At 42.6% G+C, this 70,305-nt stretch overlaps 8 protein-coding genes across 8 annotated transcripts in view; 1 reads left to right on the top strand and 7 right to left on the bottom strand.

The window, feature by feature from the left end:
• LOC129088895 (extracellular calcium-sensing receptor-like) overlaps positions 1-2,458 on the top strand; it is a 4,437-nt gene extending 1,979 nt beyond the window's left edge. Inside the window, exons 5-8 of the mRNA XM_054596193.1 lie at positions 112-645; positions 730-954; positions 1,211-1,334; positions 1,557-2,458. Of these exons, the coding sequence (XP_054452168.1) occupies positions 112-645; positions 730-954; positions 1,211-1,334; positions 1,557-2,458 (1,785 nt within the window). The remainder of the gene's footprint in view (positions 1-111; positions 646-729; positions 955-1,210; positions 1,335-1,556) is intronic.
• An 11,384-nt stretch (positions 2,459-13,842) lies between these two features.
• Positions 13,843-24,155, bottom strand: LOC129097096 (vomeronasal type-2 receptor 1-like). Its single transcript, XM_054605826.1, has 16 exons — positions 24,075-24,155; positions 22,444-23,168; positions 22,197-22,329; positions 21,164-21,366; positions 18,365-18,521; positions 17,993-18,148; positions 17,692-17,844; positions 17,410-17,610; positions 16,841-17,084; positions 16,473-16,684; positions 16,247-16,377; positions 15,487-15,583; positions 15,190-15,313; positions 14,605-15,068; positions 14,420-14,500; positions 13,843-14,199 (listed from the first exon to the last, which is right to left on the bottom strand). Exons 1-16 carry the CDS (start codon positions 24,153-24,155, stop codon positions 13,843-13,845), a joined length of 3,519 nt encoding a protein of 1,172 aa, XP_054461801.1.
• A 212-nt stretch (positions 24,156-24,367) lies between these two features.
• Positions 24,368-26,755, bottom strand: LOC129097105 (uncharacterized). The gene is made up of 2 exons (XM_054605839.1): positions 26,752-26,755; positions 24,368-24,996 (listed from the first exon to the last, which is right to left on the bottom strand). The coding sequence occupies exons 1-2, from the start codon at positions 26,753-26,755 to the stop codon at positions 24,368-24,370; spliced, it is 633 nt and encodes a 210-aa protein (XP_054461814.1).
• Positions 26,756-26,876: 121 nt separating this feature from the next.
• Positions 26,877-31,996, bottom strand: LOC129097113 (extracellular calcium-sensing receptor-like). The gene is made up of 13 exons (XM_054605851.1): positions 31,806-31,996; positions 31,411-31,567; positions 31,039-31,194; positions 30,738-30,890; positions 30,456-30,656; positions 29,880-30,123; positions 29,508-29,723; positions 29,287-29,440; positions 28,527-28,623; positions 28,230-28,353; positions 27,636-28,108; positions 27,452-27,532; positions 26,877-27,233 (listed from the first exon to the last, which is right to left on the bottom strand). Exons 1-13 carry the CDS (start codon positions 31,994-31,996, stop codon positions 26,877-26,879), a joined length of 2,604 nt encoding a protein of 867 aa, XP_054461826.1.
• Positions 31,997-36,167: 4,171 nt separating this feature from the next.
• On the bottom strand, positions 36,168-41,276 carry LOC129097124 (extracellular calcium-sensing receptor-like). Its single transcript, XM_054605862.1, is given in 14 exon segments — positions 36,168-36,524; positions 36,744-36,824; positions 36,927-37,399; positions 37,521-37,644; positions 37,818-37,914; positions 38,578-38,731; positions 38,808-38,898; positions 38,900-39,018; positions 39,175-39,418; positions 39,752-39,952; positions 40,034-40,186; positions 40,334-40,476; positions 40,702-40,862; positions 41,086-41,276. Coding segments are annotated over 14 exon segments (2,589 nt in total).
• Positions 41,277-46,031: 4,755 nt separating this feature from the next.
• LOC129097135 (extracellular calcium-sensing receptor-like) lies at positions 46,032-51,130 on the bottom strand. The gene is made up of 13 exons (XM_054605875.1): positions 50,940-51,130; positions 50,560-50,720; positions 50,192-50,334; positions 49,892-50,044; positions 49,610-49,810; positions 49,036-49,279; positions 48,668-48,879; positions 48,441-48,571; positions 47,684-47,780; positions 47,387-47,510; positions 46,791-47,263; positions 46,608-46,688; positions 46,032-46,388 (listed from the first exon to the last, which is right to left on the bottom strand). The coding sequence occupies exons 1-13, from the start codon at positions 51,128-51,130 to the stop codon at positions 46,032-46,034; spliced, it is 2,568 nt and encodes an 855-aa protein (XP_054461850.1).
• A 5,280-nt stretch (positions 51,131-56,410) lies between these two features.
• On the bottom strand, positions 56,411-61,528 carry LOC129097142 (extracellular calcium-sensing receptor-like). The gene is made up of 13 exons (XM_054605887.1): positions 61,338-61,528; positions 60,943-61,099; positions 60,571-60,726; positions 60,271-60,423; positions 59,989-60,189; positions 59,413-59,656; positions 59,045-59,256; positions 58,819-58,949; positions 58,062-58,158; positions 57,764-57,887; positions 57,170-57,642; positions 56,987-57,067; positions 56,411-56,767 (listed from the first exon to the last, which is right to left on the bottom strand). Exons 1-13 carry the CDS (start codon positions 61,526-61,528, stop codon positions 56,411-56,413), a joined length of 2,577 nt encoding a protein of 858 aa, XP_054461862.1.
• A 5,660-nt stretch (positions 61,529-67,188) lies between these two features.
• The window catches only part of LOC129097151 (extracellular calcium-sensing receptor-like), a 4,709-nt gene continuing 1,592 nt past the window's right edge, over positions 67,189-70,305 (bottom strand). The window contains exons 5-12 of the mRNA XM_054605899.1: positions 70,244-70,305; positions 69,874-70,114; positions 69,632-69,762; positions 68,845-68,941; positions 68,547-68,670; positions 67,953-68,425; positions 67,770-67,850; positions 67,189-67,545 (exon numbers count right to left, since the gene is read on the bottom strand). The exon at positions 70,244-70,305 is cut by the window's right edge and continues 75 nt beyond it. Of these exons, the coding sequence (XP_054461874.1) occupies positions 67,189-67,545; positions 67,770-67,850; positions 67,953-68,425; positions 68,547-68,670; positions 68,845-68,941; positions 69,632-69,762; positions 69,874-70,114; positions 70,244-70,305 (1,566 nt within the window). The remainder of the gene's footprint in view (positions 67,546-67,769; positions 67,851-67,952; positions 68,426-68,546; positions 68,671-68,844; positions 68,942-69,631; positions 69,763-69,873; positions 70,115-70,243) is intronic.

Raw genomic sequence — 70,305 nt, forward strand, 5'->3', positions numbered from 1 at the left:
ATTCCATATCATGCACCTATGTGTATGTCACTTAGTTTTAATCTACTTTATTTTTTACCTTCTCTCTACCTTGTGAAACTATCCTCCTTCATCATCTACCTCCCTGCAAAGGTGATGCGTACCTCTTCGGCAAAAGTGGTGGTGGTATTTTCAGCTGAGGGGGAGATGACACCTTTTTTGAGGGACTACATGACACAGAACATCACTGGAATCCAGTGGGTGGCAAGTGAGGCCTGGGTCACAGCATCTGTCTTTACAGGCAGCGAGTTTTACCCCTACCTGGGGGGCACAATTGGGTTTGGCATCCGAAAAGGTCATATCCCTAGACTCAATCTCTACCTGCAGGAAGTCAACCCTAAGATGTATCCAAATAATATGCTGGTTAAGGAGCTGTGGGAGGCCCTGTATGGTTGCAATCCTTCTCTGTCGACTGGCTCCCAGTTGCCTCCATGCTCAGGGCAGGAGTCCCTGTTGGAGCAGCATTCAGCCTACATGAATACATCCAGCCCTAGGGTGGCCTATAATGTCTATAAAGCTGTCTATGCAGTTGCTCATTCCCTGCACAACCTTCTTCTCTGTAAACCAGGCTTTGGCCCTTTCCAAAACAACTCATGTGCTCAAAGCAACAACATACACCCCTGGCAGGTATAGTTCAGCTTTCCTACTGTTATTGTGATGTAAATCTTATTTGAAGTTTATTTTTTAGAGTACGATCTGTTGATTTTCCAGCTCCAGTACTACCTCCAGGAAGTGAAATTTAACATTGCAGAGGAGGAGGTAAACTTTGACCTGAAGGGAGACTCCATACCATATTATGATATCCTCAACTGGCAGAGAGGCACCGGCGGGACCATTGAATTTGTCAACGTGGGGTTGTTTGATGGAACCAAGCCTGCCGGAGAGGAGCTGGTGGTCCAGGAGGACAGGATAATGTGGGCAGGGCATAAGAGTGAGGCAAGCTGCTCACACTGTGTTTTTACCTTCATCAGATGCCAACTTTTGAAGTTCTGTAGGTTGAGGTGGAGGTAAGTCAGGTGGGCAGAACGAGCTGGATCTGATGTGAGTCTCTTTGTATATCGTAAACAGTTCAAAGCCCACCATATAGTGTGACTTGTTTGGTGATGTAATGCCTCCCGTTATTTATACATATATTTATATATTCACACTGCATTTCACACCGCAGGGCTGAAAGCCATTCTTTGCTCCCTAGGTGCCAGTGTCTATATGCAGTGCCAGCTGCCTTTCAGGGTCCCGGAAGGCTGTCCGTCGTGGGGAGCCTGTTTGCTGCTTTGACTGTGTACCATGTGACAGTGGCAAAATTAGCAATCAGACAAGTGAGCTCAAAACCAAGCAAAAAAAATCATAATAATTCAAATTAAGGCTGATGAGTTGAGATCAGATCAGAGATCTAAGAGACCGCTGTTTAGGGTACCAAGGTAGCAAGGGTAGACAAATTGTGTACTTCCTTAATTCAAAATCTATATTCTATTACCATCAAGTAATATTTGAAGACTGAATGTTTTAATTACTTTTTCTTTTTTTACCATCTTCCCTAGATTCAATAGAGTGCACACTTTGTCCTGAGGACTTCTGGTCAAACAACGACAGAACAGCATGCATCCCAAAAGAGGTGGAGTTCTTAGCCTATGATTCCTTGGGTATAGCCCTGACAGTGATCTCTGTGGTGGGTGCTTGCCTCACCATAGCTGTATTTGCAGTCTTTTTCTATCATAGAAACACAGTCATCGTCCGTGTGAATAACTCTGAACTCAGCTTTTTCATCCTCTTTGCTCTGACTCTATGTTTCCTGTGTTCCCTGGTGTTCATTGGAGAGCCGACATTTTGGTCCTGCATGCTGCGCCACACTGCCTTTAGCATCACATTTTCACTTTGCATCTCCTGCATCCTGGGGAAGACCCTGGTGGTGTTGGCTGCTTTCACTGCCACCAGGCCAGGGGACAACATCATGAAGTGGCTGGGGCCCAAACAGCAGAGAGCCATTATCTTCATTAGCACTCTAATTCAGGTGGCTATCTGTGCTGCCTGGCTCATTGATGCTCCCCCTGTTCCATCCCGAAATACACAATATGAACGCTCAAAGATCATACTGGAGTGCAGTGTGGGCTCCAGCATTGCATTCTGGTGTGTTCTGGGATATATTGGTCTACAGGCCTGTCTGTGCTTTGTACTGGCTTTTCTCGCCCGTACGTTGCCTGGCAATTTCAATGAGGCCAAGTTCATCACTTTCAGCATGCTTATCTTCTGTGCTGTCTGGCTATCTTTTATCCCTGCCTATATCAGCTCTCCTGGATATTATGCAGATGCAGTGGAGTCATTTGCCATTCTGGCTTCCAGTTTTGGCTTGTTGTTCTGCCTGTTTGCTCCAAAATGTTACATTATATTATTGAAGCCAGAAAAGAATACAAGACAGCACCTAATGGGAAAAGAAAAGAAGTGACAAGTGATAAGCTAACCTTTTATAACCTGTTTGAGACAATGTTATTTATATATAGTTTATATAGCCAAATTATGATTTATTTCATGTTTGTTGTTGCAACCCGGCTCACAGGCTGAACATGAATGGGTGACCAGACGAGTTTAAAGTAATAAATAAACATATTTATTTAAGGAATAAATTAACTAAACTAAACCAACATGAAGAGTCAGTAATCAGTACTGTCAGCATGTGTGAAAATGTTTAATACAAACAAAACAAATCAGCAGCTGTGTCAGCCAAGGAAGAACCAAATCCATGTTCAGGTGGAGAGACATGGCTGGAACTCCACCAGGCTCAGGTGTGGCTCATCATCCGACGATCAACAACCTGAAAGACAAATTAGAGCCACCAAACAGGACAAAGACCCTTTGTGGAAGGGAGGGGTCGTCACATTGTATTGACCAGGCGTTGATAGTTGTACCCAACTGATATCTCAGCATTGCAACTGTTGTACAGTGTACAAGAACATATGATTACAAAGACCATATTACTTTCATGTATATTTGAAGGAATAAAGATATTAAGAGGTGACTATTCTCTGGAGTGTCTGAGGCTCAGTATTTTGCATCCAGCTGTATAACCATCTACCTGAAAGAACTTCTTAAATTCTTGTGAACAGATGAGGGATTTGGTCTGAGCAGCAAGCAACTGAGGTCAGTGCAACAGCAAAGAGAGTTCTGTAGAATGATAACGACTCTGTTCTTCAATTCTTTAATGCTATTTGATATTATCCTGGATTCTTCAACCGATGATGATCATTTCATCAGCTGCAGTGTGCTACACAGCTCTCCACAAGTGTCAGGTGCAGACAGTCCGACCCTCCTCTGCGCTTTAGGTACAGGGAAAGTAATAAAGAGACAGGGCTGATGAAATATTAAGCGGAATTTGATTGGATATTTGACTTTGCTTTTATATTTTTCAATTGAAAGGTGCTTATGGAATTGTTATGGCTCAGTAGCACAAATAACACTACTGGTTTGAATGTTCATGATAAAGTGGATCCAGCATGCACCTAATTGGAGGTGGTGAATTTGCGTGGACTATTAGATAATGTTACACATTAGGGAGATTTCTGCCTGATCAGAGGTGTTTTCAGTTGTTTTCAGTTTTTATAACTGAAAGAACGAGATCCACATATTTTAGGTCGACAGGTGACAAGTTGCAATGACTACATACTTTGTGCTGGTGTTTTACGAGTGGAGCGGAGCTAGTTAAAAGAGAAAAAAACACAACAACAAAAAAACGTTTGCGGTGACATTGTAGGCTAGTTCTAGGTAATGTGTAAACGTTGGGGTTTTATTAAATTGAAAACTGTTTTTCAGCAGCCGAAATGCAAAAGATAGGCCATTGTGTGAAGATTTCAGAGATTTGTGTAAATGTTTTAAATTACTTGTAAGGGTTGAGGAATCACATTGTATTGTAAACAAGTGGCAGACAGAGCTAATCTTAAGGTTACGAACACAAGTGAGGAAGGCTCCAGAAGAGTAGCGAGAATGGACTTTGATACGCCAATTAAGACGCCATCAAAAAGGAAACAAGCTCTCAACCTGGCATCTCATATCAGTATAACAGAGGTAAATAATTAATGTTTGCTGACATCAAGGCAGAGTGCTGTTCAGTACTTTTAATCGATTTAGAAAAGGCCTCCATAGTAGTTATTATTACCCCACTGTTCCAGCGCACAGCTGACAACGCTTGAAAACAGAGTTTGTCGCAGACTAGAGTGGATTGGCTTATTGTAAATCCCCTTGCTGCGCTTATTCGTAGAATTTTTTTTTATCGAGAAACCCCTTTTTCAATGTAAAAATACCAGACTAATAAGTCCACTCTCAGCGGAGTGGGCAGATTCAAAGTTCTGGACCCAGGCAGGTATAAGGCCATGAAGGAGGATTAGAGTTTAAGAGAGAGAGGTGAAGCAATTCCCTGCTACTCAGATATTGATTAAAAACTCTCTCTCTCTGTGGGCTATTCTCTTTATATGATAAGTATTTGATATAATTCATATATTTTGTTTAGTAAGTTTCCTAAGGGCCCACACATTTGAAGTATACATTATTAATTGTTAAAGCAATAAGTGATGAGTATTTACTAAGCCTTTTGAATGTAATTTTAAACATGAAAACATCTGGGGTTTAAGTTGCTATAATACAATCATACAAGCTTACATATAGTCCTGCAGTGAAACAAGGTTACTTTAGATGTGAGACTTTTTAAACCCGTCTGTTAGAAGCATGAGCAGCTGGTGCACTGACTTAGGTTCTGCAGGCTTATGACTGGAAGGTCACAGGTTTGATCCTCAAAATAGCTGGGAAAATCTGGGTAAGAACAGAAATTCTGAGGTGTAAAACAGAGCATAACCTCATTTTAGAAAGGTTTGAAAATAATGTGTGTGTGCACAAAAGTCACATTTAAATAATAATGAGGAGGCATTAAGTTGAACATTTTACTTCCCAGTGGGTTAAAGGTGAGGCATATGCTGTAAGGGAACCAAAGGGATGGCAGTAGGATACTGTTCAAAAGGTTTGTGGTTATTTTATTTGCTGGAGTTTTTACTTCTTCCTACTTGTGCATCATTTCACCCATACACAGTTTTCCAGGAATACATTTTTTTCTCTCTTTTTTTCTTTATTCCTTTTGAAGGCAAGCTTTCACATGTTTCTGCAAGATGATCATGAAAGGAGCTGACCTGAAACCTGACTTGAACCTTAAAGTCCCCTAAACCAACAGGGCATCAGAATGTGCTGTTCAAAGGCCTAATTAAGTGGTATCCATTCTTGCTTAATGTGATGTAGACCCTGTTGTCACCAGGATGTAAGGTGAGGCATCTAAGTAAATCAATAGGGGGTAACAGTGGTTATTGTTCAAATGTTTTGAGATAGTTTTATTGGCTTGAGTTTTAAGTCCCGCCTACTTGAGCAGCAGTTCACCCAAACACAGTTTTTCAGGAAGTCATTTTTTCCAGGAAGTTAAAATTCCAATTTCATGGGGTGTCTGATCCCACATGCTAAACAGTTACATGTCACAAGGTTTTTCACTGCCTCTATTCTTAAACGTATTGAATCAATTTCAAGTTCAGTGGTTCAGCAAGGAGAAGTTTGATTCTGAACTAGCTAGACTATTCTTTTCTGCACGGAATTCTGAAAGGTAAGAAGGAGTTTTGCAAATGGGGAGGCCCACACACTTTAAAAACAATTTGCAACAAAGAAAGGGAGACAGCCATCTTTTCAACAAATGACAGTGTATGATTGAAACTTAACTTTAAAGTGGACAATAATTTCCAACTTATAGAAATACACAGTTGGAGTCAGCCACCAAAGCTGGAGGCAAAGAGGGAGGACTTTATAATAATAATAATAATAATAATAATAATCAATCCTTTATTAGTCCCACAATGGGGAAATTATTTCTCTGCATTTAACCCATCCCGGAGGAGCAGTGGGCTGCAATGAAGCGCCCAGGGAGCAACTTGGGGTTAGGTGTCTCGCTCAAGGACACCTCGGCATGTTGCCGGTAGAGGGGTTTGAACCACCAACCTTGTGGTTACGGGACAAGCGCTCTACCTCATGTGCCACAGCCGCCCCAAGTTTACAAGACAAGAAAGTACTAGTGAAGATCAGTACCTGGGCCTTGTGCAAGTTTATTTTTTGAGTTTGTATGGTGTTTTGTTTGTGTTGTTTTGGCTGCATGTACTTGTTGAGATGCCTTGACCTACTAAACTGACAGTATGTAGCATTAATCTTATTAATAAGCCAAAGAAACATGGGTTTTTGTGAATGGTGATTTTAGCTGACTGCCTTGCAATCACTGCCATGCCCTGAAGTTGGCCTCATAGCTTCAATGTTATCCATAGGCCAATGCTTGTTTTCACTTCTTATATACATGAAAGAGTAGATGCACCTCTATATTCATGACATACATCTAAAGTATGCTTCTAAGACCCAAAAATGTTTTTGCTTGGTGGATTTTTACTCTATATTTATAGGTTAATTGCTTAGCCATCACATGTCTATGCCATGCATAATTACCACAGCTAAGCACAATGCAGGTCATTGCAAAAATACACCTTTTTACTGTTTTATTTTTTACTGTTTCAAATCAATTGTGAAATCATGGTTTGTTTTTTAAAGCAGAGTGTTTCTTTCCATTTCTCTCAATTTATTTTAAAGACAGCTTTCATCTAACTTGAACCTTGAAGTTCCCTAAGCCACTGGGGACCTTAAACTGCTCTTCAAAGTCCTGATTAAATAGTATCCTTACTTCCTTAATGTAATGTAATATCTGTAAAAGTGAGGAATGTGAGTCAACAAATGTGAGTAAACAAATGGGATTAGAGTTCTTTACAGATGACAACATTTTCCAAATAATAAAAATGCACAGTTGGAATCAGCAATCAAGTCTCTGCTAGCACTGATGGTCAAGAGGGAGGACTTTGCAAGTGAGTTTATTTGTTTGTAGTTTGTATGGTGTGTTGTTTGTGATAGGTTGGCTGTCTGTTCTTATTGTGATGATGTGACCTACCTAACTGTCTGTAATGTAGCTTAGGTGTTAATAAATCAAATTAAATAAACAAATAACTTTTTTTTTTCCCAGATAGATCTACAAAGGGTAAGTCTGTTTTTTAGTCTGTGTTGGGTTTTTGGTTGGCTGCTGCACTTCCATATATGGATGGATATATGTATCATGTCAAGTAATCTGTCTGTCCACATGGCCGCTTTGCTGTTTCTCTCTCTGTCTGACCATGCTTTGTCTATTTGTCCAACATGGCAGCCGTGTCATAAGCGTCTGTCCATCTTAAATCAAACAAAGTTTGATTGTAATTAAATGAGAAAACCGGGTAAAGGGGACATTGGTGTAACAGTGAAGTATGGCAGGCTGATGACATAGATTCTATATAAATATCTAGCTTGGCGGCCGTGCTATGACTTTCATCTTGGTGCAATAACTTTTCTTGCAGGTACATCTTCAAAAGGTATGTGTCTCCCTACCATATCTGTTAATCCAACCCTCAAACCAAATTAAGGTATAGTGTTGCATACATAATTATGCTCACTACTACTTGTAGTAAAATTCTTAGTTGCCAAGCTCCGGAATGTAATTAATATATTAATATATATATATATATATATATATATATATATGTATTAATATATTAATTACAATTGTAATGGGTGTGGTAAGGACCCAAAAGCAGTACGACAGACACACGGAGTAGTAGGAAGAAGCTTTATTCCAGGTAGTACACAACAGGAAACCAGGCTTGGATCGACTCACGTGGAGAAACCCAACCAGTGGAACGCCAAGCCGTCAGGGGAGCAGGCAGACAGAAGGCTGAGTCGTTTACCGGGGCAGGGGCAAGGCAGAGAAGACCAAACAGGCAGGGTCGGCACCGGGAAATCAGTCGGAGCGAAAACGCTTGAAAGTCTGGCATGAATGCGGACAATCTGGCAACGAGTGAGTGACTGACTGACTGTAAATGTATTTGTTATCGATCCGTTTATCGATCTCTCTCTGTCACCGCAGCTGTGCCATATCTGTCTGTTGATCCCTCAAGAAAGTCAAGTTTTAATGTAAATTGCATAATCATACACAGTGCAACATATATTGATATTCAAGGTACCCTAGCACGAATGCAACTTAACAGTAGTGATATAAACTCGGTTAACAAAAGATAACTGAAATAATTACCAATTAAATCAGTTTAAGAATAAAATGTAACAATACAACCAAATAAAATATGCAGAATATAGGTGACATTGGTATAACAGTGAAGTATGGCAGGCAAAATTCTATACATCTATTTACCTTAGCTGCAGTGTCATGACTATCAACTTGGATCAATATTGTTGGAATAACTTTTTCCTCCAGGTACATCTTCAAAAAGTAGGAGTGATTGTTAATTTTCATTAAGTCTTTGATGTGTTTAATGTGAGGCCATATGGTACTGTGTACTCCATAGTGCAACATAACAATGGAATTATATAAATAAACTTGGTTTTCAAAAATGTAATTGAAACAGTTACCAATATAATCTGAATGTTTTTCAATTTTCAATAGTTATGATATTCAGAATAAAATTAAACATAACAACCAGTACATGATATTACATGCAGAACATAGGGGACATTGGTATAACAGTGAACAAAGGTATGTGGATTATACAGTACCAGTCAAAAGTTTGGACACACCTTCTCATTCAACTACTTAGAATATAAAATATAAAACATATTGTGGTTTGTTGAGCATTTGTTTGTTTACCACATAATTCCATATGTGTTCCTTCATAGTTTGGATGTCTTCAATATTAATCTACAATGTAGAAAAAAAATTAAATAAAGAAAAAACATTGAATGAGAAGGTGTGTCCAAACTTTTGACTGGTACTGTATAGATAACTATCTTGGCTGCCAAGCCCTGAATCAGCTTGGCTCAATATTAGTGCAATCATTTTTTCCCCCCAGGTACAGCCTCAAAAGCTAGGTGTTATTTATTTTCGTTGAGTCCACCTATCGCTTCATTAATTGATCTGTCCATTCATCTTTCTCTCCATCATGGCTGCAGTGCCATGTCTGTCTGTTCATCCCTCAACTCAGTGTTTAAGTGTCACATACACAATAGTACACAGTTTAAACTATAGTGAAATTCTGAAGTACTTAACTTAAGAATGCAACTGCTGACAAAATGGATTGTGAGGTCTGTGATCCAGCGATTCTTGCGAGATATGATGTCTACAGTAGATGCCTTGTTAATAGCAGATAAAATCAGTTGCACAGATAAGTTTGAGGTGTTATAAAGGGCCGTAGACTTAGTTTGAAACACAGATGGCCTGTAGTTTTGTGACAATACACAGACAATAAATACACATACTATACAACTACACAGACAATAAATACACATACTATACAACTACACAGACAATAAATACACATACTATACAACTACACAGACAATAAATACACATACTATACAACTACACAGACAATAAATACACATACTATACAACTACACAGACAATAAATACACATACTATACAACTACACAGACACAGACAATAAATACACATACTATACAACTACACAGACACAGACAATAAATACACATACTATACAACTACACAGACACAGACAATAAATACACATACTATACAACAGAATAAAGATAGATAGCGATAAATGGGTAATTTATTTTAACACAATTAAATGAACTGATAACAAGATTAATAATTAAACAAGAATACAAATAAATGAATTTGTTTCAAATAACACAGGGAGATGATTTGGAATAGTGAAGGGAAGCTGTGATTTCCTATAAAAATGTACTGACACTACTCTAACCGATAAATCTAAAATGTAACCATTCAGAGCGTTATCCGACACCAACTCTTGATCACATTAGAAGAAGTCAGTTTCCTACTTTGTGCAGCGTTGTCCAGATGACTTTGCGGTGGCCTCAGCCGTTTGTTGCTGTTCCAATGGGGTCAACACACGGCTCTCCAGCGGTTGTCAATTCCCATTGGAAAGCGATGACTGCCGGTTGACACAGTGCAGAAACGGTAGTTCTCAGCTGTCCTCGGATGTCCAACAAGTGGACTGGCAAAAGTCTCTGAAGTTCACACACTGCTGTTGCAAAGTGAACTGGAAAGCGGCCTACGGTATTGCTGTGCGCTTCAGGTCTTGATCCGCGGCAGCAGGTTCTTTATCCGAAGAGGAGTATGAGCCGCAACTACTCGTTGTATACTTAAAATGAATCTCACGAGGGTTATTGGACGTACACTAAATCAAAATAAGGCTTGCTCCAAAATGAATAAACTATAAGATGCTCAAAAGGAGTTAAGAAGAAAAAGCATAAGAAAATAACTGCGATTCTCGAATAAAAATAAAGGGAGCGTGTATGAAGCTCCATAAACCAAACAATACGCACAACCAACACGAAAAGAAACGCGACAGAGGAAACGTCAACAGTTTTATCAACCCTGGGTGTGTGTCAACTAGAGGCGGGGTGAGGTGGTAACCAACGATACCTCTCTGCAGCTATTTCAAGTTTATTTGTTTCTTAATATTGGCGTACTCTTGCTTAGTAAATGAACTAATCTTACATCTTAAACAAATAAGTCACATACTTTCCCCCACTATGGACAATGATAATAAACCTTACACACGTATAGACTTGTATGTATACAAAAATGGAATTTTAGTTACACATAGTTAATACACAGGATTTAACAAAGATAATACAGAGACACAAATGTGCATCCGTCATGTGACTTGCTAGCATGTAAACATTTTATAACTATCGCTAATATTTACTGTTTCTCTACCTGTTACTCATAACCTTACGGTCCTTAAGAAGATATAGGTCTTACCACCGATTGTCGCTAGATGGCACTGTGGTCTCACGGTGTGTCAGGTCTTTAAAGTGCATAAAACATGGTTAGCGTAATTTCTCCTCTCACCGATTCGGGAAAAAGATCTACTTTCTTAAAATCTACCGTGGAATAACTTGAGTGTTGTTATTGAATACTTTGAAGACTTTGAAGACTCATACAGTGCAATTTCGACGTACAGAGAATAATTGTAAGACACCTTTAGTTAATTTCTGTTTGTGACTCCAAGTATTTACGACTTGATCTGTGAGGGTCATGTTTGATCTTTTTCTTAGATAAGAGAGAGGGGGAAAGAGAGAAAGGTTAGGCATTGGGCCGCCATGCCATGACAATGTATCTGTCATCTATCAATCCAGGCCGCCGTGCCATGACTATGTATCTTTTATCTATCAATCCAGGCCGCCGGGCCATGACTATGCATCTGTCAATCCAGGCTGCCGTGCCATAACCTTGCATCTGTTATCTATCAATCCAGGCAATCATGCCATGTGTATGGAATTTTAATCTGTCAATCCAGGGAATCGTGCCCTGACTATGGATCCTTCATTTATCCATCCGGGCCGCCATGCCCTGACTATGGATCTGTCATCTATTAATTCAGACAACCATGCCATGAACATCCATCCATCTGAATATCGGTCTTTCTGGCTATCCATCTATCCCATCTAGGCCATCTAACCATCGTGCGGTGACTACGACTCTGTCATCTAACCATCCAGCCCGTCGTGTCGTGACGATGGCTCTGTCATCTAACCATCTAGCCCATCGTGCCGTGACTATGGCTCTGTCATCTAACCATCTAGCCCATCGTGCCCTGACTATGGCTCTGTCATTTAACGATCAAGACCATCGTGCCATGATTATGGTTATGGACATCTATTAATCTAGGCTGCTGTACCATGACTATGTGTCTGTCATCTATCCATCTGGGACACCGTGCCCTGACTATGGATCCCTCATTTATCCCTCCGGGCCGCCGTGCCCTGTCTATGGATCCATCCTCTATCAATCGAGGCCGCTGTGCCATGACCATCGATCTGTCTATCAATCCAGGAGGCCTTGTCATGACCATCCACCTATCCACCTTTCTATCTGTGCATCTATCTAGGCCATTGTGCCATTACTATGCCTCTGTCATCTATCATGAACGGAAGCATACTTTTATGATGGCCGACCTGCCTTCACGGCGTGCTGCTGCTTCAGCGTCTTCTCGACTTAAACCGATCATTTACAAAACTGATGACGGAAAAGTGATTGTGGAAGATGAACTACTGAACTTTCTTGTGGTTAAAATGAGAACCTTAAGCCACGATGAGATTGTTTTGCTGGTGACTAGTACTTTTACTTCCGAACGGATTGACGCCGCCAAGAAGGCTTTGTTCGAGGTGTGCCCTGACACTTCTCAGCGCTGTACTGCCTTCAAAGGCCAACAGAAAGATACTAATAATGTTAAATTGTGCATGAAAGTGCTAAACGAGTGTGGGGAGGATATCCCGAGATTTGTGTCCTACTTTTTGGACGATCTGCCACCCGTGTCGTTCAATCATATAGATGTTTCAACACTGCTCGGCAGAATGCAACAAATAAACAAAGATATGTGCTGCATGAAAAGTACCCTGGAAGCTCAGATAAATGTTTGTCAAAGTTTGCAAGAGGTGACAGCTGCCATAGATGATCGTTTGACTGCCGTGGAGCAGCCGCTCCCTCAACGTTGGGCCCCGTGGCTGCTGAACGGTTAGATGTGACAGTCCAGGAGACCACAGCCCCAACATCACCTGTGGCGTCTCGGTCACCGTGTCAAGTGCATTCCCCTGCATGGACCACGGTAGTAAAGAAAGCGGGTCGTAGTAAGCCGGCGCCGGGTAACTCTGCTGTTCAGCACAGACCTCGCCTCGGAAAAACGTCAGCTGATTCGAAATAAGACTGGAATAATTGGTACGGGCGCGGCGGGCAACATAAAAACTATCACAACAAAGATGGTGAGTGTCTTTGTCTCAAAGTTTGACCCTAATCTAGATGCCATCACTCTCTCTGACTATTTGAAAGATAAACTGAATCGGGAAGTGAAATGTCGCAAAATCGAAACAACTTTAAGTAGATTCAGCTCTTTTTGTGTCACTGCTGAATGTCAATTGAATTGTCTTAAACTTGCATTCTCTTTACTGGCCAACAGGGGACGTCTCCTCTGGTTTAAAAAACAAGTCCAATTGTGTGGAAGTCTATGAGCAAATGACCCTACTTCCCACTTGATTCATTACCTTCTTAAATCCAAGATGGAGATGGAAAGAGTGCCAGAACTCGAGGCTTCCAAATGGCAGTCCACACACCAATGGGTGATGGCGTGACTACTAGGTCCACTTCATATAAACAGTCTGTGATAACGTCATGCTGAAAGGTAATGATGGGTTTTTGTTTTTTGTTTTATTATTTCCCTCAGTGTTAACTTCTGATATGCTTACATCAATATAGAGCCAAAGTACTTAACAAGCTGTTATCTATCCCCAAGGCATTTCATTCTGTTGGAAGCAGAAAAGCCCCAAAATCAAACTATCCACCTTACAAAATCCTACGCATTTATTAGGCTTCGAAGGGAACGCAATTTGTTTAGTATTTCATGAATGCCAAGTTACAGTATATAAGACATTGGACAATTAACACAAATCAGGAATGTTTGCAGCTTTTCTGGGAAGGTGCTGTGAATATGGGGCATGGACGACTTTATCTGTCGAGTTAAATGGTTATTTCCAAAGAAACACTCTACAGGAAAAAGTGTCCACCATTTCAGACATATTAATTTACAGTAATGAGGCAAACTTTCCGTCAGATAAAAAGAAAACCCAGACCCATGTTTTGTGTGGCATTTTATTTAGTTTCACATTAAATTGTATTTTCATAAATTCTTATTAAAAAGTCTGCTTTTGCTTGCTTGGTGGCCAATTAAAATGACCAGCCACAACATGTTAAGTTCATGTGAGATATTTTCCCGTCATTCCTTTCTTAACGTTTCTCTCAGGCTGTAGTAATATTATATAACATTTCGGCAAATAAATACAGAGCAACAGTCCAAAACTGGAGGCTAATATAGCAAATACTTCCACAGCCACAGTGAACTTCCCAGGAGAGCTGACATAAGCTGGGATGAAAGAGATCCACACGGCCAAGAAGATCAGCATGCTGAAGGTGATGAGTTTTGCCTCATTGAAGGTATCAGGTAGCTTGCGACCAAGGAACGCCAGGATGAGGCAGACGAAGGCCAGTAGACCAATGTAGCCCAGGACCAGATAAAATCCAGGAGGCCATGGCTCCTTACACTCCACAATAATCTATGTATGTCCAACAATACATAAATACAGATAAATCAACATGGATAGTACAATTAGAATCAGGGTGTACATACGCATTTTAAATGACTGTTTAGTTTCTTTCTGATGTCCATAACAAACATTAAAGCTCCTATGTGTAGGTAGGATTTGAACATATCTGACTTTGGTGACTCCTTATTGCAATATCAAAAAAGACACTGTGGGATACTGTCATTCTTACTTTTCCAGTTGAGGCTTGGTAATTTGAGTTTTTGAATGGGAAAGGAGGTGCACCCAAAAGACAACCAGCGCAGAGACAAATCTGGGGGCAAAATGGTAAAGATTAGCCATCCTCTTAAAACCAAGGAAAAATGTAAATGGTCAAAACTTGAGGTCCAATTAGTGGTGGTTCTTAAGCTCTCCCACCTGAGGAGCTGTAGTGCAGAGGATCAAAGTCCGCTGTTGAGAGGGACCAAACAGCCTCGAACCAGGTACATTAGCACGAAAGGCCAAGAGAACCACTATGGTCTTAACGAGTAGGCAGGAAAGACAGAGAACAAAGCTAATCCCAAATGCTGCCTGGCGGAGCCTACATGTCCACACAGATGGCTGGCCAATGAACACCAGGGAACACAAGAAGCACAGCTTGAGGGACAGGAGAAGCAGGAAACTTATTTCTGAGTTGTTGGCCTTGACAATCGGTGTGGACCGGAAACGTTGAAAGATGGCAGTGACGATGGTTGTCAGGACAACGCCCAGCAGTGTGAGTGTGACCAGGATGATGCCCATGATGTCGTGGAAAGAGAGGAAATCATCGACCCCAGCAACGCATTTCACCTGGTCTTTGTCTGACCAGTAGTATTCTGCACATTTGGTGCACTCGGTGGAACCTTTTTAGAGACACATACAGTGGACATACACTGTGTAAACACATACCAATTCAAACTCTACATTACAGTTTGCATTCATATAGTATGCCTTGAATGAATACGAAAATGATAAATGCGCCACCAGTCTGGTTGCTGATCTCTCCATCTGCACAGGGCAAACAATCAAAGCAACAGTTGGGCTCTCCTGGACGTCTGGCCTGTCTGGTGCCAGGGGTGCATGGAGGACTACATAGAGATGAAGGCACCTGAAGAAATAAAGTGTTAAATTACACACCAAGATTTGCTTTGCAGCAGATAGATGCTTGGTGGAAAAAAATGTTGTTTACTGAATAAAACAGCTATTTTAATCAACAGATAATATTTACAATGTCTTATCCTGTAAATAAACATAAATGTTGTTAGAGGACATATGACCCACCTGTGACTGTCCTGTGGTCCACACAATGGTGCTCTGCTCTATCTGCAACTGTTCTTTCAATGGAGCGGAACCATCATAGCTTCCCACTTTTATAAATCTAAACACAGCATAATATTATTCCAAAATCAGGCCAAACAACATATTTGACAATTTTGTATTGCAACTCATCTGAATGATTAAAAAGCTACAATGTGCCCTCATACAAGGATTCGTGTGAAACGTTACTCCTCATTTTCCGTGTGTTTTCATTTAAAAGCCTGTAATACGTGTCAATTTTGGCTCGTGACATGCATCCTTTTTTTTCAAAATAAACTTCCATATTCACAGGAAACCCAGTTAAGTTGTGGCAACAAAGCTACTTGGTTAGGTTAAGGCAACAAACCCATTTAGTTAGGTTTAGGTGTAGGTCATTGTTTGGGTTAAAACAACTACGGAAGTGAGGTTAATGAAGTACCTAATTTCTGTAACAAAAACATCAATATTGACTTCTTGTTTCACAAACAAGCTCTGATGGACACATCCACCTCCCCTCCTGCCCTTCCTGGTATTTGATTTAGCGGTCTCTATACATCCTCATTCAAAATTACATGATTAACATACTAAAAAACTTTGAGGGATATCTTCCAGTTACGGTCCATTATTTTTTCGTGGTTTTGCGATGAATGCTGGACCAGCCTGACAATAAACTAAATGAAATGCTTCTCAATCACGATTCCTTAAACACAATGGTATTCTTGTGTATTGAAGCATAATATTCCACCTAATTTTCCCCTTGCTGTCCTTCTGCCAGTTAATGATGTCATAGAGAGGGACCGGCTCTCCATTGGAGTCAAAATAAACCTTCTCCTCAAATTGGTTGGTGAAATTCACTGTCTTCAGATGATGCAGCAACTGTAGGAAAGAAAAAAAAAAGAACTATGAGGAGAGAAAAACTCAAGGAAAAACTGAAATAATAACATTGATTATTTTGTAGTAGTTTAACTTGCCTGACTAGAAGTGAATGATTTATGATTCTCACACATTCCGTAATGTTCTGCAGAATCACAGTTTAATAAAGTGTGAAGAGCATGGGCGATGGCGTATACAGCTTTATAAACATTATAGGATATTCTGACCTTAGATACATCAGTAAAGCTGCTGTCAGTGTACCTCAGATCCTCTGAACCAGTGCATACAGGTTTTTCAGCAGTACTTTTATAGTTTTCATCAGCTGCTCCCTCGAATGTGCTTGGTTTTCCTACAACAGACCTGACCAAGGGCCCAGGAAGGTTTTGAGAGTCTGTTTTGTAACCAAAAGCACCCAATCCCATAAAGTTATCCACGGTATCTGCTTGATTGTTTTGGGATTGGTTTCCTTTAAACTCTAGCCTGCAGCTAAACAGCTTTTCCCAGAACATGTTGACAAATGCCATTCCAGGTTTGGGAGAAGGGCGGACATTCAACAGGAACTCTTTCAAGCCGGGGATCCTGACTCCAGGAAAGGAGAAGCCCAGCGTGCCCTCTAGGAGAGGGTGGAAGCGGGCTGAGGTCAGCATATTAGCAGTCACCCAGGCTTCACTAGCTACCCACTGGATTCCTGTCACATTTCTCTGAGCCAGCTGGAAGATAAGGTATACTTAAAGAAATGTGATAAAGCAAACAGATGAGCATGAGCAACAACATTATTTATATAATCCTAATTCTCATATCATTATTTATATGCTGAATGATATATAATTTTATGCTCATGCATATACATCGGTGATTAAGAGCCAATTCCCCTTGATGTAGTGACGCAAAATAGATCGTTTTTTGAGACAAAGAAATTATGTAGCATACAAGACACTCCTGTGATTTTTTTTTATCCAAGTCAAAAGTTGGCGACACAAAACAAGTCAGCCTTGAGAATCAAAAGGTTAAGAACACCTAATACAGAGTGCTTACCTCTAAGAAAAGGTCCAGCAGCTGTCCTTCCCTTCCAAAGACCACCACCACCATTGCAGTTGAACTCTGTAGCCTGTCTGCTATTTCTTGTATCTCGGCTGCTGTGGGTGATTTTGGGATGGTCAAATGAAATGCCACACACCCACCTTGTTGTCTTAACTGGTTGGAAAATGCTTGGATTCCATATTGACTGTAGTCATCCTGAAATATATAAAGAGCTTTTATAAATCATGTTGGTATATTTATCTAATGGTGGGGTAAAAAGATAAACGCTTATCTCACCGTAGTCCCTATTGTGCCAACCCAGAGCCAGCCTAAGAAGGTGACCAGCTGAACAAGACCTCTAACTTGAAATAGATCACTCGGCACAGTCCGCAAGAATGACGGGTACATATACTTGTCAGTGAGACAGCTACAAGTGGCAAAATAACTCACCTATATGGAGATGAAGTTAACGTTAGTGAGATAAGACAGAAACAAAAAAGAAAAACCTTATCAAACATTGTTTCATGATTGATCACCAAAAAACATGGTGGAAAGAAGATTATGTTTAAAAAAAACAGTATTTTCATTCCTTTCTTACCAGTGGAAGGTTGAAAGGGCCAAGGGTGTGAGCTGCAGCTCTTGTAGGGGAAGAGGATGCAAGGCCGATCACAGCCGACACAGAAGAATCAGACAGACATGAGGGTAAAGCTTGAGATTTTGTACTGCTATCTAATATCTCCCCTGTTACATTTTCCTTTATGTCATTTCCATCATTTTCAGGATTGTGAGGCATTGCTTCATGCATTTCAGAGCCTCTCTTTTTCACTGTGATCAGTCTACTTTCCTTTCTTCTATTTTTTTCTCTTTTTACCCCCTTAGTTATAGTACTCATGTCCTTTGACATATCTAATCTTTGTTCAATTTCTTCCATTTGTTTCACCTCACTCATCACAGCTTTGGAGGGACTGACTAAAGACAAAAGAGTTCTCAGGCTGGTGTGGACATGATCACAGCTGTCCATAATTCGATAGCCAAGTTTAACACCTGGTAACAGGCTCGAATTACGGTTTATTTCCTCCACTGCAAACACCATGGTCATTATCCATCGGAAGGCCCTGTGGTCAAAGCTGCAGAGAAATGAATAAAGTTTAATGCAGTCTATAAAATTCACACTGAGACAGAAAACACAGTATCTCAGCAAAATATAAATCTGCATGTGAATAGTGTAGGATCAATACAGATCTAATCACAGCAAAATACATTCATTTAAGACACTTTTTAGTTAAAAAATAAAATCAATTAAGAAAAATGTAAAAACATATGTTAATGTGGGATTTCAGATTTCAACAGTATCCACACACTTACCCACTGCAAGGTGTGAGCTGAGGTTTGCTTTGGTAGCTTTGTTCTTGCATATGAGCAGCATAATGCAGAGGGAAAAGCCCTCCAATCACAACATCCCCTCCCGACTGCAGTGCCAGAGGCTCAATGTCTGCCTGTTTCACACAGTGAGGTAAACTCGAACCAACCCCACTCACTCCCTCATTCCCCACCATACTTCTCTCTAATCTTGGTTCTTCCCTGTCCTTCACATCAGAGAACACTGGAAAAAGAAAGCTAAATGAGGCCCAAAGAATCAGCCAGGGAGAAGTCATAACAAGGTTATAATTCAATGTCCATACAGATCCCACGAAAACTGTCTGTTTAGGCGAGATGATGGTTCTCCAACATATGCTCTGAAAGGCTGATGATGTAGACTTTATAAAAACTATGATGCTTGCTGCATTTTATGGGTCATATGAGTCATTACCAGATCAACCAATCACAATCAAATGCAATGGCACAGGAGAGAGAACAATACGTGGAAGTATGAATCTTAGCGATGACGTTATTATTGAAATATTTTATCAGATAACATTTTTAGCTGTGACCAGCATCTCTAACTCAGTATCTTGGTCTGTCAGCCAATCCACAAAAATGTTCCCCCATTTGGCAGCCACAGTCTGCCCTAGGAGGCCGAAATTAGTCGGAAATTAGTCGTTTAGGCTTGTTTTGTTCCAATGGGGTCAACACACGGCTCTCCAGCGGTTGTCGATTCCCATTGGAAAGCGATGACTGCCGGTTGACACAGTGCAGAAACGGTAGTTCTCAGCTGTCCTCGGATGTCCAACAAGTGGACTGGCCAAAGTCTCTGAAGTTCACACACTGCTGTTGCAAAGTGAACTGGAAAGCAGCCTACGGTATTGCCGTGCGCTTCAGGTCTTGTTCCGCGGCAGCAGGTTCTTTATCCGACGAGGAGTATGAGGCGCAACTACTCGTTGTATACTTAAAATGAATCTCGTTTGGTCGATCAACAGTTATTAGAGTTGATATCTCACGAGGGTTAACGGACGTACACTAAATCAAAATAAGTCTTGCTCCAAAATGAATAAACTATAAGATGCTCAAAAGGAGTTAAGAAGAAAAAGCATAAGAAATTAACTGCGATTCTCGAATAAAAATAAAGGGAGCGTGCATGAAGCTCCATAAACCAAACAATACGCACAACCAACACGAAAAGAAGGGCGACAAAGGATTATTGGCTCACTCTGTTCACCTGCCTGTCACTCTCTCTCAGTTCACTCCGGCCGACTCCAGTCCCGGCTGGGCAGCAGCCTTCCCTGGGTCCCGTCCCGGCTGGGCCGCAGCCTTCCCCAGGTCCCGTCCCGGCTGGGCTGCAGGGTCCACCTGCTTCCGCTGGGTCGCAGCGTCCCCCTGCTCCTGTTCCCGCTGGGTCGCAGCGTCTCCCTGCTCCTGTTCCCGCTGGGTCGCAGCGTCCCCCTGCTCCTGTTCCCGCCGGGTCGCAGCGTCCCCCTGCTCCTCTTCCCGCCGGGTCGCAGCGTCCCCCTGCTCCTCTTCCCGCCTTGCCGCCAGAGCCCCAGGTCCGAGAGCCCCAGTCTCGAGAGCCCCAGTCTCCAGAGCCCCAGTCTCCAGAGCCTCAGAGCCTCTCGCCCGACCTCCAGAGAGGATCCGCCCGCCTCGAGAGACCCTCGCCCGACCTCCAGAGAGGCCTGGTCGTCTTCATGGCCGACCCCCAGGGAGGCTCCGTCGGCCTGGTGGTCTTCGTGGCCGATCCCCAGGGAGGCCCCGTCGGCCTGGTCATCCTCCAGTTCGCCCCCGAGAGGGGTTCTGCCTCTCCGCCTTGGTTGTCCTCCTGTTCGCCCCCTCCAGAGGGGTTCTGCATCTCTGCCTTGCCTCAGCCTTCAAGGATTCTGACTCTGCGGTCAGAATTCTATCCCTCCTCTGGGCCCCCACCGCCCACCCGATATATGTTCCTTTGGACTTTTTGGGGACTTCGGGAGCCATCCCCTTGAGGGGGGTTATGTCACAGTTCTTCCTCCATACTGTCAGTAGTTCCATACTCCCTGTCACTCTGTCTCACTCACCTAATTGGCTCACTCTGTTCACCTGCCTGTCACTCTCTCTCAGTTCACTCCGGCCGACTCCAGTCCCGGCTGGGCAGCAGCCTTCCCTGGGTCCCGTCCCGGCACCTCCTGACCCGTCGCCGCTCCAACCGACTCCTGCACCGCCCGTCCCGTCGGCGCCACGGCCGATTCCTGCACCGCCCGTCCCGTCGGCGCCACGGCCGACTCCAGTCCCGGCTGGGCAGCAGCCTTCCCCGGTTCCCGTCCCGGCTGGGTCGCAGCCTTCCCCGGGTCCCGTCCCGGCTGGGCTGCAGCGTCCACGGAAATGGGAGCAGAAGAAGGCTGCGGCCCATCCGGGACGGGACCCGGGGAAAGCTGCGGCCCAGCGGGAGAGGGCGTCGGCGGGGGTGGCGATGGGACTGGAGGTGCAGGCGTCGGCCAGGGCGCCGATGGGACTGGAGGTGCAGGCGTCGGCCAGGGCGCCGACGGGACAACAGGAGTCGGCCGGGGCACCGCCGGGACAAGAGTAGGTGGGGGCACGGCCGGGCGCCGACAGGACAGGAGTCGACTGGGGCGCCGACAGACGGGCCTTGACTATGTATCCATCATGTATCCATCAGAGGTTATGCCCCGAGTATGGATCTGTAATCTATTATTCCAGGCCGCAGTGCCATGGCTATAGACAGTAGCCCTCCTGCTGCAGCTCTCCGCTCTCTGTCGAAAAGCCCCTCCAACCAGGCAAGCATGGGCATATACGTATCATATAGTAAGTAACCTGTAAGAGTACCAGTCGTTCATTTTCAACATCATCAGATCATGATTTTAATCTTGATACTTTTTTTCTAAAGATTCATTTGTCAGAGAATCAACGGTATCTAAAAACCTTACGATCCTTAAGAAGATATAGATCTTACAACCAATTGTCGCTAGATGGCACTGTGGTCCCACAGTGTTTCTATCTGTCTAATTGTGCCATGACTATGGCTCTGTCATCTAACAATCAAGACCATCTGCCATGATTACGGTTCTGACTTATATTAATATAGGCCGCTGTGCCATGACTATGTATCTGTCATCTATCAATCCAGGCCGACGTGCCATGACTGTATCTGTCATCTTCAATCCAGGCTGCCGTGCCATGACTATGTATCTTTCATCCGTCAATCCAGGCGCCCGTGCCATGACTATGTATCTGTCATCTTCTAATCCATGATGCAGTGCCATGACTGTCCATCTATCTGTATATTTGTCTGTCTGGCTATCCATCCCATCTGGGCTATCTATCCATCTAACCATCTAGCCCATTGTGCCGTGACTATTGCTCTGTCATTTTACCATCCAGCCCATCGTGCCCTGACTATGTATCTCTGTCTCTACCTATCTATCTATAGCCCTTACCATAGATCCATAATCTATCCATCTGGGCCGCCGTGCCCTGACTATGGATCCATCCTCTATCAATCGAGGCCGCTGTGCCATGACCACCGATCTGTCATCTATCAATCCGGGATGCCTTGTCATTACCCTCCACCTGTAACGGGTGTGGTAAAGACCCAAAAGCAGTACGACGGACACACGGAGTAGTAGGAAGAAGCATTATTCCAGGCAGTACACACAATAGTAAACCAGTCTCGGATCGACTCACGTGGAGAATCCAAGAGAACTCCTCCGAGGTCGCAGAGTCAGAATCCTCAGCCGGATGGGTGGCAGGGGTCTGGAGGAGGGAATACTCGAAGGCTGAGGCAAGGCGGACAGGCAGAACCCCTCTGGGGAGCGAACAGGAGGACGACCAGGCTGACGGGGCTTCTCTGGAGGTCGGCCACGGGGACAGGGCTCTCGAGGCTGACGGATCCTCTCTGGAGGCTGGGCAGGGGGCTCTGGAGGCTGGGCAGGGGACTCTGGAGGCTGGGCAGGGTGCTCTCGAGACTGAGGTTCTTGGACAGGGTGCTCTCGAGACTGAGGTTCTTGGACAGGGGGCTCTCGAGACTGAGGTTCTTGGAAAGGGGGCTCTCGAGACTGAGGTTCTTGGACAGGGGCTCTCGGACCTGGGGCTATGGCAACATGGTCTCTCGGGCAGAGGAACGCTGCGGCCCAGCGGAAACGGGGGCAGAGTAACACTGCGGCCCAGCGGAAATGGGAGCAGAGGAAGGCTGCGGCCCATCCGGGACGGGACCGGGGAAAGCTGCGGCCCCGCGGGAGAGGGCGTCGGCCGGGCGCCGATGGGACTGGAGGTGCAGGCGTCGGCCAGGGCACCGACGGGACAACAGGAGTCGGCCGGGGCACCGACGGGACAAGAGTAGGTGGGGGCACGGCCGGGGCGCCGACGGGACAGGAGACAACTGGGGCGCTGACGTGACAGACGGGCCTTGACTATGTATCCATCATGTATCCATCAGAGGTTATGCCCCGAGTATGGATCTGTAATCTATTATTCCAGGCCGCAGTGCCATGGCTATAGATCTGTCATTTATCAATCCAGGCCATGTGTATGGATCTTTTCTTAAGATTTTAGTGCACTGAAAATCAGGAAAACATGCCATTAGCTAAAAGACAAGCAATTTAAGAAATGTGAGTGTAAAATGAATAGTATAAATTAAGAAATACAGTAGCCCTCCTGCTGCAACTCTCCGCTCTCTGTCGAAAAGCCCCTCCAACCAGGCAAGCATGGGCATATACGTATCATATAGTAAGTAACCTGTAAGAGTACTAGTCGTTCACTTTGAACATCATCAGATCATGATTTTAATCTTGATACTTTTTTTCTAAAGATTAATTTGTCAGAGAATCAACGGTATCTAAAAACCTTACGGTCCTTAAGAAGATATAGATCTTACAACCAATTGTCGCTAGATGGCACTGTGGTCCCACAGTGTTTCTATCTGTCTAATTGTGCCATGACTATGGCTCTGTCATCTAACAATCAAGACCATCTGCCATGATTACGGTTCTGACTTATATTAATATAGGCCGCTGTGCCATGACTATGTATCTGTCATCTATCAATCCAGGCCGACGTGCCATGACTGTATCTGTCATCTTCAATCCAGGCTGCCGTGCCATGACTATGTATCTTTCATCCGTCAATCCAGGCCGCCGTGCCATGACTATGTATCTGTCATCTTCTAATCCATGATGCAGTGCCATGACTGTCCATCTATCTGTATATTTGTCTGTCTGGCTATCCATCCCATCTAGGCTATCTATCCATCTAACCATCTAGCCCATCGTGCCGTGACTATGTATCTCTGTCTCTACCTATCTATCTATAGCCCTTACCATAGATCCATAATCTATCCATCTGGGCCGCCGTGCCCTGACTATGGATCCATCCTCTATCAATCGAGGCCGCTGTGCCATGACCACCGATCTGTCATCTATCAATCCGGGATGCCTTGTCATTACCCTCCACCTGTAACGGGTGTGGTAAAGACCCAAAAGCAGTATGACGGACACACGGAGTAGTAGGAAGAAGCATTATTCCAGGCAGTACACACAATAGTAAACCAGTCTCGGATCGACTCACGTGGAGAATCCGAGAGAACTCCTCCGAGGTCGCAGAGTCAGAATCCTCAGCCGGATGGGTGGCAGGGGTCTGGAGGAGGGAATCCTCGAAGGCTGAGGCAAGGCGGACAGGCAGAACCCCTCTGGGGAGCGAACAGGAGGACGACCAGGCTGACGGGGCTTCTCTGGAGGTCGGCCACGGGGACGGGGCTCTGGAGGCTGACGGATCCTCTCTGGAGGCTGGGCAGGGGGCTCTGGAGGCTGGGGAGGGTGCTCTCGAGACTGAGGTTCTTGGACAGGGTGCTCTCGAGACTGAGGTTCTTGGACAGGGGGCTCTCGAGACTGAGGTTCTTGGACAGGGGGCTCTCGGACCTAGGGCTCTGGCAACATGGTCTCTCGGCAGAGGAATGCTGCGGCCCAGCGGAAACGGGGGCAGAGTAACGCTGCGGCCCAGCGGAAATGGGAGCAGAGGAAGGCTGCGGCCCATCCAGGACGGGACCCGGGGAAAGCTGCGGCCCCGCGGGAGAGGGCGTCGGCCGGGGCGCCGATGGGACTGGAGGTGCAGGCGTTGGCCAGGGCGCTGACGGGACAACAGGAGTCAGCCGGGGCACCGACGGGACAAGAGTAGGTGGGGGCACGGCCGGGCGCCGACGGGACAGGAGTCGACTGGGGTGCCGACGTGACAGACGGGCCTTGACTATGTATCCATCATGTATCCATCAGAGGTTATGCCCCGAGTATGGATTTGTAATCTATTATTCCAGGCCGCAGTGCCATGGCTATAGATCCGTCATTTATCAATCCAGGCCATGTGTATGGATCTTTTCTTAAGATTTTAGTGCACTGAAAATCAGGAAAACATGCCATTAGCTAAAAGACAAGCAATTTAAGAAATGTGAGTGTAAAATGAATAGTATAAATTAAGAAATACAGTAGCCCTCCTGCTGCAGCTCTCCGCTCTCTGTCGAAAAGCCCCTCCAACCAGGCAAGCATGGGCATATACGTATCATATAGTAAGTAACCTGTAAGAGTACTAGTCATTCACTTTGAACATCATCAGATCATGATTTTAATCTTGATACTTTTTTTCTAAAGATTCATTTGTCAGACAATCAACGGTATCTAAAAAAAAAAATTCAGCAAACTTGGCTTCAGTTAGCAGAAGTAGAAGGAATATTAGAACATTTTCTCTCTTTCCTTGAACGCTTTGCCGATATTGACATTTGTATTTTGGTTGGGTTGTTTAGGTTTATACATGACGAGTAAGATTGGTTCGGGTAAGGGTAAGAATATCAAAGTAAGCCAATCGGAGGCAGAGTAAGTTTGGTCACTCTAGCTAAAACCAAGAGTGTTAAAGGGACTTATACATGGATCTGCAATTGTTGAACCCCCAATAGGAATGCCCTCTGAAATGACCTGAGATTGACAAGTCTCCAGTCACTGGCTACATTTCCTAAAGTCTTAAGTGCAGAAGTCTAGTTTCCTCTAAGACCATTTGAATTACAATCAGGCGGCAACTTTTTGTTCTGATAAGTGAAGCCAGTGCGGAATTGTCTTAAACTTGCTTTCTCTCTACTGGCCAACAGGGGACGTCTCCTCTGGTTTAAAAAAACAAGTCCAATTGTGTGGAAGTCTATGAGCAAATGACCCTACTTCCCACTTGATTTATTACCTTCTTAAATCCAAGATGGAGATGGAAAGAGTGCCAGAACTTGAGGCTTCAAAATGGCAGTCCACACACCAATGGGTGATGGCGTGACTACTACGTCCACTTCTTATAAACAGTCTGTGATAACGTTATGCTGTAAGATAATGATGGGTTTTGTTTTTTGTTTTATTATTTCCCTCAGTGTTAACTTCTGGTATGCTTACATCAATATCGAGCCAAAGTACTTAACAAGCTGTTATCTATCCCCAAGGCATTTCTCGCATTTCTACTATGGGAGACATTAATGTTACCATAGCTTTAACTTGGCTAGTTGGAAATTACCAAAGTTCCTAATTAGACGTTTCAAGACCATGAAAATTAATATATCACCGAAACTGAAATATCTATTTAAATTGACCGAAGTAACCACTTGACCCTCCAATTTAGTGGTTCAGTAAATTAGTAAGACGAGGTTTTTCATTCTGTTGGAAGCAGTAAAGCCCCAAAATCAAACTGTCCACCTTACAAAATCCTACGCATTCATTAGTCTTCCAAGGGGACCCAATTATTTTTGTATTTCATAAATGCAGAGTTACAGTATATAAGACATTGGTCAATTAACACAAATCAGGGATATTTGCAGCTTTTCTGGGAGGGTGCTGTGAATATGGTGCATGGACTACTTTATCTGTTGAGTTAAATGTATATTTCCAAAGAAACATTATAGGAAAAAGTGACCACTTCAAACACAATAATTTACAGTAATGAGGCAAACTTTCCATCGGATAAAAATAAAACCCAGACCCATGTTTGGTGTGGCATTTTATTTAGTTTCACGTTAAAATTTATTTTCATAATTTCTTATTAAAAAGTCAGTGCTTTTGCTTGCTTGGTGGCCAATTAAAATTACCAGCCACAACATGTTAAGTTCATGTGAGATATTTTCCCGTCATTCCTTTCTTAACGTTTCTCTCAGGCTGTAGTAATATTATATAACATTTCGGCAAATAAATACAGAGCAACAGTCCAAAACTGGAGGCTAATATAGCAAATACTTCCACAGCCACAGTGAACTTCCCAGGAGAGCTGACATAAGCCGGGATGAAAGAGATCCACACGGCCAAGAAGATCAGCATGCTGAAGGTGATGAGCTTTGCCTCATTGAAGGTATCAGGTAGCTTGCGACCAAGGAACGCCAGGATGAGGCAGACGAAGGCCAGTAGACCAATGTAGCCCAGGACCAGATAAAATCCAGGAGGCCATGGCTCCTTACACTCCACAATAATCTATGTATGTCCAACAATACATAAATACAGATACATCAACATGGATAGTACAATTAGAATCAGGGTGTATATACACATTTTAAATGATTATGTTTGGTTTCTTTCTGATCTCCATAACAAACATTAGTAGTTAATGTGTAGGTAGAATTTGAACATATCTGACTTTGGCAACTCCTTATTGCATCAAAAAAGACACTGTGGGATACTGTCATTCTTACTTTTCCAGTTGAGGCTTGGTAGTTTGAGTTCTTGAATGGGAAAGGAGGTGCACCCAAAAGACAACCAGCGCAGAGACAAATCTGGAGGCGAAATGGAAAGATAAGCCATCCTCTTAAAACCAATTAAAAATTGAAATGGTCAAAACTTGAGGTCCAATTAGTGGTGGTTCTTAAGCTCTCCCACCTGAGGAGCTGTAGTGCAGAGGATCATAGTCCGCTGTTGAGAGGGACCAAACTGCTTCAGGGCCCTCGAACCAGGTACATTAGCACGAAAGGCCAAGAGAACCACTATGGTCTTAACGAGTAGGCAGGAAAGACAGAGAACAAAGCTAATCCCAAATGCTGCCTGGCGGAGCCTACATGTCCACACAGATGGCTGGCCAATGAACACCAGGGAACACAAGAAGCACAGCTTGAGGGACAGGAGAAGCAGGAAACTTATTTCTGAGTTGTTGGCCTTGACAATCGGTGTGTACCGGAAACGTTGAAAGACGGCAGTGACGATGGTTGTCAGGACAACGCCCAGCAGTGTGAGTGCGACCAGGATGATGCCCATGATGTCGTGGAAAGAGAGGAATTCATCGACCCCAGCAACGCATTTCACCTTGTCTTTGTCTGACCAGTAGTATTCTGCACATTTGGTGCACTCGGTGGAACCTTTTTAGAGACACATACAGTGGACATACACTGTGTAAACACATACAAACTCAAACTCTACATTACAGTTTGCATTCATATAGTATGCCTTGAATGAATACGAAAATGATAAATGCGCCACCAGTCTGGTTGCTGATCTCTCCATCTGCACAGGGCAAACAATCAAAGCAACAGTGGGGCTCTCCTCGACGTCTGGCCTGTCTGCTGCCAGGGGTGCATGGAGGACTACATAGAGATGAAGGCACCTGAAGAAATAAAGTATTAAATTACACACCAAGATTTGCTTTGCAGCAGATAGATGCTTGGTGGAAAAAAATGTTGTTTACTGAATAAAACAGCTATTTTAATCAACAGCTAATATTTACAATGTCTTATCCTGTAAATAAACATAAATGTTTTTAGAGGACATATGACCCACCTGTGACTGTCCTGTGGTCCACACAATGGTGCTCTGCTCTATCTGCAACTGTTCTTTCAATGGAGCGGAACCATCATAGCTTCCCACTTTTATAAATCTAAACACAGCATAATATTATTCCAAAATCAGGCCAAACAACATATTTGACAATTTTGTATTGCAACTCATCTGAATGCTTAAAAAGCTACAATGTGTCCTCATACAAGGATTCGTGTGAAACGTTACTCCTCATTTTCCATGTGTTTTCATATTAAAGCCTGTAATACGTGTCAATTTTGGCTCATGACATGCATCATTTTTTTTCAAAATAAACTTCCATATTCACAGGAAACCCAGTTAAGTTGTGGCAACAAAGCTACTTGGTTAGGTTAAGGCAACAAACCCATTTAGTTAGGTTTAGGTGTAGGTCATTGTTTGGGTTAAAACAACTACGGAAGTGAGGTTAATGAAGTACCTAATTTCTGTAACAAAAACATCAATACTGACTTCTTGTTTCACAAACAAGCTCTGATGGACACATCCACCTCCCCTCCTGCCCTTCTTGGTATTTGATTTAGCGGTCTCTATACATCGTCATTCAAAATTACATGATTAACATACTAAAAAACTTTAAGGGATATCTTCCAGTTACGGTCCATTATTTTTTTGTGGTTTTGCGAGGAATGCTGGACCAGCCTGACAATAAACTAAATGAAATGCTTCTCAATCACGATTCCTTAAACACAATGGTATTCTTGTGTATTGAAGTATGATATTCCACCTAATTTTCCCCTTGCTGTCCTTCTGCCAGTTAATGATGTCATAGAGAGGGACCGGCTCTCCGTTGGAGTCAAAATAAACCTTCTCCTCAAATTGGTTGGTGAAATTCACTGTCTTCAGATGATGCAGCAACTGTAGGAAAGAAAAAAAAAGAACTATGAGGAGAGAAAAACTCAAGGAAAAACTGAAATAATAACATTGATTATTTTGTAGTAGTTTAACTTGCCTGACTAGAAGTGAATGATTTATGATTTTCACACATTCCGTAATGTTCTGCAGAATCACAGTTTAATAAAGTGTGAAGAGCATGGGCGATGGCGTATACAGCTTTATAAACATTATAGGATACTCTGAGCTGAGATACATCAGTAAAGCTGCTGTCAGTGTACCTCAGATCCTCTGAACCAGTGCATACAGGTTTTTCAGCAGTACTTTTATAGTTTTCATCAGCTGCTCCCTCAAATGTGCTTGGTTTTCCTACAACAGACCTGACCAAGGGCCCAGGAAGGTTTTGAGAGTCTGTTTTGTAACCAAAAGCATCCAATCCCATAAAGTTATCCACGGTATCTGCTTGATTTTTTTGGGATTGGTTTCCTCTAAACTCTAGCCTGCAGCTAAACAGCTCTTCCCAGAACATGTTGACAAATGCCATTCCAGGTTTGGGAGAAGGGCGGACATTCAACAGGAACTCTTTCAAGCCGGGGATCCTGACTCCAGGAAAGGAGAAGCCCAGCGTGCCCTCTAGGAGAGGGTGGAAGTGGGCTGAGGTCAGCGGTTTAGCGGTCACCCAGGCTTCACTAGCTACCCACTGGATTCCTGTCACATTTCTCTGAGCCAGCTGGAAGATAAGGCATACTTAAAGAAATTTGATAAAGCAAACAGATGAGCATGAGCAACAACATTATTTATATAATCCTAATTCTCATATCATTACTTAAATGCTGAATAATATATCATTTTATGCTCATGCATATACATCGGTGATTAAGAGCCAATTCCCCTTGATGTAGTGACGCAAAATAGATCGTTTTTTGAGACAAAGAAATTATGTAGCATACAAGCCACTCCTGTGATTCTTTTTTTTTTTTTATCCAAGTCAAAAGTTGCCGACACAAAACAAGTCAGCCTTGAGAATCAAAAGGTTAAGAACACCTAATACAGAGTGCTTACCTCTAAGAAAAGGTCCAGCAGGTGTCCTTGCCTTCCAAAGACCACCACCACCATCGCAGTTGAACTCTGTAGCTTGTCTGCTATTTCTTGTATCTCGGCTGCTGTGGGTGATTTTGGGATGGTCAAATGAAATGCCACACACCCACCTTGTTGTCTTAACTGGTTGGAAAATGCTTGGATTCCATATTGACTGTAGTCATCCTGAAATATATAAAGACCTCTTAAAAATCATGTTGGTATATTTATCTAATGGTGGTGTAAAAAGACAAACGCTTATCTCACCATAGTCCCTATTGTGCCAACCCAGAGCCAGCCTAAGAAGGTGACCAGCTGAACAAGACCTCTAACTTGAAAGAGATCACTCGGCACAGTCCGCAAGAATGACGGGTACATATACTTGTCAGTGAGACAGCTACAAGTGGCAAAATAACTCACCTATATGGAGATAAAGTTAACGTTAGTGAGATAAGACAGAAACAAAAAAGAAAAACCTTATCAAACATTGTTTCATGATTTATCACCAAAAAACATGGTGGAAAGAAGATTATGTTTAAAAAAAACAGTATTTTCATTCCTTTCTTACCAGTGGAAGGTTGAAAGGGCCAAGGGTGTGAGCTGCAGCTCTTGTAGGGGAAGAGGATGCAAGGCCGATCACAGCCGACACAGAAGAATCAGACAGACATGAGGGTAAAGCTTGAGATTTTGTACTGCTATCTAATATCTCCCCTGTTACATTTTCCTTTATGTCATTTCCATCATTTTCAGGATTGTGAGGCATTGCTTCATGCATTTCAGAGCCTCTCTTTTTCACTGTGATCAGTCTACTTTCCTTTCTTCTATTTTTTTCTCTTTTTACCCCCTTAGTTATAGTACTCCTGTCCTTTGACATATCTAATCTTTGTTCAATTTCTTCCATTTGTTTCACCTCACTCATCACAGCTTTGGAGGGACTGACTAAAGACAAAAGAGTTCTCAGGCTGGTGTGGACACGATTACAGCTGTCCATAATTCTATAGCCAAGTTTAACACCTGGTAACAGGCTCGAATTACGGTTTATTTCCTCCACTGCAAACACCATGGTCATTATCCATCGGAAGGCCCTGTGGTAAAAGCTGCAGAGAAATGAATAAAGTTTAATGCAGTCTATAAAATTCACACTGAGACAGAAAACACAGTATCTCAGCAAAATATAAATCTGCATGTGAATAGTGTAGGATCAATACAGATCTAATCACAGCAAAATACATTTATTTAAGACACTTTTTAGTTTAAAAATAAAATCAATTAAGAAAAATGTAAAAACATATATTAATGTGGGATTTCAGATTTCAACAGTATCGACACACTTACCCACTGCAAGGTGTGAGCTGAGGTTTGCTTTGGTAGCTTTGCTCTTGCATATGAGCATCATAATGCAGAGGGAAAAGCCCTCCAATCACAACATCCCCTCCCGACTGCATTGCCAGAGGCTCAATGTCCGTCAGTTTCACACAGTGAGGTAAACTCGAACCAACCCCACTCACTCCCTCATTCCCCACCATACTTCTCTCTAATCTTGGTTCTTCCCTGTCCTTCACATCAGAGAACACTGGAAAAAGAAAGCTAAATGAGGCCCAAAGAATCAGCCAGGGAGAAGTCATAACAAGGTTATAATTCAATGTCCATACAGATCCCACGAAAACTGTCTGTTTAGGCGAGATGATGGTTCTCCAACATATGCTCTGAAAGGCTGATGATGTAGACTTTATAAAAACTATGATGCTTGCTGTATTTTATGGGTCATATGAGTCATTGCCAGATCAACCAATCACAATCAAATGCAATGGCACAGGAGATAAAACAACATGTGGAAGTATGAATCTTAGCGATGACGTTATTATTGAAATATTTCATCAGATAACATTTTTAGCTGTGACCAGCATCTCTAACTCAGTCTCTTGGTCTGTCAGCCAATCCACAAAAATGTCACACCATTTAGCAGCCACAGTCTGCCCTAGGAGGCCGAAATTAGTCGTTTAGGCTTGTAGCCCCCCCCCCAATTAGTCCCTTTCCCGCGCTGACAATAGATCTATCATTAATCCTTTAATTTACTATACAATAATACAAATGATGAATTAATTAGTTTCAAATAACACAGGGAGATGATTGGGGATAGTGAAGGGAAGCTGTGATTTCCTATAAAAATGTACTGACACTACTCTAACCGATAAATCTAAAATATAACCATTCAGAGCGTTATCCAACACAAACTCTTGATCACATTCGGAGAAGTCAGTTTCCTACTTTGTGCAGCGTTGTCCTGATGACTTAGCCTTGGGCTCAGCTGGTTATTGCTGCTCCAATGGGGTCAACACACGGCTTTCCAGCGGTTGTTGATTCCCGTTGGGAAGCGATAATTGCCGTTTGACAGAGTGCAGAAACGGTAGTTCTCAGCTGTCCTTGGATGTCCAACAAGTGGACTGGCAAAAGTCTCTGAAGTTCACACACTGCTGTTGCAAAGTGAACTAGAAAGCGGCCTACGGTATTGCCGTGCGCTTCAGGTCTTGATCCGCGGCAGCAGGTTCTTTATCCGACGAGGAGTATGAGCCGCAACTACTCGTTGTATACTTAAAATGAATCTCGTTTGGTCGATTGACAGTTATTGAAGTTGATATCTCACGTGGGTTAACGGACGTACACTAAATCAAAAATAAGGCTTGCTCCAAAATCAATAAACTATAAGATACTCAAAAGGAGTTAAGAAGAAAAAGCATAAGAAAATAACTGCGATTCTCGAATAAAAATAAAGGGAGCGTGTATGAAGCTCCAGAAACCAAACAATACGCACAACCACCACGAAAAGAAACACGACAGAGGAAACGTCAACAGTTTTATCAACACTGGGTGCGTGTCAACTAGAGGCGGGGTGAGGTGGTAACTAACGATACCTCACCGCAGCTATTTCAAGTTTATTTGTCTCTTAATATTGGCGTACTCTTGCTTAGTAAATTAACCTATCTAACATCTTAAATGAATAGGTCACATACTTTCCCCCACTATGGACAATGATAATAAACCTTACACACGTATAGACTTGTATGTATACAAAAATTACATTTTAGTTACACATAGTTAATACACAGGATTTAACAAAGATAATACAGAGACAAAAATGTGCATCTGTCATGTGACTTACTAGCGTGTAAACATTTTATAACTATCGCTAACATTTACTGTTTCTCTACCTGTTACTCATAACCTTACGGTCCTTAAGAAGATATAGATCTTACAACCGATTGTCGCTAGATGGCACTGTGGTCCCACAGTGTTTCTAGCTGTCATCTAACAATCAAGACCATCTGCCATGATTACGGTTCTGACTTATATTAATATAGGCCGCTGTGCCATGACTATGTATCTGTCATCTATCAATCCAGGCCGACGTGCCATGACTGTATCTGTCATCTATCAATCCAGGCTGCCGTGCCATGACTATGTATCTGTCATCTTCAATCCAGGCTGCCGTGCCATGACTATGTATCTTTCATCCGTCAATCCAGGCCGCCGTGCCATGACTATGTATCTGTCATCTTCTAATCCATGATGCAGTGCCATGATTGGCTATCTATCCCATCAAACTATCTATCCATGTAACCATCTAGCCCATCGTGCCCTGACTATGTATCTGTCATCTATCTATCCAGGCCGCCATGCCCTGATTATGTATCTGTCTCTCTACCTATTTATCTATAGTTCTGAATATGGATCCTTAATTTATCCATCCGAGCCGCTGTGCCCTGTCTATGGATCCATCCTCTATCAATCGAGGCCGCCGCGCCATGATTATGTATCTGTTATGAATCAATCTGGGCCGCCTTGCTATGACTATGGCTCTGTCATCTATTAATTCAGACCGCCGCGCCATGACTATGTATCCGTCATCGATCAATCCAGGCTGCCTTGCCATGAACAACCATTCATCTGAATATCGGTCTGTCTGGCTATCTATCTATCCCATCTAGGCCATCTATCAATCTAACCATCGTGCGGTGACTACGGCTATGTCATCTAACCATCCACCCCATCGGGCCCTGACTATGGCACTGTCATCTAACCATCTAGCCCATTGTGACGTGACTATGGCTCTGTCATCTAACCATCCACCCCATCCGTCCCTGACTATGGCACTGTCATCTAACCATCTAGCCCATTGTGCCCTGACTATGGCTCTGTCATCTAACCATCTAGCCCATCATGCCCTGACTATGGATCCGAAATCTATCCATCCGGGCCGCCGTGCCCTGACTATGGATCCTCATTTATTCATCCAAGCTGCCGTGCCGGGGCGCCGCTTTATTCCAGGACAGGAGTCGGCTGGGGCGCCGACGTGACAGGCGGGCCTTGACTATGTATCCATCATGTATCCATCAGGGTAAGAATATCAAAGTCCATCAGGGTAAGAATATCAACAAGCCAATCGGAGGCAGAGTAAGTTTGGTCACTCTAGCTAAAACCTGTGTTAAAGGGACGTATACATGGATCTGCAATTGTTGAACCCCCAATAGGAATGCCCTCTGAAATGACCTGTGATTGACAAGTCTCCAGTCACTGGCTACATTTCCTAAAGTCTTAAAAAGTCCAGTTTCCTCTAAGACCATTTGAATTACAATCAGGCGGCAACTTTTGTTCTGATAAGTGAAGCCAGTGCGGAATTGTCTTAAACTTGCTTTCTCTCTACTGGCCAACAGGGACGTCTCCTCTGGTTTAAAAAACAAGTCCAATTGTGTGGAAGTCTAAGAGCAAATGACCCTACTTCCCACTTGATTTATTACCTTCTTAAATCCAAGATGGAGATGGAAAGAGTGCCAGAACTTGAGGCTTCAAAATGGCAGTCCACACACCAATGGGTGATGTGATAACGTCCACTTCTTATAAACAGTCTGTGATAACGTTATGCTGTAAGGTAATGATGGGTTTTGTTTTTTGTTTTATTATTTCCCTCAGTGTTAACTTCTGGTATGCTTACATCAGTATAGAGCCAAAGTACTTAACAAGCTATTATCTATCCATAAGGCATTTCTCGCATTTCTACTATGGGAGACATTAACGTTACCATAGCTTTAACTTGGCTAGTTGGAAATTACCAAAGTTCTTAATTAGACGTTTCAAGACCATGAAAATGAATATATCACCGAAACTGAAATATCTCTTTAAATTGACCGAAGTAACCGCTTGACCCTCCAATTTAGTGGTTCAGTAAATTAGTAAGACGAGGCTTTTCATTCTGTTGGAAGCAGTAAAGCCCCAAAATCAAACTATCCACCTTACAAAATCCTACGCATTCATTAGTCTTCCAAGGGAACCCAATTTTTTTAGTATTTCATAAATGCAGAGTTACAGTATATAAGACATTGGTCAATTAACACAAATCAGGGATATTTGCAGCTTTTCTGGGAGGGTGCTGTGAATATGGTGCATGGACTACTTTATCTGTCGAGTTAAATGTATATTTCCAAAGAAACATTACAGGAAAAAGTGTCCACCACTTCAGACATAATAATTTACAGTAATGAGGCAAACTTTCCATCGGATAAAAATGAAACCCAGACCCATGTTTGTGTGGCATTTTATTTAGTTTCACATTAAAATTTAATTTCATAATTTCTCATTAAAAAGTCTGTGCTTTTGCTTGCTTGGTGTCCAATTAAAATTACCAGCCACAACATGTTGAGTTCATGTGAGATATTTACCCATCATTCCTTTCTTAATGTTTCTCTGAGGCTGTAGTAATATTATATAACATTTCGGCAAATAAATACAGAGCAACAGTCCAAAACTGGAGGCTAATATAGCAAATACTTCCACAGCCACAGTGAACTTCCCAGGAGAGCTGACATAAGCTGGGATGAAAGAGATCCACACGGCCAAGAAGATCAGCATGCTGAAGGTGATGAGCTTTGCCTCATTGAAGGTATCAGGTAGCTTGCGACCAAGGAACGCCAGGATGTGGCAGACGAAGGCCAGTAGACCAATGTAGCCCAGGACCAGATAAAATCCAGGAGGCCATGGCTCCTTACACTCCACAATAATCTATGTTTGTCCAACAATACATAAATACAGATAAATCAACATGGATAGTACAATTAGAATCAGGGTGTATATACGCATTTTAAATGATTATGTTTAGTTTCTTTCTGATCCCCATAACAAACATTAAAGCTCCTATGTGTAGGTAGGATTTGAACATATCTGACTTTGGCAACTCCTTATTGCATCAATAAAGACACTGTGGGATACTGTCATTCTTACTTTTCCAGTTGAGGCTTGGTAGTTTGAGTTCTTGAATGGGAAAGGAGGTGCACCCAAAAGACAACCAGCGCAGAGACAAATCTGGGGGGAAATGGAAAGATAAGCCATCCTCTTAAAACCAAGGAAAAATGTAAATGGTCAAAACTTGAGGTCCAATTAGTGGTGGTTCTTAAGCCCTCCCACCTGAGGAGCTGTAGTGCAGAGGATCATAGTCCGCTGTTGAGAGGGACCAAACAGCTTCAGGGCCCTCGAACCAGGTACATTAGCACGAAAGGCCAAGAGAACCACTATGGTCTTAACGAGTAGGCAGGAAAGACAGAGAACAAAGCTAATCCCAAATGCTGCCTGGCGGAGCCTGCATGTCCACACAGATGGCTGGCCAATGAACACCAGGGAACACAAGAAGCACAGCTTGAGGGACAGGAGGAGAAGGAAACTTATTTCTGAGTTGTTGGCCTTGACAATCGGTGTGGACCGGAAACGTTGAAAGACAGCAGTGACGATGGTTGTCAGGACAACGCCCAGCAGTGTGAGTGCGACCAGGATGATGCCCATGATGTCGTGGAAAGAGAGGAATTCATCGACCCCAGCAACGCATTTCACCTTGTCTTTGTCTGACCAGTAGTATTCTGCACATTTGGTGCACTCGGTGGAACCTTTTTAGAGACACATACAGTGGACATACACTGTGTAAACACATACAAACTCAAACTCTACATTACAGTTTGCATTCATATAGTATGCCTTGAATGAATACGAAAATGATAAATGCGCCACCAGTCTGGTTGCTGATCTCTCCATCTGCACAGGGCAAACAATCAAAGCAACAGTGGGGCTCTCCTCGACGTCTGGCCTGTCTGCTGCCAGGGGTGCATGGAGTACTACATAGAGATGAAGGCACCTGAAGAAATAAAGTATTAAATTACACACCAAGATTTGCTTTGCAGCAGATAGATGCTTGGTGGAAAAAAATGTTGTTTACTGAATAAAACAGCTATTTTAATCAACAGCTAATATTTACAATGTCTTATCCTGTAAATAAACATAAATGTTTTTAGAGGACATATGACCCACCTGTGACTGTCCTGTGGTCCACACAATGGTGCTCTGCTCTATCTGCAACTGTTCTTTCAATGGAGCGGAACCATCATAGCTTCCCACTTTTATAAATCTAAACACAGCATAATATTATTCCAAAATCAGGCCAAACAACATATTTGACAATTTTGTATTGCAACTCATCTGAATGCTTAAAAAGCTACAACGTGTCCTCATACAAGGATTCGTGTGAAACGTTACTCCTCATTTTCCATGTGTTTTCATATTAAAGCCTGTAATACGTGTCAATTTTGGCTCATGACATGCATCATTTTTTTTCAAAATAAACTTCCATATTCACAGGAAACCCAGTTAAGTTGTGGCAACAAAGCTACTTGGTTAGGTTAAGGCAACAAACCCATTTAGTTAGGTTTAGGTGTAGGTCATTGTTTGGGTTAAAACAACTACGGAAGTGAGGTTAATGAAGTACCTAATTTCTGTAACAAAAACATCAATACTGACTTCTTGTTTCACAAACAAGCTCTGATGGACACATCCACCTCCCCTCCTGCCCTTCTTGGTATTTGATTTAGCGGTCTCTATACATCGTCATTCAAAATTACATGATTAACATACTAAAAAACTTTAAGGGATATCTTCCAGTTACGGTCCATTATTTTTTCGTGGTTTTGCGAGGAATGCTGGACCAGCCTGACAATAAACTAAATGAAATGCTTCTCAATCACGATTCCTTAAACACAATGGTATTCTTGTGTATTGAAGTATAATATTCCACCTAATTTTCCCCTTGCTGTCCTTCTGCCAGTTAATGATGTCATAGAGAGGGACCGGCTCTCCGTTGGAGTCAAAATAAACCTTCTCCTCAAATTGGTTGGTGAAATTCACTGTCTTCAGATGATGCAGCAACTGTATGATAGGAAAAAAAAGAACTATGAGAAGAGAAAAACTCAAGGAAAAACTGAAATAATAACATTGAATATTTTGTAGTAGTTTAACTTGCCTGACTAGAAGTGAATGATTCATGATTCTCACACATTCCGTAATGTTCTGCAGAATCACAGTTTAATAAAGTGTGAAGAGCATGGGCGATGGCGTATATCTACAGCTTTATAAACATTATAGGATACTCTGACCTGAGATACATCAGTAAAGCTGCTGTCAGTGTACCTCAGATCCTCTGAACCAGTGCATACAGGTTTTTCAGCAGTACTTTTATAGTTTTCATCAGCTGCTCCCTCAAATGTGCTTGGTTTTCCTACAACAGACCTGACCAAGGGCCCAGGAAGGTTTTGAGAGTCTGTTTTGTAACCAAAAGCATCCAATCCCATAAAGTTATCCACGGTATCTGCTTGATTTCTTTGGGATTGGTTTCCTCTAAACTCTAGCCTGCAGCTAAACAGCTCTTCCCAGAACATGTTGACAAATGCCATTCCAGGTTTGGGAGAAGGGCGGACATTCAACAGGAACTCTTTCAAGCCGGGGATCCTGACTCCAGGAAAGGAGAAGCCCAGCGTGCCCTCTAGGAGAGGGTGGAAGCTGGCTGAGGTCAGCAGATTAGCGGTCACCCAGGCTTCACTAGCTACCCACTGGATTCCTGTCACATTTCTCTGAGCCAGCTGGAAGATAAGGCATACTTAAATAAATCTGATAAGGCAAACAGATGAGCATGAGCAACAACATTATTTATATAATCCTAATTCTCATATCATTACTTAAATGCTGAATAATATATAATTTTATGCTCATGCATATACATCGGTGATTAAGAGCCAATTCCCCTTGATGTAGTGACGCAAAATAGATCGTTTTTTGAGACAAAGAAATTATGTAGCATACAAGCCACTCCTGTGATTCTTTTTTTTTTTTTTATCCAAGTCAAAAGTTGCCGATACAAAACAAGTCAGCCTTGAGAATCAAAAGGTTAAGAACACCTAATACAGAGTGCCTACCTCTAAGAAAAGGTCCAGCAGGTGTCCTTGCCTTCCAAAGACCACCACCACCATCGCAGTTGAACTCTGTAGCCTGTCTGCTATTTCTTGTATCTCGGCTGCTGTGGGTGATTTTGGGATGGTCAAATGAAATGCCACACACCCACCTTGTTGTCTTAACTGGTTGGAAAATGCTTGGATTCCATATTGACTGTAGTCATCCTGAAATATATAAAGACCTCTTAAAAATCATGTTGGTATATTTATCTAATGGTGGTGTAAAAAGACAAACGCTTATCTCACCATAGTCCCTATTGTGCCAACCCAGAGCCAGCCTAAGAAGGTGACCAGCTGAACAAGACCTCTAACTTGAAAGAGATCACTCGGCACAGTCCGCAAGAATGACGGGTACATATACTTGTCAGTGAGACAGCTACAAGTGGCAAAATAACTCACCTATATGGAGATAAAGTTAACGTTAGTGAGATAAGACAGAAACAAAAAAGAAAAACCTTATCAAACATTGTTTCATGATTTATCACCAAAAAACATGGTGGAAAGAAGATTATGTTTAAAAAAACAGTCTTTTCATTCCTTTCTTACCAGTGGAAGGTTGAAAGGGCCAAGGGTGTGAGCTGCAGCTCTGGTAGGGGAAGAGGATGCAAGGCCGATCACAGCCGACACAGAAGAATCAGACAGACATGAGGGTAAAGCTTGAGATTTTGTACTGCTATCTAATGTCTCCCCTGTTACATTTTCCTTTATGTCATTTCCATCATTTTCAGGATTGTGAGGCATTGCTTCATGCATTTCAGAGCCTCTCTTTTTCACTGTGATCAGTCTACTTTCCTTTCTTCTATTTTTTTCTCTTTTTACCCCCTTAGTTATAGTACTCCTGTCCTTTGACATATCTAATCTTTGTTCAATTTCTTCCATTTGTTTCACCTCACTCATCACAGCTTTGGATGGACTGAATAAAGACAAAAGAGTTCTCAGGCTGGTGTGGACATGATTACAGCTGTCCATAATTCTATAGCCAAGTTTAACACCTGGTAACAGGCTCGAATTACGGTTTATTTCCTCCACTGCAAACACCATGGTCATTATCCATCGGAAGGCCCTGTGGTTAAAGCTGCAGAGAAATGAATAAAGTTTAATGCAGTCTATAAAATTCACACTGAGACAGAAAACACAGTATCTCAGCAAAATATAAATCTGCATGTGAATAGTGTAGGATCAATACAGATCTAATCACAGCAAAATACATTTATTTAAGACACTTTTTAGTTTAAAAATAAAATCAATTAAGAAAAATGAGGTGGGATTTCAGATTCCAACAGTATCCACACACTTACCCACTGCAAGGTGTGAGCTGAGGTTTGCTTTGGTAGCTTTGCTCTTGCATATGAGCATCATAATGCAGAGGGAAAAGCCCTCCAATCACAACATCCCCTCCCGACTGCAGTGCCAGAGGCTCAATGTCCGTCAGTTTCACACAGTGAGGTAAACTCGAACCAACCCCACTCACTCCCTCATTCCCCACCATACTTCTCTCTAATCTTGGTTCTTCCCTGTCCTTCACATCAGAGAACACTGGAAAAAGAAAGCTAAATGAGGCCCAAAGAATCAGCCAGGGAGAAGTCATAACAAGGTTATAATTCAATGTCCATACAGATCCCACGAAAACTGTCTGTTTAGGCGAGATGATGGTTCTCCAACATATGCTCTGAAAGGCTGATGATGTAGACTTTATAAAAACTATGATGCTTGCTGTATTTTATGGGTCATATGAGTCATTGCCAGATCAACCAATCACAATCAAATGCAATGGCACAGGAGAGAGAACAACACGTGGAAGTATGAATCTTAGCGATGACGTTATTATTGAAATATTTTATCAGATAACATTTTTAGCTGTGACAAGCATCTCTAACTCAGTCTCTTGGTCTGTCAGCCAATCCACAAAAATGTCCCACCATTTAGCAGCCACAGTCTGCTCCAGGAGGCAGAAATTAGTCGGAAATTAGTCGTTTAGGCTTGTTTTAGGCTTGTCCCCCCCCCCCCCCCCAATTAGTCCCTTTCCGCACTGACAATAGATCTATCATTAATCCTTTAATTTACTATACAATGATACAAATGATGAATTAATTAGTTTCAAATAAACACAGGGAGAGACTGTGATTTCCTATAAAAATGTACTGACACTACTCTAACCGATAAATCTAAAATATAACCATTCAGAGCGTTATCCAACACGAACTCTTGATCACATTCGGAGAAGTCAGTTTCCTACTTTGTGCAGCGTTGTCCTGATGACTTAGCCTTGGGCTCAGCTGGTTATTGCTGCTCCAATGGGGTCAACACACGGCTTTCCAGCGGTTGTTGATTCCCGTTGGGAAGCGATAATTGCCGTTTGACAGAGTGCAGAAACGGTAGTTCTCAGCTGTCCTTGGATGTCCAACAAGTGGATTGGCAAAAGTCTCTGAAGTTCACACACTGCTGTTGCAAAGTGAACTAGAAAGCGGCCTACGGTATTGCCGTGCGCTTCAGGTCTTGATCCGCAGCAGCAGGTTCTTTATCCGACGAGGAGTATGAGCCGCAACTACTCGTTGTATACTTAAAATGAATCTCGTTTGGTCGATTGACAGTTATTAAAGTTGATATCTCACGTGGGTTAACGGACGTACACTAAATCAAAAATAAGGCTTGCTCCAAAATCAATAAACTATAAGATACTCAAAAGGAGTTAAGAAGAAAAAGCATAAGAAAATAACTGCGATTCTCGAATAAAAATAAAGGGAGCGTGTATGAAGCTCCATAAACCAAACAATACGCACAAAAAACACGAAAAGAAACACGACAGAGGAAACGTCAACAGTTTTATCAACCCTGGGTGCGTGTCAACTAGAGGCGGGGTGAGGTGGTAACTAACGATACCTCACCGCAGCTATTTCAAGTTTATTTGTCTCCTAATATTGGCGTACTCTTGCTTAGTAAATGAACTTATCTAACATCTTAAATGAATAAGTCACATACGTTCCCCCACTATGGACAATGATAATAAACCTTACACACGTATGGACTTGTATGTATACAAAAATGACATTTTAGTTACACATAGTTAATACACAGGATTTAACAAAGATAATACAGAGACAAAAATGTGCATCTGTCTTACTAGCGTGTAAACATTTTATAATATCGCTAACATTTACTGTTTCTCTACCTGTTACTCATAACCTTACGGTCCTTAAGAAGATATAGATCTTACAACCGATTGTCGCTAGATGGCACTGTGGTCCCACAGTGTTTCTAGCTGTCATCTAACAATCAAGACCATCTGCCATGATTACGGATCTGACTTATATTAATATTGGCCGCTGTGCCATGACTATGTATCTGTCATCTATCAATCCAGGCCGAGGTGCCATGACTGTATCTGTCATCTATCAATCCAGGCTGCCGTGCCATGACTATGTATCTGTCATCTTCAATCCAGGCTGCCGTGCCATGACTATGTATCTTTCATCCGTCAATCCAGGCCGCCGTGCCATGACTATGTATCTGTCATCTTCTAATCCATGATGCAGTGCCATGACTGTCCATCTATCTGTATATTTGTCTGTCTGGCTATCTATCCCATCAAACTATCTATCCATGTAACCATCTAGCCCATCATGCCCTGACTATGTATCTGTATCTATCTATCCAGGCCGCCATGCCCTGATTATGTATCTGTCTCTCTACCTATTTAGCTATAGTCCTGAATATGGATCCTTAATTTATCCATCCGAGCCGCTGTGCCCTGTCTATGGATCCATCCTCTATCAATCGAGGCTGCCGCGCCATGATTATGTATCTGTTAAGAATCAATCTGGGCCGCCTTGCTATGACTATGGCTCTGTCATCTATTAATTCAGACCGCCGCGCCATGACTATGTATCCGTCATCGATCAATCCAGGCTGCCTTGCCATGAACAACCATTCATCTGAATATCGGTCTGTCTGGCTATCTATCTATCCCATCTAGGCCATCTATCCATCTAACCATCGTGCGGTGACTACGGCTATGTCATCTAACCATCCACCCCATCGGGCCCTGACTATGGCACTGTCATCTAACCATCTAGCCCATTGTGCCCTGACTATGGCTCTGTCATCTAACCATCCACCCCATCGGGCCCTGACTATGGCACTGTCATCTAACCATCTAGCCCATTGTGCCCTGACTATGGCTCTGTCATCTAACCATCTAGCCCATCATGCCCTGACTATGGATCCGAAATCTATCCATCCGGGCCGCCGTGCCCTGACTATGGATCCCTCATTTATCCATCCAAGCTGCCGTGCCATGACTATTTATCTGTCATCTATCAATCCAGGCTGCCGTGCCATGAACATCCATCCATCTGTATATTTGTCTGTCTGGCTATCCACCCCATCTAGGCTATCTATCCATCTAACCATCTAGCCCATCGTGCCGTGACTATGTATCTCTGTCTCTACCTATCTATCTATAGCCCTTACCATAGATCCATAATCTATCCATCTGGGCCGCCGTGCCCTGACTATGGATCCTTAATTTATCCATCCGAGCTGCCGTGCCCTGTCTATGGATCCATCCTCTATCAATCAAGGCCGCTTTATTCCAGGCAGTACACACAATAGGAAACCAGTCTCGGATCGACTCACGTGGAGAATCCGAAAGAACTCCTCCGAGGCCGCAGAGTCAGAATCCTCAGCCGGATGGGTGGCAGGGGTCTGGAGGAGGAATACTCGAAGGCTGAGGCAAGGCGGACAGGCAGAACCCCTCTGGGGAGCGAACAGGAGGACGACCAGGGAAGCGCCGACGGGACAGGCGGGACAGGAGTCGGCCGTGGTGCCGACGGGAGACAGGAGTCGGCCGTGGTGCCGACGGGACGACAGGAGTCGGCCGGGCGGCGGGACAGGAGTCGGCTGGGGCGCCGACGTGACAGGCGGGCCTTGACTATGTATCCATCATGTATCCATCAGGGTAAGAATATCAAAGTAAGCCAATCGGAGGCAGAGTAAGTTTGGTCACTCTAGCTAAAACCTGTGTTAAAGGGACGTATACATGGATCTGCAATTGTTGAACCCCCAATAGGAATGCCCTCTGAAATGACCTGTGATTGACAAGTCTCCAGTCACTGGCTACATTTCCTAAAGTCTTAAGTGCAGAAGTCCAGTTTCCTCTAAGACCATTTGAATTACAATCAGGCGGCAACTTTTTGTTCTGATAAGTGAAGCCAGTGCGGAATTGTCTTAAACTTGCTTTCTCTCTACTGGCCAACAGGGGACGTCTCCTCTGGTTTAAAAAACAAGTCCAATTGTGTGGAAGTCAAGAGCAAAAGACCCTACTTCCCACTTGATTTATTACCTTCTTAAATCCAAGATGGAGATGGAAAGAGTGCCAGAACTTGAGGCTTCAAAATGGCAGTCCACACACCAATGGGTGATGGCGTGACTACGTCCACTTCTTATAAACAGTCTGTGATAACGTTATGCTGTAAGGTAATGATGGGTTTTGTTTTTTGTTTTATTATTTCCCTCAGTGTTAACTTCTGGTATGCTTACATCAATATAGAGCCAAAGTACTTAACAAGCTGTTATCTATCCATAAGGCATTTCTCGCATTTCTACTATGGGAGACATTAACGTACCATAGCTTTAACTTGGCTAGTTGGAAATTACCAAAGTTCTTAATTAGACGTTTCAAGACCATGAAAATGAATATATCACCGAAACTGAAATATCTCTTTAAATTGACCGAAGTAACCGCTTGACCCTCCAATTTAGTGGTTCAGTAAATTAGTAAGACGAGGCTTTTCATTCTGTTGGAAGCAGTAAAGCCCCAAAATCAAACTATCCACCTTACAAAATCCTACGCATTCATTAGTCTTCCAAGGGAACCCAATTTTTTTAGTATTTCATAAATGCAGAGTTACAGTATATAAGACATTGGTCAATTAACACAAATCAGGGATATTTGCAGCTTTTCTGGGAGGGTGCTGTGAATATGGTGCATGGACTACTTTATCTGTCGAGTTAAATGTATATTTCCAAAGAAACATTACAGGAAAAAGTGTCCACCACTTCAGACATAATAATTTACAGTAATGAGGCAAACTTTCCATCGGATAAAAATGAAACCCAGACCCATGTTTGTGTGGCATTTTATTTAGTTTCACATTAAAATTTAATTTCATAATTTCTCATTAAAAAGTCTGTGCTTTTGCTTGCTTGGTGTCCAATTAAAATGACCAGCCACAACATGTTGAGTTCATGTGAGATATTTACCCATCATTCCTTTCTTAATGTTTCTCTGAGGCTGTAGTAATATTATATAACATTTCGGCAAATAAATACAGAGCAACAGTCCAAAACTGGAGGCTAATATAGCAAATACTTCCACAGCCACAGTGAACTTCCCAGGAGAGCTGACATAAGCTGGGATGAAAGAGATCCACACGGCCAAGAAGATCAGCATGCTGAAGGTGATGAGCTTTGCCTCATTGAAGGTATCAGGTAGCTTGCGACCAAGGAACGCCAGGATGTGGCAGACGAAGGCCAGTAGACCAATGTAGCCCAGGACCAGATAAAATCCAGGAGGCCATGGCTCCTTACACTCCACAATAATCTATGTTTGTCCAACAATACATAAATACAGATAAATCAACATGGATAGTACAATTAGAATCAGGGTGTATATACGCATTTTAAATGATTATGTTTAGTTTCTTTCTGATCTCCATAACAAACATTAAAGCTCCTATGTGTAGGTAGGATTTGAACATATCTGACTTTGGCAACTCCTTATTGCATCAATAAAGACACTGTGGGATACTGTCATTCTTACTTTTCCAGTTGAGGCTTGGTAGTTTGAGTTCTTGAATGGGAAAGGAGGTGCACCCAAAAGACAACCAGCGCAGAGACAAATCTGGGGGGAAATGGAAAGATAAGCCATCCTCTTAAAACCAAGGAAAAATTGAAATGGTCAAAACTTGAGGTCCAATTAGTGGTGGTTCTTAAGCCCTCCCACCTGAGGAGCTGTAGTGCAGAGGATCATAGTCCGCTGTTGAGAGGGACCAAACAGCTTCAGGGCACTTGAACCAGGTACATTAGCACGAAAAGCCAAGAGAACCACTATGGTCTTAACGAGTAGGCAGGAAAGACAGAGAACAAAGCTAATCCCAAATGCTGCCTGGCGGAGCCTACATGTCCACACAGATGGCTGGCCAATGAACACCAGGGAACACAAGAAGCACAGCTTGAGGGACAGGAGGAGAAGGAAACTTATTTCTGAGTTGTTGGCCTTGACAATCGGTGTGGACCGGAAACGTTGAAAGACAGCAGTGACGATGGTTGTCAGGACAACGCCCAGCAGTGTGAGTGCGACCAGGATGATGCCCATGATGTCGTGGAAAGAGAGGAATTCATCGACCCCAGCAACGCATTTCACCTTGTCTTTGTCTGACCAGTAGTATTCTGCACATTTGGTGCACTCGGTGGAACCTTTTTAGAGACACATACAGTGGACATACACTGTGTAAACACATACAAACTCAAACTCTACATTACAGTTTGCATTCATATAGTATGCCTTGAATGAATACGAAAATGATAAATGCGCCACACCAGTCTGGTTGCTGATCTCTCCATCTGCACAGGGCAAACAATCAAAGCAACAGTGGGGCTCTCCTCGACGTCTGGCCTGTCTGCTGCCAGGGGTGCATGGAGGACTACATAGAGATGAAGGCACCTGAAGAAATAAAGTATTAAATTACACACCAAGATTTGCTTTGCAGCAGATAGATGCTTGGTGGAAAAAATTGTTGTTTACTGAATAAAACAGCTATTTTAATCAACAGCTAATATTTACAATGTCTTATCCTGTAAATAAACATAAATGTTTTTAGAGGACATATGACCCACCTGTGACTGTCCTGTGGTCCACACAATGGTGCTCTGCTCTATCTGCAACTGTTCTTTCAATGGAGCGGAACCATCATAGCTTCCCACTTTTATAAATCTAAACACAGCATAATATTATTCCAAAATCAGGCCAAACAACATATTTGACAATTTTGTATTGCAATTCATCTGAATGCTTAAAAAGCTATGTGTCCTCATACAAGGATTCGTGTGAAACGTTACTCCTCATTTTCCATGTGTTTTCATACAAAAGCCTGCAATACGTGTCAATTTTGGCTCGTGACATGCATCATTTTTTTTCAAAATAAACTTCCATATTCACAGGAAACCCAGTTAAGTTGTGGCAACAAAGCTACTTGGTTAGGTTAAGGCAACAAACCCATTTAGTTAGGTTTAGGTGTAGGTCATTGTTTGGGTTAAAACAACTACGGAAGTGAGGTTAATGAAGTACCTAATTTCTGTAACAAAAACATCAATACTGACTTCTTGTTTCACAAACAAGCTCTGATGGACACATCCACCTCCCCTCCTGCCCTTCTTAGTATTTGATTTAGCGGTCTCTATACATCGTCATTCAAAATTACATGATTAACATACTAAAAAACTTTGAGGGATATCTTCCAGTTACGGTCCATTCTTTTTTCGTGGTTTTGCGATGAATGCTGGACCAGCCTGTCAATAAACTAAATGAAATGCTTCTCAATCACGATTCCTTAAACACAATGGTATTCTTGTGTATTGAAGTATAATATTCCACCTAATTTTCCCCTTGCTGTCCTTCTGCCAGTTAATGATGTCATAGAGAGGGACCGGCTCTCCGTTGGAGTCAAAATAAACCTTCTCCTCAAATTGGTTGGTGAAATTCACTGTCTTCAGATGATGCAGCAACTGTATGAAAGAAAGAAAAAAAGAACTATGAGGAGAGAAAAACTCAAGGAAAAACTGAAATAATAACATTGAATATTTTGTAGTAGTTTAACTTGCCTGACTAGAAGTGAATGATTCATGATTCTCACACATTCCGTAATGTTCTGCAGAATCACAGTTTAATAAAGTGTGAAGAGCATGGGCGATGGCGTATACAGCTTTATAAACATTATAGGATACTCTGACCTGAGATACATCAGTAAAGCTGCTGTCAGTGTACCTCAGATCCTCTGAACCAGTGCATACAGGTTTTTCAGCAGTACTTTTATAGTTTTCATCAGCTGCTCCCTCAAATGTGCTTGGTTTTCCTACAACAGACCTGACCAAGGGCCCAGGAAGGTTTTGAGAGTCTGTTTTGTAACCAAAAGCATCCAATCCCATAAAGTTATCCACGGTATCTGCTTGATTTTTTTGGGATTGGTTTCCTCTAAACTCTAGCCTGCAGCTAAACAGCTCTTCCCAGAACATGTTGACAAATGCCATTCCAGGTTTGGGAGAAGGGCGGACATTCAACAGGAACTCTTTCAAGCCGGGGATCCTGACTCCAGGAAAGGAGAAGCCCAGCGTGCCCTCTAGGAGAGGGTGGAAGCTGGCTGAGGTCAGCAGATTAGCGGTCACCCAGGCTTCACTAGCTACCCACTGGATTCCTGTCACATTTCTCTGAGCCAGCTGGAAGATAAGGCATACTTAAATAAATCTGATAAAGCAAACAGATGAGCATGAGCAACAACATTATTTTTATAATCCTAATTCTCATATCATTACTTAAATGCTGAATAATGTATAATTTTATGTTCATGCATATACATCGGTGATTAAGAGCCAATTCCCCTTGATGTAGTGACGCAAAATAGATCGTTTTTGAGACAAAGAAATTATGTAGCATACAAGCCACTCCTGTGATTCTTTTTTTTTTTTATCCAAGTCAAAAGTTGCCGACACAAAACAAGTCAGCCTTGAGAATCAAAAGGTTAAGAACACCTAATACAGAGTGCCTACCTCTAAGAAAAGGTCCAGCAGGTGTCCTTGCCTTCCAAAGACCACCACCACCATCGCAGTTGAACTCTGTAGCCTGTCTGCTATTTCTTGTATCTCGGCTGCTGTGGGTGATTTTGGGATGGTCAAATGAAATGCCACACACCCACCTTGTTGTCTTAACTGGTTGGAAAATGCTTGGATTCCATATTGACTGTAGTCATCCTGAAATATATAAAGACCTCTTAAAAATCATGTTGGTATATTTATCTAATGGTGGTGTAAAAAGACAAACGCTTATCTCACCATAGTCCCTATTGTGCCAACCCAGAGCCAGCCTAAGAAGGTGACCAGCTGAACAAGACCTCTAACTTGAAAGAGATCACTCGGCACAGTCCGCAAGAATGACGGGTACATATACTTGTCAGTGAGACAGCTACAAGTGGCAAAATAACTCACCTATATGGAGATAAAGTTAACGTTAGTGAGATAAGACAGAAACAAAAAAGAAAAACCTTATCAAACATTGTTTCATGATTTATCACCAAAAAACATGGTGGAAAGAAGATTATGTTTAAAAAAACAGTCTTTTCATTCCTTTCTTACCAGTGGAAGGTTGAAAGGGCCAAGGGTGTGAGCTGCAGCTCTGGTAGGGGAAGAGGATGCAAGGCCGATCACAGCCGACACAGAAGAATCAGACAGACATGAGGGTAAAGCTTGAGATTTTGTACTGCTATCTAATGTCTCCCCTGTTACATTTTCCTTTATGTCATTTCCATCATTTTCAGGATTGTGAGGCATTGCTTCATGCATTTCAGAGCCTCTCTTTTTCACTGTGATCAGTCTACTTTCCTTTCTTCTATTTTTTTCTCTTTTTACCCCCTTAGTTATAGTACTCCTGTCCTTTGACATATCTAATCTTTGTTCAATTTCTTCCATTTGTTTCACCTCACTCATCACAGCTTTGGATGGACTGAATAAAGACAAAAGAGTTCTCAGGCTGGTGTGGACATGATTACAGCTGTCCATAATTCTATAGCCAAGTTTAACACCTGGTAACAGGCTCGAATTACGGTTTATTTCCTCCACTGCAAACACCATGGTCATTATCCATCGGAAGGCCCTGTGGTTAAAGCTGCAGAGAAATGAATAAAGTTTAATGCAGTCTATAAAATTCACACTGAGACAGAAAACACAGTATCTCAGCAAAATATAAATCTGCATGTGAATAGTGTAGGATCAATACAGATCTAATCACAGCAAAATACATTTATTTAAGACACTTTTTAGTTTAAAAATAAAATCAATTAAGAAAAATGAGGTTTTCAGATTCCAACAGTATCCACACACTTACCCACTGCAAGGTGTGAGCTGAGGTTTGCTTTGGTAGCTTTGCTCTTGCATATGAGCATCATAATGCAGAGGGAAAAGCCCTCCAATCACAACATCCCCTCCCGACTGCATTGCCAGAGGCTCAATGTCCGTCAGTTTCACACAGTGAGGTAAACTCGAACCAACCCCACTCACTCCCTCATTCCCCACCATACTTCTCTCTAATCTTGGTTCTTCCCTGTCCTTCACATCAGAGAACACTGGAAAAAGAAAGCTAAATGAGGCCCAAAGAATCAGCCAGGGAGAAGTCATAACAAGGTTATAATTCAATGTCCATACAGATCCCACGAAAACTGTCTGTTTAGGCGAGATGATGGTTCTCCAACATATGCTCTGAAAGGCTGATGATGTAGACTTTATAAAAACTATGATGCTTGCTGTATTTTATGGGTCATATGAGTCATTGCCAGATCAACCAATCACAATCAAATGCAATGGCACAGGAGAGAAACAACACGTGGAAGTATGAATCTTAGCGATGACGTTATTATTGAAATATTTTATCAGATAACATTTTTAGCTGTGACCAGCATCTCTAACTCAGTCTCTTGGTCTGTCAGCCAATCCACAAAAATGTCCCACCATTTAGCAGCCACAGTCTGCCCTAGGAGGCCGAAATTAGTTGGAAATTAGTCGTTTAGGCTTGTAGCCCCCCCCCCCCCCAATTAGTCCCTTTCCCGCTGACAATAGATCTATCATTAATCCTTTAATTTACTATACAATGATACAAATGATGAATTAATTAGTTTCAAATAACACAGGGAGAGACTGTGATTTCCTATAAAAATGTACTGACACTACTCTAACCGATAAATCTAAAATATAACCATTCAGAGCGTTATCCAACACGAACTCTTGATCACATTCGGAGAAGTCAGTTTCCTACTTTGTGCAGCGTTGTCCTGATGACTTAGCCTTGGGCTCAGCTGGTTATTGCTGCTCCAATGGGGTCAACACACGGCTTTCCAGCGGTTGTTGATTCCCGTTGGGAAGCGATAATTGCCGTTTGACAGAGTGCAGAAACGGTAGTTCTCAGCTGTCCTTGGATGTCCAACAAGTGGATTGGCAAAAGTCTCTGAAGTTCACACACTGCTGTTGCAAAGTGAACTAGAAAGCGGCCTACGGTATTGCCGTGCGCTTCAGGTCTTGATCCGCAGCAGCAGGTTCTTTATCCGACGAGGAGTATGAGCCGCAACTACTCGTTGTATACTTAAAATGAATCTCGTTTGGTCGATTGACAGTTATTAAAGTTGATATCTCACGAGGGTTAATGGACGTACACTAAATCAAAATAAGGCTTGCTCCAAAATCAATAAACTATAAGATGCTCAAAAGGAGTTAAGAAGAAAAAGCATAAGAAAATAACTGCGATTCTCGAATAAAAATAAAGGGAGCGTGTATGAAGCTCCATAAACCAAACAATACGCACAACCAACACGAAAAGAAACACGACAGAGGAAACGTCAACAGTTTTATCAACCCTGGGTGCGTGTCAACTAGAGGCGGGGTGAGGTGGTAACTAACGATACCTCACCGCAGCTATTTCAAGTTTATTTGTCTCTTAATATTGGCGTACTCTTGCTTAGTAAATGAACTTATCTAACATCTTAAATGAATAAGTCACATACGTTCCCCCACTATGGACAATGATAATAAACCTTACACACGTACAGACTTGTATGTATACAAAAATGACATTTTAGTTACACATAGTTAATACACAGGATTTAACAAAGATAATACAGAGACAAAAATGTGCATCTGTCGTGTGACTTACTAGCGTTTAAACATTTTATAACTATCGCTAACATTTACTGTTTCTCTACCTGTTACTCATAACCTTACGGTCCTTAAGAAGATATAGATCTTACAACCGATTGTCGCTAGATGGCACTGTGGTCCCACAGTGTTTCTATCTGTCTAATTGTGCCATGACTATGGCTCTGTCATCTAACAATCAAGACCATCTGCCATGATTACGGATCTGACTTATATTAATATTGGCCGCTGTGCCATGACTATGTATCTGTCATCTATCAATCCAGGCCGAGGTGCCATGACTGTATCTGTCATCTATCAATCCAGGCTGCCGTGCCATGACTATGTATCTGTCATCTTCAATCCAGGCTGCCGTGCCATGACTATGTATCTTTCATCCGTCAATCCAGGCCGCCGTGCCATGACTATGTATCTGTCATCTTCTAATCCATGATGCAGTGCCATGACTGTCCATCTATCTGTATATTTGTCTGTCTGGCTATCTATCCCATCAAACTATCTATCCATGTAACCATCTAGCCCATCGTGCCCTGACTATGTATCTGTCATCTATCTATCCAGGCCGCCATGCCCTGATTATGTATCTGTCTCCCTACCTATTTATCTATAGCCCTGAATATGGATCCTTAATTTATCCATCCGAGCCGCCGTGCCCTGTCTATGGATCCATCCTCTATCAATCGAGGCCGCCGCGCCATGATTATGTATCTGTTATGAATCAATCTGGGCCTCCTTGCTATGACTATGGCTCTGTCATCTATTAATTCAGACCGCCGCGCCATGACTATGTATCCGTCATCGATCAATCCAGGCTGCCTTGCCATGAACAACCATTCATCTGAATATCGGTCTGTCTGGCTATCTATCTATCCCATCTAGGCCATCTATCCATCTAACCATCGTGCGGTGACTACGGCTATGTCATCTAACCATCCACCCCATCGGGCCCTGACTATGGCACTGTAATCTAACCATCTAGCCCATTGTGCCCTGACTATGGCTCTGTCATCTAACCATCTAGCCCATCATGCCCTGACTATATATCTGTCATCTATCAATCCAGGCTGCCGTGCCATGAACATCCATCCATCTGTATATTTGTCTGTCTGGCTATCCACCCCATATGGCTATCTATCCATCTAACCATCTAGCCCATCATGCCCTGACTAACCATCTAGCCCATCGTGCCTTGACTATGTATCTCTGTCTCTACCTATCTATCTATAGCCCTTACCATAGATCCATAATCTATCCATCTGGGCCGCCGTGCCCTGACTATGGATCCTTAATTTATCCATCCGAGCCGCCGTGCCCTGTCTATGGATCCATCCTCTATCAATCAAGGCCGCTGTGCCATGACCACCGATCAGTCATCTATCAATCCGGGATGTAACGGGTGTGGTAAAGACCCAAAAGCAGTACAACGGACACACGGAGTAATAGGAAGAAGCTTTATTCCAGGCAGTACACACAATAGGAAACCAGTCTCGGATCGACTCACGTGGAGAATCCGAGAGAACTCCTCCGAGGCCGCAGAGTCAGAATCCTCAGTCGGATTGGTCAGGGGTCTGGAGGAGGGAATCCTCGAAGGCTGAGGCAAGGCGGACAGGCCTTAATTTATCCCTCTGGGGAGCGAACAGGAGGACGACCAGGGATGCGCCGATGGGACCGGAGGTGCAGGCGTCGGCCAGGGCGCGACGGACAGGCGGGACAGGAGTCGGCCAGTGGCGCCGACGGGACGACAGGAGTCGGCCGGGGTGCCGACGGGACAGGAGATGGCCGGGGCACCGAGGGACAAGAGTAGGTGGGGGGGCACGGCCGGATGGGGGACAGGAGGGTGGGGCGCCGACGGACAGGCGGGGACTATGTATCCATCATGTATCCATCAGGGGTTATGCCCGAGTATGGATCTGTAAGGCGGATTCCAGGCCGCAGTGCCATGGCTATAGATCCGTAATTTATCAATCCAGGCCATGTGTATGGATCTTTTCTTAAGATTTTAGTGCGCTGAAAATCAGGACAACATGCCATTAGGAAATGGCATGTTCACTTTGAACATCATCAGATCATGATTTTAATCTTGATTTTTTTTTTCTAAAGATTCATTTGTCAGAGAATCAACGGTATCTAAAAAAAAAAATTCAGCAACTTGTCGGCATTTACATTTTTTGAGATTACCTTTAGATTCAAGGCTCTAGCCAGCTAGAGAGCTGCAGCACTGAGCTTTGGCTTCAGTTAGCAGTAGACTAAAATATTAGCAATATTTTCTCTCTTTCTTTGAACGCTTTGCCGATATTGACATTTGTATTTTGGTTGGGTTGTTTAGGTTTATACATGAGGAGTGAGATTATCATAAGGGTAAGAATATCAAAGTAAGCCAATCGGAGGCAGAGTAAGTTTGGTCACTCTAGCTAAAACCAAGAGTGTTAAAGGGACGTATACATGGATCTGCAATTGTTGAACCCCCAATAGGAATGCCCTCTGAAATGACCTGTGATTGACAAGTCTCCAGTCACTGGCTACATTTCCTAAAGTCTTAAGTGCAGAAGTCCAGTTTCCTCTAAGACCATTTGAATTACAATCAGGCGGCAACTTTTTGTTCTGATAAGTGAAGCCAGTGCGGAATTGTCTTAAACTTGCTTTCTCTCTACTGGCCAACAGGGGACGTCTCTTCTGGTTTAAAAAACAAGTCCAATTGTGTGGAAGTCTATGAGCAAATGACCCTACTTCCCACTTGATTTATTACCTTCTTAAATCCAAGATGGAGATGGAAAGAGTGCCAGAACTTGAGGCTTCAAAATGGCAGTCCACACACCAATGGGTGATGGCGTGACTACTACGTCCACTTCTTATAAACAGTCTGTGATAACGTTATGCTGTAAGGTATTGATGGGTTTTGTTTTTTGTTTTATTATTTCCCTCAGTGTTAACTTCTGGTATGCTTACATCAATATAGAGCCAAAGTACTTAACAAGCTGTTATCTATCCATAAGGCATTTCTCGCATTTCTACTATGGGAGACATTAACGTTACCATAGCTTTAACTTGGCTAGTTGGAAATTACCAAAGTTCCTAATTAGACGTTTCAAGACCATGAAAATGAATATATCACCGAAACTGAAATATCTATTTAAATTGACCGAAGTAACCGCTTGACCCTCCAATTTAGTGGTTCAGTAAATTAGTAAGACTAGGCTTTTCATTCTGTTGGAAGCAGTAAAGCCCCAAAATCAAACTATACACCTTACAAAATCCTACGCATTCATTAGTCTTCCAAGGGAACCCAATTATTTTTGTATTTCATAAATGCCGAGTTACAGTATATAAGACATTGGTCAATTAACACAAATCAGGGATATTTGCAGCTTTTCTGGGAGGGTGCTGTGAATATGGTGCATGGACTACTTTATCTGTCGAGTTAAATGTATATTTCCAAAGAAACACTATAGGAAAAAGTATCCACCACTTCAGACATAATAATTTACAGTAATGAGGCAAACTTTCCATCGGATAAAAATGAAACCCAGACCCATGTTTGGTGTGGCATTTTATTTAGTTTCACATTAAAATTTATTTTCATAATTTCTTATTAAAAAGTCTGTGCTTTTGCTTGCTTGGTGGCCAATTAAAATGACCAGCCACAACATGTTGAGTTCATGTGAGAAATTTTCCCGTCATTCCTTTCTTAATGTTTCTCTGAGGCTGTAGTAATATTATATAACATTTCGGCAAATAAATACAGAGCAACAGTCCAAAACTGGAGGCTAATATAGCAAATACTTCCACAGCCACAGTGAACTTCCCAGGAGAGCTGACATAAGCTGGGATGAAAGAGATCCACACGGCCAAGAAGATCAGCATGCTGAAGGTGATGAGCTTTGCCTCATTGAAGGTATCAGGTAGCTTGCGACCAAGGAACGCCAGGATGAGGCAGACGAAGGCCAGTAGACCAATGTAGCCCAGGACCAGATAAAATCCAGGAGGCCATGGCTCCTTACACTCCACAATAATCTATGTTTGTCCAACAATACATAAATACAGATAAATCAACATGGATAGTACAATTAGAATCAGGGTGTATATACGCATTTTAAATGATTATGTTTAGTTTCTTTCTGATCTCCATAACAAACATTAAAGCTCCTATGTGTAGGTAGGATTTGAACATATCTGACTTTGGCAACTCCTTATTGCATCAATAAAGACACTGTGGGATACTGTCATTCTTACTTTTCCAGTTGAGGCTTGGTAGTTTGAGTTCTTGAATGGGAAAGGAGGTGCACCCAAAAGACAACCAGCGCAGAGACAAATCTGGGGGGAAATGGAAAGATAAGCCATCCTCTTAAAACCAAGGAAAAATGTAAATGGTCAAAACTTGAGGTCCAATTAGTGGTGGTTCTTAAGCCCTCCCACCTGAGGAGCTGTAGTGCAGAGGATCATAGTCCGCTGTTGAGAGGGACCAAACAGCTTCAGGGCACTTGAACCAGGTACATTAGCACGAAAAGCCAAGAGAACCACTATGGTCTTAACGAGTAGGCAGGAAAGACAGAGAACAAAGCTAATCCCAAATGCTGCCTGGCGGAGCCTACATGTCCACACAGATGGCTGGCCAATGAACACCAGGGAACACAAGAAGCACAGCTTGAGGGACAGGAGAAGCAGGAAACTTATTTCTGAGTTGTTGGCCTTGACAATCGGTGTGGACCGGAAACGTTGAAAGACAGCAGTGACGATGGTTGTCAGGACAACGCCCAGCAGTGTGAGTGCGACCAGGATGATGCCCATGATGTCGTGGAAAGAGAGGAATTCATCGACCCCAGCAACGCATTTCACCTGGTCTTTGTCTGACCAGTAGTATTCTGCACATTTGGTGCACTCGGTGGAACCTTTTTAGAGACACATACAGTGGACATACACTGTGTAAACACATACAAACTCAAACTCTACATTACAGTTTGCATTCATATAGTATGCCTTGAATGAATACGAAAATGATAAATGCGCCACCAGTCTGGTTGCTGATCTCTCCATCTGCACAGGGCAAACAATCAAAGCAACAGTGGGGCTCTCCTGGACGTCTGGCCTGTCTGCTGCCAGGGGAGCATGGAGGACTACATAGAGATGAAGGCACCTGAAGAAATAAAGTATTAAATTACACACCAAGATTTGCTTTGCAGCAGCTTAGATGCTTGGTGGAAAAAATAGTTGTTTACTGAATAAAGCAGCTATTTTAATCACCAGCTTATATTTACAATGTCTTATCCTGTAAATAAACATAAATGTTTTTAGAGGACATATGACCCACCTGTGACTGTCCTGTGGTCCACACAATGGTGCTCTGCTCTATCTGCAACTGTTCTTTCAATGGAGCGGAACCATCATAGCTTCCCACTTTTATAAATCTAAACACAGCATAATATTATTTCAAAATCAGGCCAAACAACATATTTGACAATTTTGTATTGCAACTCATCTGAATGCTTAAAAAGCTACGTGTCCTCATACAAGGATTCGTGTGAAACGTTACTCCTCATTTTCCGTGTGTGTTCGTATAGAAGCCTGCAATACGTGTCAATTTTGGCTCGTGACATGCATCATTTTATTTCAAAATAAACTTCCATATTCACAGGAAACCCAGTTAAGTTGTGGCAACAAAGCTACTTGGTTAGGTTAAGGCAACAAACCCATTTAGTTAGGTTTAGGTGTAGGTCATTGTTTGGGTTAAAACAACTACGGAAGTGAGGTTAATGAAGTACCTAATTTCTGTAACAAAAACATTAATATTGACTTCTTGTTTTACGAACAAGCTCTGATGGACACATCCACCTCCCCTCCTGCCCTTCTTGGTATTTGATTTAGCGGTCTCTATACATCGTCATTCAAAATTACATGATTAACATACTAAAAAACTTTGAGGGATATCTTCCAATTACGGTCCATTATTTTTTTGTGGTTTTGCGATGAATGCTGGACCAGCCTGACAATAAACTAAATGAAATGCTTCTCAATCACGATTCCTTAAACACAATGGTATTCTTGTGTATTGAAGTATAATATTCCACCTAATTTTCCCCTTGCTGTCCTTCTGCCAGTTAATGATGTCATAGAGAGGGACCGGCTCTCCGTTGGAGTCAAAATAAACCTTCTCCTCAAATTGGTTGGTGAAATTCACTGTCTTCAGATGATGCAGCAACTGTATGAAAAAAAAAAAAAAGAACTATGAGGAGAGAAAAACTCAAGAAAAAACTGAAATAATAACATTGATTATTTTGTAGTAGTTTAACTTGCCTGACTAGAAGTGAATGATTTATGATTCTCACACATTCCGTAATGTTCTGCAGAATCACAGTTTAATAAAGTGTGAAGAGCATGGGCGATGGCGTATACAGCTTTATAAACATTATAGGATACTCTGACCTTAGATACATCAGTAAAGCTGCTGTCAGTGTACCGCAGATCCTCTGAACCAGTGCATACAGGTTTTTCAGCAGTACTTTTATAGTTTTCATCAGCTGCTCCCTCAAATGTGCTTGGTTTTCCTACAACAGACCTGACCAAGGGCCCAGGAAGGTTTTGAGAGTCTGTTTTGTAACCAAAAGCATCCAATCCCATAAAGTTATCCACGGTATCTGCTTGATTGTTTTGGGATTGGTTTCCTTTAAACTCTAGCCTGCAGCTAAACAGCTTTTCCCAGAACATGTTGACAAATGCCATTCCAGGTTTGGGAGAAGGGCGGACATTCAACAGGAACTCTTTCAAGCCGGGGATCCTGACTCCAGGAAAGGAGAAGCCCAGCGTGCCCTCTAGGAGAGGGTGGAAGCGGGCTGAGGTCAGCAGTTTAGCGGTCACCCAGGCTTCACTAGCTACCCACTGGATTCCTGTCACATTTCTCTGAGCCAGCTGGAAGATAAGGCATACTTAAAGAAATTTGATAAAGCAAACAGATGAGCATGAGCAACAACATTATTTATATAATCCTAATTCTCATATCATTACTTAAATGCTGAATAATATATAATTTTATGCTCATGCATATACATCGGTGATTAAGAGCCAATTCCCCTTGATGTAGTGACACAAAATAGATCGGTTTTTTTGAGACAAAGAAATTATGTAGCATACAAGCCACTCCTGTGATTCTTTTTTTTTTTATCCAAGTCAAAAGTTGCCGACACAAAACAAGTCAGCCTTGAGAATCAAAAGGTTAAGAACACCTAATACAGAGTGCTTACCTCTAAGAAAAGGCCCAGCAGCTGTCCTTGACTTCCAAAGACCACCACCACCATTGCAGTTGAACTCTGTAGCTTGTCTGCTATTTCTTGTATCTCGGCTGCTGTGGGTGATTTTGGGATGGTCAAATGAAATGCCACACACCCACCTTGTTGTCTTAACTGGTTGGAAAATGCTTGGATTCCATATTGACTGTAGTCATCCTGAAATATATAAAGACCTCTTATAAATCATGTTGGTATATTTATCTAATGGTGGTGTAAAAAGATAAACGCTTATCTCACCGTAGTCCCTATTGTGCCAACCCAGAGCCAGCCTAAGAAGGTGACCAGCTGAACAAGACCTCTAACTTGAAAGAGATCACTCGGCACAGTCCGCAAGAATGACGGGTACATATACTTGTCAGTGAGACAGCTACAAGTGGCAAAATAACTCACCTATATGGAGATAAAGTTAACGTTAGTGAGATAAGACAGAAACAAAAAAGAAAAACCTTATCAAACATTGTTTCATGATTTATCACCAAAAAACATGGTGGAAAGAAGATTATGTTTAAAAAAACAGTCTTTTCATTCCTTTCTTACCAGTGGAAGGTTGAAAGGGCCAAGGGTGTGAGCTACAGCTCTTGTAGGGGAAGAGGATGCAAGGCCGATCACAGCCGACACAGAAGATTCAGACAGACATGAGGGTAAAGCTTGAGATTTTGTACTGCTATCTAATATCTCCCCTGTTACATTTTCCTTTATGTCATTTCCATCATTTTCAGGATTGTGAGGCATTGCTTCATGCATTTCAGAGCCTCTCTTTTTCACTGTGCTCAGCCTACTTTCCTTTCTTTTATTTTTTTCTCTTTTTTCCCCCTTAGTTATAGTACTCCTGTCCTTTGACATATCTAATCTTTGTTCAATTTCTTCCATTTGTTTCACCTCACTCATCACAGCTTTGGAGGGACTGACTAAAGACAAAAGAGTTCTCAGGCTGGTGTGGACATGATCACAGCTGTCCATAATTCTATAGCCAAGTTTAACACCTGGTAACAGGCTCGAATTACGGTTTATTTCCTCCACTGCAAACACCATGGTCATTATCCATCGGAAGGCCCTGTGGTAAAAGCTGCAGAGAAATGAATAAAGTTTAATGCAGTCTATAAAATTCATACTGAGACAGAAAACACAGTATCTCAGCAAAATATAAATCTGCATGTGAATAGTGTAGGATCAATACAGATCTAATCACAGCAAAATACATTTATTTAAGACACTTTTTAGTTTAAAAATAAAATCAATTAAGAAAAATGTAAAAACATATGTTAATGTGGGATTTCAGATTCCAACAGTATCCACACACTTACCCACTGCAAGGTGTGAGCTGAGGTTTGCTTTGGTAGCTTTGCTCTTGCATATGAGCATCATAATGCAGAGGGAAAAGCCCTCCAATCACAACATCCCCTCCCGACTGCATTGCCAGAGGCTCAATGTCCGTCAGTTTCACACAGTGAGGTAAACTCGAACCAACCCCACTCACTCCCTCATTCCCCACCATACTTCTCTCTAATCTTGGTTCTTCCCTGTCCTTCACATCAGAGAACACTGGAAAAAGAAAGCTAAATGAGGCCCAAAGAATCAGCCAGGGAGAAGTCATAACAAGGTTATAATTCAATGTCCATACAGATCCCACGAAAACTGTCTGTTTAGGCGAGATGATGGTTCTCCAACATATGCTCTGAAAGGCTGATGATGTAGACTTTATAAAAACTATGATGCTTGCTGTATTTTATGGGTCATATGAGTCATTGCCAGATCAACCAATCACAATCAAATGCAATGGCACAGGAGAGAGAACAACACGTGGAAGTATGAATTTTAGCGATGACGTTATTATTGAAATATTTTATCAGATAACATTTTTAGCTGTGACCAGCATCTCTAACTCAGTCTCTTGGTCTGTCAGCCAATCACCACAAAAATGTCCCACCATTTAGCAGCCACAGTCTGCCCTAGGAGGCCGAAATTAGTCGGAAATTATTCGTTTAGGCTTGTAGCCCCCCCCCAATTAGTCCCTTTCCCGCGGTGGCAATAGATCTATCATTAATCCTTTAATTTACTATACAATGATACAAATGATGAATTAATTAGTTTCAAATAACACAGGGAGAGACTGTGATTTCCTATAAAAATATACTGACACTACTCTAACCGATAAATCTAAAATATAACCATTCGGAGTGTTATCCAACACGAACTCTTGATCACATTCGGAGAAGTCAGTTTCCTACTTTGTGCAGCGTTGTCCTGATGACAGCCTTGGGCTCAGCTGGTTATTGCTGCTCCAATGGGGTCAACACACGGCTTTCCAGCGGTTGTTGATTCCCGTTGGGAAGCGATAATTGCCGTTTGACAGAGTGCAGAAACGGTAGTTCTCAGCTGTCCTTGGATGTCCAACAAGTGGACTGGCAAAAGTCTCTGAAGTTCACACACTGATGTTGCAAAGTGAACTAGAAAGCGGCCTACGGTATTGCCAAGCGCTTCAGGTCTTGATCCGCAGCAGCAGGTTCTTTATCCGACGAGGAGTATGAGCCGCAACTACTCGTTGTATACTTAAAATGAATCTCGTTTGGTCGATTGACAGTTATTAAAGTTGATATCTCACGAGGGTTAACGGACATACACTAAATCAAAATAAGGCTTGCTCCAAAATGAATAAACTATAAGATGCTCAAAAGGAGTTAAGAAGAAAAAGCATAAGAAAATAACTGCGATTCTCGAATAAAAATAAAGGGAGTGTGTATGAATTACATTACATTACAGTCATTTAGCGTCTGCTAATGTAATGTAATGAAGCTCCATAAACCAAACAATACGCACAACAAACACGAAAAGAAACGCGACAAAGGAAATGTCAACAGTTTTATCAACCCTGGGTGGGTGTCAACTAGAGGCGGGGTGAGGTGGTAACTAATGATACCTCTCCGCAGCTATTTCAAGTTTATTTGTCTCTTAATATTGGCGTACTCTTGCTTAGTAAATTAACTTATCTAACATCTTAAATGAATAAGTCACATACTTTCCCCCACTATGGACAATGATAATAAACCTTACACACGTATAGACTTGTATGTACACAAAAATGACATTTTAGTTACACATAGTTAATGCACAGGATTTAACAAAGATAATACAGTCACAAAAATGTGCATCTGTCATGTGACTTACTAGCGTGTAAACATTTTATCTCTCACGGTCCTTCAGAAGATATAGATCTTACAACCGATTGTCGCTAGATGGCACTGTGGTCCCACAGTGTTTCTATCTGTCTAATTGTGCCATGACTATGGCTCTGTCATCTAACAATCAAGACCATCTTCCATGATTACGGTTCTGACTTATATTAATATAGGCCGCTGTGCCATGACTATGTATCTGTCATCTATCAATCCAGGCCGACGTGCCATGACTGTATCTGTCATCTATCAATCCAGGCTGCCGTGCCATGACTATGTATCTGTCATCTTCAATCCAGGCTGCCGTGCCATGACTATGTATCTTTCATCCGTCAATCCAGGCCGCCGTGCCATGACTATGTATCTGTCATCTTCTAATCCATGATGCAGTGCCATGACTGTCCATCTCTCTGTATATTTGTCTGTCTGGCTATCTATCCCATCAAACTATCTATCCATGTAACCATCTAGCCCATCGTGCCCTGACTATGTATCTGTCATCTATCTATCCAGGCCGCCATGCCCTGATTATGTATCTGTCTCTCTACCTATTTATCTATAGCCCTGAATATGGATCCTTAATTTATCCATCCGAGCCGCCGTGCCCTTTCTATGGATCCATCCTCTATCAATCGAGGCCGCCGCGCCATGATTATGTATCTGTTATCAATCAATCTGGGCCGCCTTGCTATGACTATGGCTCTGTCATCTATTAATTCAGACAGCCGCGCCATGATTATGTATCCGTCATTGATCAATCCAGGCTGCCTTGCCATGAACATCCATTCATCTGAATATCGGTCTGTCTGGCTATCTATCTACCCCATCTAGGCCATCTATCCATCTAACCATTGTGCGGTGACTACGGTTATGTCATCTAACCATCCACCCCATCGGGCCCTGACTATGGCACTGTCATCTAACCATCTAGCCCATCGTGCCCTGACTATGGCACTGTCATCTAACCATCTAGCCCATCATGCCCTGACTATGGATCTGTCATCTATCCATCCGGGACGCCGTGCCCTGACTATGGATCCAAAATCTATCCATCCGGGCAGCCGTGCCCTGACTATGGATCCCTCATTTATCCATCCAAGCTGCCGTGCCATGACTATTTATCTGTCATCTATCAATCCAGGCTGCCGTGCCATGAACATCCATCCATCTGTATATTTGTCTGTCTGGCTATCCACCCCATCTAGGCTATCTATCCATCTAACCATCTAGCCCATCGTGCCGTGACTATGTATCTCTGTCTCTACCTATCGATCTATAGCCCTTACCATAGATCCATAATCTATCCATCTGGGCTGCCGTGCCCTGACTATCGATCCTTAATTTATCCATCCGAGCCGCCGTGCCCTGTCTATGGATCCATCCACTATCAATCAAGGCCGCTGTGCCATGATAACCGATCTGTCATCTATCAATCCGGGATGTAACGGGTGTGGTAAAGACCCAAAAGCAGTACGACGGACACATGGAGTAGTAGGAAGAAGCATTATTCCAGGCAGTACACACAATAGCAAACCAGTCTCGGATCGACTCACGTGGAGAATCCGAGAGAACTCCTCCGAGGCCGCAGAGTCAGAATCCTCAGCCGGATGGGTGGCAGGGGTCTGGAGGAGGGAATCCTCGAAGGCTGAGGCAAGGCGGACAGGCAGAACCCCTCTGGGGAGCGAACAGGAGGACGACCAGGCTGACCGGGCTTCTCTGGAGGTCGGCCACGTGGACGGGGCTCTCGAGGCTGATGGATCCTCTCTGGAGGCTGGGCAGGGGGCTCTGGAGGCTGGGCAGGGTGCTCTCGAGACTGAGATTCTTGGACAGGGGGCTCTCGAGACTGAGGTTCTTGGACAGGGGGCTCTCGAGACTGAGGTTCTTGGAGGGGGCTCGGACCTGGAGCTCGACATGGTCTCTCAGAGGCAGCCCAGTGGAACGCTGCCCATCCGGGAAGGGACCCGGGGGGACCCGGGCGCCGATGGGACCGGAGGTGCAGGCGTCGGCCAGGGCGCCGACAGGACAGGAGTCGGCCGTGGCGCCGACGGACGACAGGAGTCGGCCGGGCGCCGACGGGACAGGAGACGGCCGGGGCACCGACGGGACAAGAGTAGGTGGGGGCACGGCCAGGGCGCCGACGGGACAGGAGTCGGCTGGGGCGCCGACGTGACAGGCGGGCCTTGACTATGTATCCATCATGTATCCATCAGGGGTTATGCCCCGAGTATGGATCTGTAATCTATTATTCCAGGCCGCAGTGCCATGGCTATAGATCCGTCATTTATCAATCCAGGCCATGTGTATGGATCTTTTCTTAAGATTTTAGTGCACTGAAAATCAGGACAACATGCCATTAGCTAAATGGCATGTTCACTTTGAACATCATCAGATCATGATTTTAATCTTGATACTTTTTTTCTAAAGATTCATTTGTCAGAGAATCAACGGTATCTAAAAAAAAAAAATTGAGCAAACTTGTCGGAATGTACATTTTTTGAGATTACATTTAGATTCAAGGCTCTAGCCAGCTAGAGAGCTGCAGCACTGAGCTTTGGCTTCAGTTAGCAGAAGACGAAATATTAGCAATATTTTCTCTCTTTCTTTGAACGCTTTGCCGATATTGACATTTGTATTTTGGTTGGGTTGTTTAGGTTTATACTTGAGGAGTGAGATTAGTTCGGGTAAGGGTAAGAATATCAAAGTAAGCCAATCGGAGGCAGAGTAAGTTTGGTCACTCTAGCTAAAACCAAGAGTGTTAAAGGGACGTATACATGGATCTGCAATTGTTGAACCCCCAATAGGAATGCCCTCTGAAATGACCTGTGATTGACAAGTCTCCAGTCACTGGCTACATTTCCTAAAGTCTTAAGTGCAGAAGTCCAGTTTCCTCTAAGACCATTTGAATTACAATCAGGCGGCAACTTTTTGTTCTGATAAGTGAAGCCAGTGCGGAATTGTCTTAAACTTGCTTTCTCTCTACTGGCCAACAGGGGACGTCTCCTCTGGTTTAAAAAACAAGTCCAATTGTGTGGAAGTCTATGAGCAAATGACCCTACTTCCCACTTGATTTATTACCTTCTTAAATCCAAGATGGAGATGGAAAGAGTGCCAGAACTTGAGGCTTCAAAATGGCAGTCCACACACCAATGGGTGATGGCGTGACTACTACGTCCACTTCTTATAAACAGTCTGTGATAACGTTATGCTGTAAGGTAATGATGGGTTTTGTTTTTTGTTTTATTATTTCCCTCAGTGTTAACTTCTGGTATGCTTACATCAATATAGAGCCAAAGTACTTAACAAGCTGTTATCTATCCATAAGGCATTTCTCGCATTTCTACTATGGGAGACATTAACGTACCATAGCTTTAACTTGGCTAGTTGGAAATTACCAAAGTTCCTAATTAGACGTTTCAAGACCATGAAAATGAATATATCACCGAAACTGAAATATCTATTTAAATTGACCGAAGTAACCACTTGACCCTCCAATTTAGTGGTTCAGTAAATTAGTAAGACTAGGCTTTTCATTCTGTTGGAAGCAGTAAAGCCCCAAAATCAAACTATACACCTTACAAAATCCTACACATTCATTAGTCTTCCAAGGGAACCCAATTTTTTTTGTATTTCATAAATGCCGAGTTACAGTATATAAGACATTGGTCAATTAACACAAATCAGGGATATTTGCAGCTTTTCTGGGAGTGTGCTGTGAATATGGTGCATGGACTACTTTATCTGTTGAGTTAAATGTATATTTCCAAAGAAACACTATCGGAAAAAGTGTCCACCACTTCAGACATAATAATTTACAGTAATGAGGCAAACTTTCCATCGGATAAAAAGAAAACCCAGACCCATGTTTGGTGTGGCATTTTATTTAGTTTCACATTCAAATTTATTTTCATAATTTCTTATTAAAAAGTCTGTGCTTTTGCTTGCTTGGTGGCCAATTAAAATGACCAGCCACAACATGTTAAGTTCATGTGAGATATTTTCCCGTCATTCCTTTCTTAATGTTTCTCTGAGGCTGTAGTAATATTATATAACATTTCGGCAAATAAATACAGAGCAACAGTCCAAAACTGGAGGCTAATATAGCAAATACTTCCACAGCCACAGTGAACTTCCCAGGAGAGCTGACATAAGCCGGGATGAAAGAGATCCACACGGCCAAGAAGATCAGCATGCTGAAGGTGATGAGCTTTGCCTCATTGAAGGTATCAGGTAGCTTGCGACCAAGGAACGCCAGGATGAGGCAGACGAAGGCCAGTAGACCAATGTAGCCCAGGACCAGATAAAATCCAGGAGGCCATGGCTCCTTACACTCCACAATAATCTATGTATGTCCAACAATACATAAATACAGATAAATCAACATGGATAGTACAATTAGAATCAGGGTGTATATACGTATTTTAAATGATTATGTTTGGTTTCTTTCTGATCTCCATAACAAACATTAAAGCGTGTAGTTAATGTGTAGGTAGGATTTGAACATATCTGACTTTGGCAACTCCTTATTGCATCAATAAAGACACTGTGGGATACTGTCATTCTTACTTTTCCAGTTGAGGCTTGGTAGTTTGAGTTCTTGAATGGGAAAGGAGGTGCACCCAAAAGACAACCAGCGCAGAGACAAATCTGGGGGAAATGGAAAGATAAGCCATCCTCTTAAAACCAATTAAAAATGTGAAATGGTCAAAACTTGAGGTCCAATTAGTGGTGGTTCTTAAGCCCTCCCACCTGAGGAGCTGTAGTGCAGAGGATCATAGTCCGCTGTTGAGAGGGACCAAACAGCTTCAGGGCCCTTGAACCAGGTACATTAGTACGAAAAGCCAAGAGAACCACTATGGTCTTAACGAGTAGGCAGGAAAGACAGAGAACAAAGCTAATCCCAAATGCTGCCTGGCGGAGCCTACATGTCCACACAGATGGCTGGCCAATGAACACCAGGGAACACAAGAAGCACAGCTTGAGGGACAGGAGAAGCAGGAAACTTATTTCTGAGTTGTTGGCCTTGACAATCGGTGTGGACCGGAAACGTTGAAAGACAGCAGTGACGATGGTTGTCAGGACAACGCCCAGCAGTGTGAGTGCGACCAGGATGATGCCCATGATGTCGTGGAAAGAGAGGAATTCATCGACCCCAGCAACGCATTTCACCTGGTCTTTGTCTGACCAGTAGTATTCTGCACATTTGGTGCACTCGGTGGAACCTTTTTAGAGACACATACAGTGGACATACACTGTGTAAACACATACCAACTCAAACTCTACATTACAGTTTGCATTCATATAGTATGCCTTGAATGAATACGAAAATGATAAATGTGCCACCAGTCTGGTTGCTGATCTCTCCATCTGCACAGGGCAAACAATCAAAGCAACATTGGGGCTCTCCTGGACGTCTGGCCTGTCTGCTGCCAGGGGAGCATGGAGGACTACATAGAGATGAAGGCACCTGAAGAAATAAAGTGTTAAATTACACACCAAGATTTGCTTTGCAGCAGATTAGATGCTTGGTGAAAAAAATTGTTGTTTACTGAATAAAACAGCTATTTTAATCACCAGCCAATATTTACAATGTCTTATCTTGTAAATAAACATCAATGTTTTTAGAGGACATATGACCCACCTGTGACTGTCCTGTGGTCCACACAATGGTGCTCTGCTCTATCTGTAATTGTTCTTTCAATGGAGCGGAACCATCATAGCTTCCCACTTTTATAAATCTAAACACAGCATAATATTATTTCATAATCAGGCCAAACAACATATTTGACAATTTTGTATTGCAATTCATCTGAATGCTTAAAAAGCTACAATGTGTCCTCATACAAGGATTCGTGTGAAATGTTACTCCTCATTTTCCGTGTGTGTTTTCCTATGAAAGCCTGTAATACGTGTCAATTTTGGCTCGTTACGTGCATCATTTTTTTTCAAAATAAACTTCTGTATTCACAGGAAACCCAGTTAAGTTGGCAACAAAGCTACTTGGTTAGGTTAAGGCAACAAAACCATTAAGTTAGGTTTAAGTTTAGGTCATTGTTTGGGTTAAAACAACTACGGAAGTGAGGTTAATGAAGTACCTCATTTCTGTAACAAAAACATCAACATTGACTTCTTGTTTCACAAACAAGCTCCAGTCTCCTGGCTGAAAGATTGCTGTTTGATGGACACATCCCCCTCCCCTCCTGCCCTTCCTGGTATTTGATTTAACGGTCTATATACATCCTCGTTCAAAATTACTTGATTAACATACTAAAAAACTTTCAGGGATATCTTCCAATTACAGTCCATAATATTTTTGTGGTTTTGCGATGAATGCTGGACCAGCCTGACAATAAACTAAATGAAATGCTTCTCAATCACGATTCCTTAAACACAATGGTATTGCTGTGTATTGAAGTATAATATTCCACCTAATTTTCCCCTTGCTGTCCTTCTGCCAGTTAATGATGTCATAGAGAGGGACCGGCTCTCCGTTGGAGTCAAAATAAACCTTCTCCTCAAATTGGTTGGTGAAATTCACTGTCTTCAGTTGATGCAGCAACTGTATGAAAAAAAAAGAACTATGAGGAGAGAAAAACTCAAGGAAAAACTGAAATAATAACATAGGTAAAATAAACAATTGACTTGATTATTTTGTAGTAATATAACTTGCCTGACTAGAAGTGAATGATTCATGATCCTCACACATTCCGTAATGTTCTGCAGAATCACAGTTTAATAAAGTGTGAAGAGCATGGGCGATGGCGTATATAGCTTTATAAACATTATAGGATATTCTGACCTGAGATACATCAGTAAAGCTGCTGTCAGTGTACCTCAGATCCTCTGAACCAGTGCATACAGGTTTTTCAGCAGTACTGTTATAGTTTTCATCAGCTGCTCCCTCAAATGTGCTTGGTTTTCCAGACCTGACCAAGGACCCAGGAAGGTTTTGAGAGTCTGTTTTGTAACCAAAAGCATCCAATCCCATAAAGTTATCCATGGTATCTGCTTGATTGTTTTGGGATTGGTTTCCTCTAAACTCTAGCCTGCAGCTAAACAGCTCTTCCCAGAACATGTTGACAAATGCCATTCCAGGTTTGGG

This window comes from Anoplopoma fimbria, chromosome 1, assembly GCF_027596085.1.
Source record: "Anoplopoma fimbria isolate UVic2021 breed Golden Eagle Sablefish chromosome 1, Afim_UVic_2022, whole genome shotgun sequence".
Lineage (NCBI taxonomy): Eukaryota > Metazoa > Chordata > Actinopteri > Perciformes > Anoplopomatidae > Anoplopoma > Anoplopoma fimbria.

Coding starts and splice junctions, on each gene's coding strand:
- LOC129097096 (XM_054605826.1), bottom strand. CDS start 24,155: ATGGCACAGCGGCCTCGATTGATAGAGGATGGATCCATAGTCAGGGCA. Junction 15,584..16,246: donor GACAGCAAGGGGAAAATTAG/GTGGAATATTAT, acceptor TGCTGTGTTTAG/ATTTATAAAAGTGGGAAGCT. Junction 14,200..14,419: donor ACCAAGCCTCAACTGGAAAA/GTAAGAATGACA, acceptor GGACATACATAG/ATTATTGTGGAGTGTAAGGA.
- LOC129097113 (XM_054605851.1), bottom strand. CDS start 31,996: ATGGTGGGGAATGAGGGAGTGAGTGGGGTTGGTTCGAGTTTACCTCAC. Junction 28,354..28,526: donor GGACCACAGGACAGTCACAG/GTGGGTCATATG, acceptor TTATTTCTTCAG/GTGCCTTCATCTCTATGTAG. Junction 28,109..28,229: donor AGAGATCAGCAACCAGACTG/GTGGCGCATTTA, acceptor GTCTCTAAAAAG/GTTCCACCGAGTGCACCAAA.
- LOC129097135 (XM_054605875.1), bottom strand. CDS start 51,130: ATGGTGGGGAATGAGGGAGTGAGTGGGGTTGGTTCGAGTTTACCTCAC. Junction 49,811..49,891: donor TTGGCACAATAGGGACTATG/GTGAGATAAGCG, acceptor TATATATTTCAG/GATGACTACAGTCAATATGG. Junction 46,389..46,607: donor ACCAAGCCTCAACTGGAAAA/GTAAGAATGACA, acceptor GGACAAACATAG/ATTATTGTGGAGTGTAAGGA.
- LOC129097142 (XM_054605887.1), bottom strand. CDS start 61,528: ATGGTGGGGAATGAGGGAGTGAGTGGGGTTGGTTCGAGTTTACCTCAC. Junction 61,100..61,337: donor CAGCTCACACCTTGCAGTGG/GTAAGTGTGTGG, acceptor ATTTCTCTGCAG/CTTTTACCACAGGGCCTTCC. Junction 58,159..58,818: donor GACAGCAAGGGGAAAATTAG/GTGGAATATTAT, acceptor TGCTGTGTTTAG/ATTTATAAAAGTGGGAAGCT.